The sequence below is a fragment of the Sitophilus oryzae genome, unplaced genomic scaffold (assembly GCF_002938485.1).
Source record: "Sitophilus oryzae breed Bouriz unplaced genomic scaffold, Soryzae_2.0 scaffold_1062_pilon_pilon, whole genome shotgun sequence".
In the NCBI taxonomy this organism is placed as follows: Eukaryota; Metazoa; Arthropoda; class Insecta; order Coleoptera; family Curculionidae; genus Sitophilus; species Sitophilus oryzae.
The window spans coordinates 355,961-412,932 of record NW_022145685.1 but is presented as its reverse complement, the minus strand read 5'-3'; the positions used below and the strand labels follow the sequence as shown (position 1 = coordinate 412,932).

The following is a 56,972-nucleotide window of genomic DNA, read 5'->3' as shown; positions in this document are numbered from 1 at the left end:
TGGTGCGGTTGTCTCCTCTTGCCCCAGGCGGTTAAGCTAAGACCCTAAAACACACATCCTCTATCCGTGATACATAACCACAGATAGTAGAGGGCTCCCATCCCATCAGCATCGTTATACGTGTGGATGAAATTCCCTGTTCCATGGCCACAACACTGCAGCCAGGGATAAGGCAATGAGATGCTCCTTAAACCTAGCCAAAGTGCCAGAGGGGATCCCCCTAGCACCTGACCAAAAGCTTCCCCACAAACGACAAGGTCTCGCATCTTCTATAAGAAACTCGCATGTAGGAACTTGTGATGTGTGGGTGGCATCAGTGTTTCACACAAGTACACGGGACCTACAGTTTATCACCGAATCCGAACATCATATTTGGTCAAGAGGCTGTACAAAACAAATATAATAAAGGTGGTTTACCGTTGCCTTCCTTGAGGTGGTGGCTCACTCGAGAACATTTTTATCATGCTACAAAAGCACATCATATCACTGTGAATTTGAGTTTCGCCGAGCGTGCTATCATCATCAGCAGACGTAATTTTCATATTCGCCTACAGATTTGTCATATTTTTATATTTTGTTTCATAATCTTTGAAATTAAATAAAAGTAATACTAGTTATAAACTTATGAACTCCCCTTTAAGAACAGAAAATTTAACTATTTTATTTTTAAAAAATTAACAATATTTGCTACTCTGAGCAAGCCCCGCGTACAGCGTGTTTGTTTTGAAAATAAAATATTTTAATAGCATTAAAAACACGCCTAAGGAATCTTATGAATGAACGCGCATCGCTCTTTCTAGTAGGATATAGATAGTAAACTATGCGTTTCCCTATATACAAAGTTCAAACGCACGCACCCGACGACTACATTTTCGAATTCACATCGGACCCCACGACGCTCGAGCCATTCTCGGCTCTAAGTTCTCACAACAGAAGGACGATAGTCGCGACATGCGGCCGCACAGAACTGTGGTTTCTATTGGTGTACAAGTTTTAAGGTTTCTTGTGGTGTGCGTGTGTGGGTCTGTGTGAGTGTGTCTATTGCACTAGTTGAAAGCTAGAGGCCCCGAGAGATTGTTTACTACGACCGCTTCACTCCCGAAAAATAATGTCCTGACTATTTTCGACCACTTTGAACGGAAATTGGTTTTTATTTTTTTCGGTTTTTCGAGATTTTCGTGTAGTACTATGGCAGAGGAAGTGGATGGTGGTAAAGGTACGTACAGATAAGAATTTAGTTCTCAAATAATAGCAAAGAATGCGGCAGAGTAACGGCAACACGCCGAACTATGCCGGCGATAATGCACGCTGGTCAACAACTTCGCCTATGATGCGTAATGTAACCAGAGATCACGATTTGAATAAACATATTTACTAAAGATATCAAACATTTCCCACGTTTCCTGTTGTTTTTTCTTCAAATTTCCAAGACAATAACACGCCGTAGATGCCTGTTATAAGTAAATTAATACTTTGTAGGTCTTTAAACTTTTTTGGGAGGTAAACAAACATTTTCTGTAACAGGCCTTATTAACTAAGAATTTTTCAACGATATTTTTATAGTATTACCCTAATACATATTTATAAACAGTGTTTTCTAGTTGTTGTTATTTTTCAATATCGGTTTGTTGTTTAAATTATTTGTTGTTTTGTTATTCTGTTTTATTCTTATGTTTATTTCTGTTCAGAAACTGAGGAAACTGCATAAACGCTATCTTTGAATATCTATGCATGCTGGTTATATTTTTTCTTGTATCTATTTAATTATTTTATATTTTACTTTTTATTAATATTAAAGAAAATTCCGGGATTATCTAAAATCTAAAAAAGAATTAAACATATTTTTATTTGTTTTGCCTATTAATTAACTATATTTTGAATTATTTTTCCGGAATTGGTGTAATTACTTATTTGTTTTTTATTATTCTATTTAGTTCTTATTATGTATTGATGTTTACCAGGATTTTAATGGTAAATAAACAAACTACATTTGACGAAGTACCTAGTTTATTATGTTATTTAATCTATGGTTAATCTCAATAACTCTGCACTTTGATTATTTCTCTACCAGCTTAACAAACATTTTTAAATTATTCTATTTGGTACACATTAATTAGTTTTATTATTTATTTACTTTTTTGTATGAAATAATATTAACCTTGTATTATTATTATATTTTCCTTTAATTAGAAATTATAATTTGTTTTATTTATTGTTTTATATAATGACTAGGTATTTTTTTCTTGTATTTATATTTTATTTAATTCTTACATTAAGTTGTTAGGAAAAAATAAAAGCCTACTTTGTTTCTCAACATGTTGTTTTCACATGATTTCTCAACATATATGTTCTTATTCCCATCTTTTAGTTCTATTTTTACAAAATAATTTCTACAATTTTCCCCAATAAAATTTGTAAAATATCTTTCCTCCTATATTGATATTATTTATGCAGTTGCATTGGTTAATTTCAATAATTTTTTCTTACTACAGAGGACTAAAAAGAATTTTTAATTTTCCTTCAAATATTTATGTATAACAACCTTCTTTAAATTTTTATTTTTCAAATTATTATTATTTTAGTTGTTTAATACGATGCATAGGAAAAAAATTAAACGGATATGTTAATTGTATTGTACCTTATTTTTATTATAATAAATTAATACAAAATAACTAATAACGCAATACAACAAATATTAAACAAAAAATATTTAAAATATCTGTAAAAAAACGTATGTAATTTAATTTGCATTAATCGACATATTTTGTTATTTTTTAAGTAAAAAATATCTTGAAATATTTCAAATAGGTAATTTATTGAATTAAAAGACACTACCATTAAATATAATTTTTATTGGTCATAGCAAAATGTATATTGATTACTTTATGTTTATAAAAATATAAGATTGAAATTACTATTTTCATAATATTAATGTTATTTATTTCTAGCAACATTATTTCTGTTGAAACATATATAAATGCGAAAATTATACACCAATGTTTACAATGTTTGTTACTTTATTTTATTTTTTATTTTTTAAACAATACTACTAATTCATAACTTTAGATTTATTTTACTGCTTAGTATAATTAAAAAGAACTTTTATATCTAACACTTTACTTCTTTAGTTTCTGTAATAAATAATAGTGTACTACATTTTCTTTTCCATTATCCTGCATTATAGTATGTATAGATTAGTTTTCTAATTATTTAAAAGTCTATTTGTTATTGTAAAAAAACTTTAATTAAATGTGACTAAAAACCTTAACTGAGTTACACACATAAAAATTAAAAAAATAAAGAAAAAAAATATCATAATTTGATTCAGCGACTTGTGAAGATGAATGTCAAATATTAAAGCAATATCATGGCCCATGTTTAAAGTATTTTTCTCGAGAAGAGTTAGACTTCTCGTTTTTTTGCTAATAAATAGTGACAATAAAATATTTCGCATTATTTGCATTTAACACCTAATGATAAAGAACATTTAATGCCAAATTACCATATGTTTTAAATTAGTGTTACACATTAGATCGCAATATAATATCGCTATTTGTAAATGCAAATTTATATAAACTTATTTATCTTACTATTTTTATTACCTTAAGATCACTATTTATCCTAAAAGTATTCTCTATACATATAACTTTAACGCATATTTTTATTATTTCAGACCATTTTGATTAAATAAAACAAGATTTTCCACATCTGCTTTACTCACAGACTTTTTTCTGCTACCATATTAGATTTGCCGAACATACAATTTACGCTTAAGATATTTGATCAGACTGGAAAATGATATATGAAAAAATAAGTTAATAGTTTTTCTAAGAATATTATTAAATTTTTAGAAAGTTTCAATATCTGATCACGCATAAACGCACTGCGAATGCAAACCAGTCAAAAGGAGGAACAATTATCTGAAATAATTTTTGTCGCATTGCCACACAATATCACAAGAATGTGTAAACAAAACTATATGGAATTTTAATGTAATAAATTCATGAAATCTACTTAAGTTTTCTAAAATTTCTTATGACAAACAAGGACAATAACATTAATTAACCGATAACTAAAAATAGAGACACACCATATTTATTTATTTATTTTAAAGGATCCAAGGATATAATAATTATAACACATAATATATCTTTACATGACCACCAATTTCTATATATAACAAAAATACCTTACTGACGTGTTATCTATCATTCAATCCCTAATAAGCCTGAGGATGTCAAAAATGCCTTCAGCTCGGCTAACTGGGAAAATATAATCAATGAACTTACATATCATTGGAAAATAAGTTTATATTTAGTGTAAAATATAAAAGCTTATCTAAGCGGAAGATGCAGAAGTTAAAGTATCTAAAGGTGTACCTCAGGGATCTATATTGGGTCCTTTACTATGGAACGTACTGTATGATGGACTCCTTCGGATGGAATACCCAGCACAAGTAGAAGTCATAGCATAGGTAGATGATGTTGCGCTGATGGTAAGGGCTAAATATACCGAAGACCTCGTTAGAATTGCGGAAAGTGCATCGGAGCAGGTGTACTCATGAATGGATGAGGTTGGATTAGAAATTCGTGGAGTGCTTTAAGACTTTATGGGATACAAACCTTGGAATTCAGTTACTGTGAACGAATTTTTATAAAACTTTTTGCATTGTATTGTTAATAAGATATATTTTAAGTTTACCCATTTAAATTCGTTGCTTTCACTTTAGTATTTAAATTATTGACAGTGATTCTTTAGCCTTATACATATATTATTTTTTTTTTAATTTTTTTTAGTTGTTTCTTGTGCCTGGAGGCTATGGTTAGATTAAAACACTAGTTTTTCAAGTCTCAGTAAAGAAACGGTATTAAACACTCCAAGACATAGGAAAGACCAAAAAAAAAATCCTGAAGAAGCATGACACAATAAATGCGAAACGTCGTCGAAAAACTATTGTTTTAATCTAACCATAGCCTCCAGACCCAAGAAACAACTAAAAAAAGATAATTTGGTATTTAAATAAACACACATATACAAATGCATATATACAAGATGGCTTCGTATTCCGGAAAAGCTCTGTATCAGGATTCCTATTTGAGATTTTCCAAACTTTTTACAAAATATGTGTAATGATAGTTCACATTTCAAAAATATTTTTTATAGATATACAGGGTGAGTCAAATATATATATATCTATATTTGTTTAGTTCAGTGAATTTGCTATAAAATTCCGATTCCAAAAATACCTTAATACCATAGAGTAAACACATAAAAAGTGGTTTTTGAATTATGACCACGTTCATGAGTACGTCAATCTAGACGTCCAGGAACCTTCGTATGAGAACTTCTAACTTCGCCGTTTATCAGCTTTTCAAATTGATAATGAATTGCACTTAAGGAACGTACATATTAATTAACGGACTATAAGAAGAAGATTAAATGAAGCAAATCTTATGTCAAGAAGGCCTGCTTCGGGACCAGAACTTACTAGGTGTGTTGACTAGGCCCAAAAGCAAAGGCATGGTCTTAATGTAAAAATTACGAAAAAATGGTAGTGTCTCCTTCAAAAGCGAATATTTCCAACAAAAATAAAGCTAATGAAATGAACCAAAAAACAAACCATCGAGAAAGGATATATCTACTTAGATGATAAAATGATTTTTAACTTGCTGTTTTAAGCATTCAAGGATCAATATTTTTGCGGCCCTCGTATAATTAACAGATGGGGAGTTTCATTTTTAATTTAGAAAAAAATACAAAAATGTCAAATAAATTGGCTACACACTGCTTAAAAAATCATCAAAATCGGCCCATTAAAACAAAATTTATTAACCTTTAAAATACATCAAAATTTTAAGGTGCCGATTTTTCCTGCCGGTGAATGTATTTCAAAAACTATACACTTTAGTCATATACTTTTCTAATGAAACAAACCTTTATTTTTTTACTAGAATCGAAAAATCAATTAATATATAGGGTGTTCACTTCAATATAAACGTTTGTTCTCCTTGTAAAAACCGCGTCGTATATGACGCGCCACCCTGTATAATTCGATTTCAATCAAAATTTCAATGACTAGAATATAAGCAGAATAGGTATACCTTATGCATTAGATTTATTTATTTCAGTAAATTTACTTAGAAAAAGAATTAAAAAATAAAAAAAATAAGAAGGAAATAATTAAGAATTTACAAAAATTACTAAAATAAAGAATTAAAAGCAACGAAAAAAAAATGGGTAAACATTTTAGTATTTTATCTATAAAACACAATACAGAAGGTTTCACATTAATACATTCAGAGTAATTGAATTCCGAGGTAAAAGTCTCTGGGCACTTCACTAAAATAGCGCCACACAAAACGGAGGCAGTTATTTTGGTCGGTAACCGAAAATCACCTAATGTACGTTTTCATGTGAAACAAACTGAAATTGTACCAAAGAAAACAAAAAAATATTTGGGGATTGTTTTCCAAGCGGGCGGAGGCTTTTCTGAGCATATCCGACATACAGTTTTGAAAGCAAAAAAACAGGGCGCCATTTTATCCAGAATTATACCAAACTGGTCTACCTTGGGTCAAACGAAACGCCGAGTGCTAGCTGCTGTACAAGCATCTACAATTTTGTATGGATCCGAAATTTGGGGAGAAACCTGCAAAATTCGGAGACATAGAGAGCAACTTCTTGCAGTACAATAGCCAAAAGAGTATGTCGTGGATACGGGACAATATCTGCGGAGGCTGCACAAGTTCTGAGCTCAATGGGCTCAATGGGCCCAATAGAAATAGAAATTGAAAAAAGAATGAAAAGGCAAGAACATTCAGGAATACCAGCGAAAGAAAGTAGAAATAGAGTTTTGGAAATATGGTGTAAAAAGAGGGAGTGAAAACAGAAATGGGAAAGGTAAATGGACTAGAACACTTATAAAGGACCCTAGAGTGTTGGATAAATAGCGAATATAGAGAACTGAGCTACGCCATGAGCCAATTTCCTTCTGGCCACGGTTGTTTCAGGTATTACCCATATAGAATAAAATTAATTGATAGCCCGAGTTGTCTCTATGGCGACTCCAATGCTGATACGGTAGAGCATACCATTTTGGAATGTCAGCTGAACGAAATGTGCTATACAAAAAAACCAAGAGTCGATAAAATTAAGATTTCCGATCTAGTTCCAGAGATGATTCGATCCACAGAAAATTGGAATAGTGTTCACCCTTTTATAGAGACACTAATAGATATTTATTTATTTATCTATTTATCTATTTATTTATACTCCCTACAAACACAATATCAATAATTGTAATTACATACAGAGAGTTGAACACACTTAAGCTTAAAATTTACAAAAGAAAGAAAACAAACAGACATAAACAGATTTAAAAGACAACTAGTTAATAAATAAAAATAATATAACATGAAGAGGAGATAGGAACATACTAACAATTAAAATGCCCCCCCAAATATGGTGGTTAAGGCCGATTTTATAATACCTAGATGTCTACAATCAAAGGGATCCACTAGATTATCACATTTACCTAGAAAACTATTGCACTGGTCCAACATAATTCTAAATGGAGAACAATCTCCACACTCAGTAAAAAAGGGTTTAACATTAGTTTAACTACCCTTACTCTCAGTCTCACCTTAGGAACACATATGCTTATATAATTAATTAAGAATAAATCTTTATATTTAAGGTTATTAGTTATACACAAAATAAATAAGATTGCCTGTCTTATTCTTCTACTTTCTAGTGACACAAATCCAAAAGTATCGAGCATGCTTCTGTAGGAGATCATATATGGATATTGATGTTTTTTCCTGACATAGAGATATCTTAGGAATCTCTTTTGAACTTTTTCTATTTGGTTATTATTTACATAAGCTTCAGGGAACCACACTACCGAAGCATACTCGAGATGTGGTCTCACTAACGCATTATACAACTTTACTATGCTCGATATATTGACAAAATTCTTTGAATTTCTTATCACAAATCCTAGTACCCTATAGGCTTTACTTATCATGTAATTGTAATGAGCATTAAACTTTAGATTTGACTGCATGACGACTCCAAGATCCCTGAACCCGTCCTTTCTACACAAAATGGTGTCATCTACACGATAGTTGAAATTTATCGGTATTTGTCTTCGCGTGAGAGTGGTGTAGAAGCATTTATCTTTATTTAGTGACATTCTATTAGTAATAAACCATGCATTAACTGCATTTATATCTTCTTGTAGAAGAAAGAAATCCTCCTTTCCATGGACCGTCCTAAACATCTTAAAGTCGTCAGCAAAAATTCAACATGATGAGTGTTTAAGGCAACTTGGTAAATCGTTGATATATATTGCGAACAGTAAGGGGCCCAAATTACTCCCCTGAGGCACCCCTGAGGTGACAGATATACAATCTGAGAGATAACTCCCTACCCTTACTCGTTGGGTTCTATGTGACAAATAAGACTGCATCAGTTTCAGAGCTGGGAGCGAGAATCCTGCCATTCCCAACTTTCTCAGTAAAAGACCATGGTCCACCCTGTTAAATGCCTTCGCACAGTCTGTCATAACTGCATCGAGCTGATGTCCACCCTTGATCGCCTCCGAAGCTGCCTGAGTAAAAATTAATAAGTTAGTGCATGTGGACCTGTCTGTCAAGAAATCATGTTGCTGATTTACGAACAAGTTTGAAAAATGCAGAATGATGTCTTCATACAGTAATAATTCAAATATTTTGGCTACAGAATTCAATATACATATCGGGCGATAGTTCTCTATATTTCTATTATCTTGAGCTTTAAAAATAGGTGTTACAATAGAATTTTTTAACACTTCAAGTTAAAAAGATATGTTAAAGGGTATGCCAGCTCATCCATACATCCCTTAAATATATAAGAAGGAATATTATCCTCCCCAGTAGCCTTCTTAGGTTTTAGTCTTTTTATACTGTTCCTAACTGAAATTTCTGATATTTTGGAGAATTTAAAGCGACCCAAGATATAAAAGAGAAAGAAGCTAGACGAAGCAACTAAAACACAGTTCACAGTAAAACCGCCTCCTCGAGAAGTAATGCCGAAAGATAGTTCCTCGGGGAGATACTCAAAGCGGCTTGTGGAGGTTTTTTTAGTGGATAAGGTACCTCAATCACCCCGAAAGTACCGCACACGGTCTCTGGTCTGCAGATTTTTTCCCCACAAAAAATTCGTAACAAGACAGTACGAAGAATAATTATTACCAAAGATCATTTGCTGAAAAAAATATAAACAACCCATTTACCAATGAAGACGATGTAGAAACAGCATAGCAAAAGATAAAGAAAATCATCACAGATAGTGCTATAGAAGCAATTGGACTCATAAATTAATATCTCAGAAAATTAATACCAACGCAACATCAGAAAAAAACACAAAACCTTGGTGCACTAGAATGTAGAATGAGTGTGAGAGTACCGCGACCTTAAAGATCTATTGTGTCCCCCTTTCTTGAGTTACGCAATAATGGGTATTTTCCTGTTGTAGGGTGGACAGTTTTTTCAATCCTCCTCTGACAACAGATTGTTCTTCCCTTGTTCTTCCTCCGAGGAATGGACATCTACCTCCTACAAAGGTATACACCCTTCCACGGTTCGGGTTTGGCCCTCTGTGCCCTTCACAGTCAAGGAACTTTTCTCCGGTTATGGCTGAGGTACCCATGAGGTGAAGGTTGGAGGATCTGTTTCAATTCTCTCCACCTCTTTAACTTGGTTTCTCCTTAGACCTGATGCCAGTGTTGTCCCGAATATATAATAGAGGATTTATCTCCCTTTCTCTACTGCCTTCTTGGATTTGAGATCAATTCCTATTGTGATGACCTGACCATGGACCCCCTCCCTCGAGTTAATGACTCGCCAACTCAATGTTCTTACATTCTTCAACTCAGTGTCCTGGCAAAGCTGCTGATATGTTCCAGGCTTTCCATAGTGGCTTTTTCTCTCCTTGCCGGAGCATGGGTGAGGGGTTCTCGCTCTGTCTCTTGCCTTTTGATAGAGATACGCCAGGCTCTTTCTTGATTCTTTTACTCTCCCCTTTTTCGAGGAGTATTTTCATGATTGTTTCCCCAGGAGCAAATACTTCGTGGAGCAGTCGGTATGTAGTATCTCCGTACTCCTTTAATGTAAAATGTAGAATGTTTGAGAGGGTACTCCTAACGAAGTAAAAGAACTAACTGACAACAGAAAAAAAGATGCCTATACAGGGTCCAGCAATAGTGCGTCGGGCATCTGTAGCTCTTAAAATTAAAAAAAGGTGGGTATTTTGTTTAAGTGTAAACCCAAAATATGTAAAAGGAAGAAAATTATTTCAAGAAAATATCTTAACTTCTATAGGGTGGCTCAAAAAAGTGTGAGTGGATCACAATGATTTTTTTTAAATGGAACACCCTGTATATTATTGCATTTTTGGCTTCCTTTCAGATCACTTTACATAATCCTAAGATATGAAAAGATATAATTCGATAGTTTCAGATATAATAAATAAATAAAAAATATATTTTTTTCAACCTTCATTAAAAAAATATTACAAATACAAGAACTGTCCTGAAATCAAAACTATTTTAATTATTTACTTTAGATGGTCTATACCTACTTTGCTATAAATATCGTAATCGTAATCTATAATATAATATCGTAAATCATACAGTATGTTCAAAATTCTACGCCAAACTTTCTAAAATATAAAATAATTTTACTTTGTTTTTTTAAATGAAACAACCTGTATATTATTTTTTTATCAGATGAAGAATTAAAAAATGAACATGTTTTGTATTTAAAGTATTTCAAAATTTTTAATGGTTTCACAGATACACGCCAGTATTATTTTATGTGGCTCTCCCCACGGTAAAATACGAGAGAAAAATCATTGGGGGTGGTTTTGATATAAATTTACTATGGAAAATGCCATATGAAATATAAAACCGTGAATATCTGCGAATTCGTTAAACATTTTGAAATACTCTAAATACAAAAAATGTTCATTTTTTAATTCTCCATCTATAAAAAAAAATAATATACAGGGTGTTCCATTTAAAAAACGATTCTAATAATCTTTTTAATGCTGAAAAAAAAAATTTATTTATTTATTAATATCTCTGAAACTATCGAATTATATTTATTCATATCTTAGGATTATATAAAGTGATCTGAAACGAAGCCAAAAATGCAATATTATACAGGGAATAATCGGAAAAATAATTCCGATCCACTCACACTTTTTTGAGCCACCCTATCGAAGTTAAAATATTTTCCTAAAATACATCCTTTTACATATTTTAGGTTTACACTTAAACAAAATTCCAAACTTCTTTATCCTAGGAGCTACAGATGCCGGACCCTGTATAGAATATACGAACAATAGAACTCAGGAAGAATATAACCACTATATAAATTAGTACCAATACAGAAAAATTGGTCAAGTGCGAGTCGGACTCGCACACGAAGGGTTCCGTACCATTCATTATCTATACAACATTAGACACTATAATATTATTATAAACTTTTTTTCCGATTTAGCTGAAATTTTGAATGCGCGTATAAGTAATTTAAAAAAAATGAAGAAACACATTGTATTAATCAATATATTGTATAATCAATAATAAATATGTAAAAAGTAAAAATAAATATGTAAAAATAAAAAAAAACGATTAAAAAAAGTCGCCTTGACTAGGATTCGAACCTGCCATACTACGGCTCCAACGTCATAGCAGCGTAAAGTCCTAACGCTTTAACCACGCGGCCACCGAGGCCTTGAAAAATTCTATGTAAAATTCTTACTTAAAAGATAATGTTTAGTGAAAGTACTTTTTTATTTATAAACATCTATTTAATTCTGTTTTTAGTATTTGTTCTTATAGTGGGAACATAGATACATTATCTGTGAAAATTTCAACTGTCTAGCTATAACGGTTCATAAGATAGACCTTTGTGACAGACGGACGGACGGACGGACGGATAGTGAAGTCTTAGTAACAGGATTCCCGTTTTTACCTTTTGGGTACGGAACCCTAAAAAACAACCAAATAAAACTGCCGAAAAAGAAGACCGAGAAGACTTCTCAGCTGAAATGCAACGTGATCTTTATGGAGGCCAACGAAATGTATGGAATATGTTGAGGAACAGGAAAAAAAAATACTAAACGAGGAAATAACTATTAAAAATATAAAGTCGGGCATGAGTAAGACACTTTCAAGAATTATACCAGCCTCAACAGGAGAACTCAATACAAAATGAAATACTACCCCATGAGGAAATAACACTAGAATCCGATATTAAAATCATCTCGTGAATTGTTATGTTGTGCATTTCCATGATATTAAACCCATTTATTTATTATCGATTAGTCTACATTGATTGGTTATTGTAAAATTCTACAGATGATTAGTTATTTCCAAAACCAATCATCTCTTGAATTGTTATTTTGTGCATTTCTGTTAAGTAAACCATGTTTTATGAATCCATGATGTGAACCAACCTCATTTGTTTATTATCAAACTTTTATTTGGCTAATACAAACTGTATACCATTTTTATTAAAATTTTAATTAATATTTCTATATCTGACTGCTTTATGTACGGCTTTTTTTACTTGTTCAAAAATAATCTGTTCTTCGCCATAACATCGTCTAACCGCTCATGTTTTCTTCATCAATAACTTGTCAATATTTGATGTAATTTATTAGATTTTTGTTACTCGAGTCCCCGAGTGGGGATATCCATCAAACAAAATTACTGGTGAACTATCCCTATATGGTATTATCACATTAACCTATCCGCTAATATAATTATCACAATTTAGACTTTTATATAAAATGATATATTTTCTATCTTACGATATATCATACGTAGGTATTATATGAAAATGAAATGAAAATATTTACCTTCTTATTGACGAGAATGTAACACGAGAATAATAGGGTGTCGGAAAAATATATGGACATTAAACAAAATGAAATATATTTGTATTCCTTATTGGTAGATATAAACATAAGTTGTTATTTTAATTATACAACGTTAATGTGTCAGTTTAATTATAATCGATCTAGGAAAATGCTTATAACAGTATCTTAAATATGAGCTTTCTTTACACTTTGAAGTTAAAGAAATTCTGCGATTATACGAGTATATAATTATGGATCTCTAAAATTTATAATACAAAGTTATTATGGTTAATTAAAATGATATAAGTTAAAAAAATATAAACTTTCTCATTTCAAATATTTGAAACAGTTATTCATTTCATTCAAATTTTCACTTATGGATTACGTTTAAAAAACCTCAATAAACTTGGCTTGAAGACCACTAGCATTTTATACATAAAAGTGCATGGTAAATCTCATTGATCGGCATGTCCAAGCCAAAGATTTTTTCGATCAAACGGCATTTCTATGAAAAGTAATTGAAAACGTTCTACCTAATAGACGATAAATATTATTTTTTAGCTAAACAGTTTTCTAATAACATTTTGAACTCAGAATGCCTTCTATTCCAAGAATCCAAAAACATATAAGATATTTTGTATTATAAATTAATATTGGGGATTTAAAATCATTTAACTATTCTTATTTATTTAATAAGTAAAGAGAACAAGAATATAAACCCTTAAATATAAATATATAATAAATAAAAATAATTATATGATGGAGCTATATCTATTACGAGATCTATTATGATTATTGTTTGTTCCGAATATTTAGTATGTAGAGAATGTATTTAGAATGTAGAATCGTGGATTTTTGGGAAGGCTCAAAGGAAACAATAAAGGTTCCAAATACCGAGAGATTTAGAAAATAAAATAATTTATTGTTTAAAAATGATACTACAGAATCTCAACAGAAACTAGCTTTCGGGATAGCTTTTTCCATATAAAGAAATGTAGAGAACCAACCATATTCACTACATACTCTAACCAATTTAGCTCAGACACATGTATTGATCACAACATTGTAACACTGCCATGACTGTCATCACATGAAGTCAAATTTGCAAAAAACAATTACTACCTAATACGGTACTCAAAATTATTATCGTATATTGGAAAAAAAATAATTATTACATATTTCTAAATGAGCTATGTATTTGTCTGCTGTCCTCTTGCGAGTTTTTTTTGGGATAATCAGGCTTTTTTGAGACAGTCGGCCGACTATTTAGTTGCAAAAGCGTAAACAATACATTTGTGGAGCCAATGGGCCGACTATTTGATTGCATTGCCTAGCCTTAGGCCATGCACTGAAATCTTGGGCGACCTACGGGTTTAGTTGCCGAAAAATGGTATGTTTAGGTTGACAAAAATCCAGATTTATTTTTTTTTCGTATCTTTATCCACACATTGTTTTTATTATTACATTTGTAGGGCTAATTTTAAATATTATAAATTTTTCTATTCAACTAGAGTAGTCCAAGCGTTACCGAAAATTGATGCAGTTCGCACCTGGCGTGGAGCGCAAAAGAGTGTCATTTACACCCAGGACAGCCATTTGATTTTTTTATTGTCAATAATATATGAAAAAAAGCTTATAATAAATTTAGAAATTCATAATTCAGAATAATATGTGTCTTCTTAAAACTAAAAAAATAATTTCTTGATATTACAGGACTGGTATAGAAATGAATGCGACTCCCTGCAAATAAAGGGGCTATTTCAAAAAAGGGCAGATTTGGGAAAGCTGATTTTTTTATATCTGTGTCAACATACATTAGTGATTTTAATTTTATTAAATTAAAAGCGGAACTCCGCGGAACTCATAAAAAAAAATAAACCCAAAATAATGTGTTTAAAATATATCTTATCTACATTCTAAACAGTTCAAATTTATTATATTGATGTTATTTAATTGTAACAATTGCTATCGAGGACGAAAATGGAGAAGTACTACTGTGGAACAACGAGGACATATTGCAACGATGGAAACAATATTGCGAAGAACTATACAAGGAAGAAGTAGACGTAGTAAACGAAGTTCAAGTACCTCACATAATAAACGAACTGGAACCAAATATATTGAAGAGCGAAGTGGAAGAGGCCATAACTCACCTCAAATTAAACAAAACCCCAGGAACAGACGGTGTCTCAGCTTAAATGATAAAGTTGATAGGGGAGGAAGGTGTGAAAATAGTACATAACATCTGCAATAAAGTATGGCTGTCTCGACAATGGCCTAAAGATTGGACTCATTCTGCTTTCATCCCAATTCACAAAAAAGGATCCACACAAAAATGCCAGAAATTATCGAACAATATCCCTAACGTCACATGCAAGCAAGATCTTACTTAGGATAATTGACCGAAGACTTCAGAGGTACTTGACGCCTGAAATACCTCCTGAACAAGCCGGATTCGTGAAAGGAAGAGGCACAAGAGATCAAATATTTAACATACGTCAACTCATAGAGAAATCCCGAGAATTTAATTCGCCTATGTTCTTGTGTTTTATAGACTACAAGAAGGCTTTCGATTGTGTGAGGTGGAAAAGCCTATGGAAGGTTCTGAGCGAAATGGGAGTTCCGAATCATCTAGTGGCTCTTATTAACAATTTATATGACAATAATACGGCAATTGTCAACCTAGATAACAAAACGTCGGAACCTTTCAAACCTAGAAAAGGGGTACGCCAGGGCTGTATACTGTCACCCAGTTTGTTTAATGCCTATGGTGAATACATCATGAGACGTGCTTTGGAGGGCGAGGAAGGAGGAATCCTAGTCAACGGTAAAATCCTAAACAACCTCAGGTACGCGGACGATACCACCCTGATAGCGAAAAGTGAGGAAGAAATGGCCCGGTTGCTGGAAAGAGTTACCATCGAAAGCAATAACCTTGGTCTAGAAATAAACATTGATAAAACCAAACTTATGCTGATTGATAGAAGTGGTGCAGTTCGATTACACAACCTCCTCCCTAATATAGAAAGAGTAGATCAATTTATATACTTAGGGTCTTTAATAACAAATAATGGGGGCTGCGAAGGAGAGATAAGAAGGCGCATAGCTATGGCACGGACGGCTATGATGAGTCTAAGAAAAATATGGACAGATAGGAGCATTACTAAAAACACCAAAAAAACCCTTGTTCGATCTTTGGTGTTCTCCATATTCCTATACGGGTCTGAGTCATGGACCGCCAAGAGCGCTGATAGACACAGTATAGCTGCATTTGAGATGTGGTGCTGGAGGAGAATGCTCCGTATCCCATGGACAGCTCGAAGAACAAACCAGGCAATTCTTAATGAACTCGGTATCACAGATCGATTATCCAACATCTGCCGTAGACGCATCCTGCAATACTTCGGTCATATCACTCGCAGAGGTAAAGACAACCTTGAAAAAATCATAGTACAAGGCAAAGTAGAAGGTCGAAGACCCAGAGGACGATCACCATCGAGATGGCTTGACCAAATAGCAAATATTACAGGTCAGCCATTTCAATCAAATCTCCGAGAGGCGGAAGATCGCCAACGATGGGAGATCAAAATCACCAACTGCACATAGCCATAATGTCACGATTCTTCAGACATGAAGAGACGACGAAGAAGAAGATTTAATTGTACTACATGTATGTGGCTAATAATGATAATTAATTTTCAAATGGCTGTGCTGGGTGTAAATGACATTCTTTTGCGCTCCACGTTTTTGCAAGGCTAACGCTTTTCCCAAGAAGTGCTGGCTCCATCAACTTTCGGTAGCGCATGCACCATTATAATGGCTCGGAACATTTAAAATTAAGTTCACAAATTTTATAAGAACGACAGCAACTGGATGAACATACTGTTACGTTTATTCGTCGGTTCCGTGTGGATAGAAAGTCTAATTTATTTAAACACAATTTATTTTACACTAAGTAACAAAACAATAACGATAAAAGACTTTAAGAACTATTTACAAACTATTTATCTAGAAGGAATTCATTTTGAATTTAGCGCGACAACTGTATGCGTCTATTTGTTTCTGTCCTCCTCAGGCCCCAGGCGTCGGCTTATATGCCCACAGCTAAACAGTTCTCGAATAGTCCATTAGATCATTAGATGCATAGAGAAGGTTTAGAATGTTCTCGTATGTACTCCTTCATTCCAGTGGAACTCGATTGTTCTCGAACGTTCGAATGAATCATTACGGTGTCTATTCTTTAATGCGATATTAAGGTCATATCGTCGTTAATTTCACAAAATGACGTATCTCAAAAAATGCCTGTTTTGAGATACAGCCACAAACTCAAACCTAATATGATACTCTTTCATCTCACGAAGTGTCGTATCTCTGCGTCCTATACTTTTCCGGCAAGTAAATAATTTAGCAAATGTTTATTTACTTTAACCGATATCCAAAAGTTAACAAAACCTTTAAACCTCCATTCTGGAAAACTATGAAATATGAGATACGACATTTTGTAAAATTAACGACGATATGGGGGCGGGACATATTAGTTAGGTTAGGCCGAGTCCACATGGGTCCGCAACAATACGAAAAAAAAATTGGAATTTCGATTTTTGTCAAGCTAAACATAGCATTTTGCCGTGTGTGCCTTCTCGGGTATCAATTTAAAAAAAATCGTTTTTAGATCTTTCAAAGTAACTTATGTCAAAAAATTCAAGTTTTTACCAGAACTTAGTGTGAAAACGACGTGAAATAATAACTAATATTGATGCATTATTCCTTAAAGCAGTAATATTTATTTTTTTAATATATTAATACATGATACGTAACATATTAATTCCAAATGTTAAATCTGTAAACCCCAACACAGAACAGTTAAAATATTTCTAAACAACTTCATTCTTAAAACGTACGAACCGTCACCGAAAGTTAAAATTTAGAACACAAGTTCAACTGTTAAATGCAATACAATGTGTTCTACCAGTCAAAAATTCCTAGAACTTCAGGCAAAATACCCTCCTCGAAAGGGACCGGTCTTAACTTACTGACGATGTTCTAAGTAGAGTATATACCTAAAGGGCTCTACTTTCTATGTACTATTTTCTGGGATCCATATATCCATTCAGAATGCGTCGAGTGTACCCCATTTTTTCCTGTTGTGTTTTTTTTTTCAATTGTATTTATGACAACAAAAAAACAGGTATTTTATTTAGTACGTTGTGAATAGATCGTTAATAGCATTTTGATATTCATACCGCTTTTATGGCCCAGTTTTATTGAAACAATGTAAAGCAGAGAGCCATTCTTATGTTTCTTTACGTTCTTGATTTTAAAATAAAATTACGCGGTTTGTAATTCAAATGGCCCTAACTATGTCCAAATATTGAGTTTCCTATTGATATTTAAATTTACATTATATTTAAGTACATTAATAAAGAAAAGGAAAATTCGGAATGATATACTTAAAAATTAATATAATTGTTTGCGTCCCAGCTAATTCGAGCCAACTAAAGAGCTAATTTTTAAAGCAACCATTTCTGCATATTTTCAGAATAATAAATAGAAGAAGTAATAGGTATACAGTAAGCTTTGAAGGTTTAAAAGGCTTTTTTGTTATTGAAAACTTAGACCACTATATATATTTAGGTCATAAAATCAAGCTGGGTAAGGAAAACCAAAATACGGAGATCAAACGCAGGATCCATTTGGCATGGATAGCATTTGGAGATATGAGCGATATTTTCAAGGATAAAAAGGTGCCAATCAACCTAAAGAAAAAGGCTTACCACAGCTGCATTCTACATGTGTTTACGTATGGCTTAGAGACTATGGCAATTACCCGAAAAACAGCAGAACAACTACGAGTAGCACAAAGAGCCATGGAAAGAATCATGTTGGGAGTCACCATTAGGGAAAAAATACGGAACACCCACATACGTCAAAAATCAAAATTAATACCGTATGATCGAATAAAAACGGCGTCAGCGATGGCTATGAAATGAAGATCGCTGTCATTTTGTATGTAAAATTATATGGAAAATGTCAGCGATCGTCATTTCCCAGCCAACTGGACGCCGTTTTTTTTGTGATCATACGGTATCTTTTTCATAACTATGCAATCTTACAAAAAAAACACTAGTATAGCTGAAATAATCAGTTTATAATCATCTGCTGATGATGCTAACATGGTTAGCGAAACGCGCGTCCAGTGTAAAAGTAAAAGTGTTTTGGTGTATTGTGGTGATTTAGTGTTTTTATTTTGCTGTGTAACACCAAAGGTTCCCACACTCAACTGTAATATACGGTAGATGTTGTTAAAAGAGTGGCAAGTCTGAAGTGGCAATGGATAGGACATGTGGCAAGACAGGATCCAGACCTATGGCCCCAAAAAGTCATCATATGGAGACCTAGGAGAACAACAAGAAGTGTGGGCCGACCAAAAAAGAGATGGGTCGATGACGTCAGGGCAGTGGCGGGAAGACAATGTATAAGATTGGCTAGAGATCGCGAAGCGTGGAAAAACCTAGAAGAGGCCTATATCCAACACTGGATGGAAGCAGGCTGAAAAAGAAAAAGAAGAAGAAAAAGCTTTGAAGAGAAGAAAAGTAATATTTTTAATTTGCACAATACCACAAATTAAATTAGAGTTATATACTAAAGTAGCAAATCTCGTTTTTTATCTGAAAAAATTAATTATGCAGGCCCGTATTTAAAAAAAATAAGTTGGTCTCTGTATCTCACAAATTAGCCGCTAATTTGAAAATACAAAAATACTATCAGATAGCCCTCATAAAGTGGCTATGAGAATGGGGAATTAGTTTTTTGATTTTCTAAAAAGTAACGATAGGAAAAAATAAAATTGATTTTCAAAAAAATCAGTTTTTTTCCAAAAAACTCAGCAATCCTTGAAAATTTTAAAACTTTTTTGATGGCATCTTGGTGAACATCCCAAAGCGCAACTTTGCCCGAATTTAACCATGTTCGTATCTATTGCGGTTACCGAGATACCAATGCTCGTCCCACGAATTTGTAGCACCCTATATAAGTTCAGCATTCGTAAAAATTTAGTTGAACTTTTCCTGGCGTACAACCCTGATGTTCAATCAATGAATGTTTGCTTCTAATAGTATTTTCACTTATTTCTTGCTTTCACCGCAACCAACTTTAACTGTTATCTCAAAGATATCAAAGTAATGAAGGAGAGTATCCTAAAATGGAGGAGATAAACTTGTGAGTAAAATTTATGGAAACTCTAGAAAGGAAATATTGGAAAACGGTCAAACCTGTAAAGGGTATCCCAGCAGGGAATAGCAAGCTCAAGACGCATTTTAAGCTGATATAAAGAACCATGATCAAGTTTTGTTAAGCATAAGAAGACACATATCTAGGGGCGGATACAGGAATTTATTTTAGGGGGGCCCAAATATAAAAAAGTAATGTAGAATATATTTTTTAGGGCGCCATTTTTAACCCAAAAGCCTAATATTTAACTCAATTTATAGAGCTTAAGGCCCCCCTCTGTATCCATCACTGCACATATCTATATCAGAGAGAAACCTTTGATCCTTTACATTAGATGAAGATTAGTAATATCCAAAATGCTGTATGGAAGTGCTGTGCGAGTGGGAGTGGATGGACGAGTGATCATCTGGAAACTCTGTGACCATCTCTGTCGTGTTGTTGTTCCATGGCAAGAGTGTAAAATCTTTTGACACACACTGCTCATTCAAGCCAGTGAGAGTAGATAAGTACAGTACGTCTATCCGTTCTGTAGCTAGAGGGCATCCGTAAGGGGAGAAACAATTAATATTCTCTCGATGTTTCTCGTAAAAAATTAAACGACGCGTCCCCTCAATAAAAGTTCGACAAATTTGCAAGTAGCCAATGAAATGAGTGGGCGGATTGTTTTGCGGTGACATACTCGTCAATTCCATGTGGATTATCTGCCGATTCTATTTAAGTAGCGATTTATAAAATATATTGCTGTTTATTTAAATGTTTTTGTCCACATTCCTTTCATAGACACAGATCCAATAGATGTACTTTAAAAACGCCGGTAAAAATATATAAGTTTTCAGACAAATGAGAAATGATTTTTCAAGATCCTGAATAAACCTGGAATACAGGGTGATACAAATTCGAGGTACGAGCATTGGTATCTCTGTAACCGTAATAGATACGAACATGGTTAAGTTGGGGCAAAGTTGCGCTTTAGGATGTTCACCAAGATGCCATCAAAAAAGATTTTAAAATTTCAAGGATTCCTGAGTTTTTTGGAAAAAATGGATATTTTTGAAAATCACTTTTATTTTTCCCTGTCTTTACTTTTTATAAAATCAAAAAACTAATTGCGCATTCTCATAGCCACTTTATTAGGGCTATCTGACAGTATTTGTAGATTTTACATGACATCATTTGTAAAAGTGAAATCAATACATTTCAACATTTACAATAAAGGGTACAAAATGCATTCGGAGTATAAGAAGAAGATATGTTTAAAGAGCTATAAATAAGACTGGACAAAAAAAAATTGTGCATTAGTGGGTGGTAACCCTTTCGAACATGTAGAGCATTAGAAACTAGTTTGTAGAAATTGGTATACTTATAACTACGATGAATATTATGCATGTTATTAGATTGTACACTGAGAAATTTCAAATTCACATTAAAAAAAGTTAAAAATAATATCTTTAAATACCTGACCTGGATATTATTAATTTGATTTGGGGATCTTTCAATTGGGTCGATTTTCCTTATTCAATGTTAATTAGCGCTGATCAATATTGTTGCGATGAATATAATCAGATTTTTTATAGTCGGCAATTATTTTAAGTAATAATTAAATAGTTTTGTTATTCTTAATGTACCAAAAACAGAAAAAAAGTATAAAGTGTGGCATATAATTACAGTAAAGTAAAGATTTCAGTTAACGTCTCCTTTTTGCTACCAGGGCTAATCTGGACGGGGCCTACTTTGTTTACGCGGAATCTGAACCGCGGTCCTCGGCCATATCATGGTCAATGGCATACCGACTTGGTAAGTGTCTAAATCGTCTCTTACTCACGAGATATCCGATCTCATCCGGCCTCGAACCGGCGTGAATGAGCAGTGGCTGCATTCAGCAGACGCCACCGATTAGTAATCGATAACTAATCATATTCTGAACGCACCTAAAAATTTCCGATGACTACTCGCGGATTGGTAATCGGACGCCATTTTTACAATCGTTCTCAAAGAGCGATTTGTGATTAGCGATTACCGATTTGTTTATATAAAAAGTGTTAACAATATGACAATCTCTGAATAGCATGCAAGATTATTTATAGAAGATAATACTTTTGATGTATTTGTTATTATTTATTTCGTAGTTATTTATAAATTTGTAAAAAAAATATTAGTGTAAAAATTAAAGTAAAAAAAAAATATTATTTATTAAATACACAAACGGGATAAATGAAAATGATATAAATAAATAAACTAATATAAAAAAGTCAAAAACCATATCAAAAATTAAATAAAATCTAGCGCCCTCTCCCATTAATCGTAGAATTTATAAAAAGGCATTCAGAAAAATTACAAATCGCAAGAAAACGATTACTAATCGTAAATGACCGATTACCAATCGGATTCCGTCTGCTGAATGCAGCCAGTGTGTGTCAATAAATTTTACACTTTTGCCTTTTTTGGACAACAGCACGATACAGAGTTTCGAACCGGTCACCCGTCCATCCACTAGTATCGCCTTACGTCGCTTAAGTTTGATATTCTAATGGGAACCGGTGTTTCGACGTAGCTAGGCCGTTGCCCCTGGCATATAATTGTACTCAGGAGACTGAGTTCTTTCAAAACCTGCAATGAAAAATGCAGGCCCGTTTTTAACAAAATTATGTTGGCCTCTGTATCTCACAAATTATCAGCTATTTTGAAAATGTAAAAATACTATCAGATAGCCCTAATAAAGTGGCTATGAAAACGTGCAATTAGTTTTTTCATTTTCTAAAAAGTAAAGAAAGGAAAAAATAAAATTTAATTTTAAAAAAATCCGTTTTTTCCAAAAAACTCAGCAATCCTTTAAATTTTTAAAACTTTTCTGATGGCATCTTGGTGATCATCCTAAAGCGCAACTTTGCCCCAATTTAACCATCTTCGTATTTCTTACGGTTTGCGAGATACCTATGGTCGTACCTCGAATTTGTAGCACCCTGTATAGTACTCGTATGATTAGAAGTTATATTTTTCAGTTCTACCCTATTGATGTAAACATGGGAGACTTGAACTTGGTCTAGAAAGAAATGGGATGTTATGACAATTCTAAGGATCTGGATATCAGATCATCCAAGTTCTCAAAATGTACTTTTACATAGGTTTTTCTAATCATTAATAATAATACTTATAAAGGTAATAAAATATAGTAAATCCAAACCTATAAATGCCTGAAAAAATAATAAAATTAACGTAATAAAAGTAAAAGTTTCATTCAACATTTACTAACCTTCATATTTTTAATGTACTTCCTGTCATTGAAATGGATCTGAATCAATATTTTTATTTATCAGGGAGTACTGAGAAATATTTTTCCGTACCACTTTGTTACACTATCACAAATATTTGTCTTTTCCGAGATAAAATTTTTAAATAAGCCTATTTCATAATTTTGACCAACTACAATGCAAGAATCGTTCTACATTTGAAGCATTTATCACTATGCGCCGTTGTCAGATTTTCTAACATTTGTTAAGGAATAATAAATTTATTAAAATACGAAAAATAAGATTTTTGACTATATTTTAAAATATTTCAGTAAATTTATAAGCATAAATGCTAATAAGATAAAAGTATTTATTGCTAAACCTGATATTGCCAACAAAAAAGAACGATATACATGGTCCCGCAATAGTGCGTCAGGCATCTGTAGCTCCTAGATTAAAAAACTTGGGAATTTTGTTTAAGTGCAAACCTAAATTATGTAAAAGGATGTATTTCAGGAAAATATTTTAACTTCTATAGGGTGGCTCAAAAAAGTATTAGTGGATCGGGATGAATTTTCTAAATGGAACACCCTGTATATTATTGCATTCTTGGCTTCCTTTCAGATCACTTTACATAATCCTAATACATGAGTAGATATATTTCGATAATTTCAGAGATATTAATAAATAAATAAAAATATTATATATTTTTCAGCTTTTCTTAAAAAAAATGATTAATAATACAAGAACTGTCTTAAAATCAAAACTATATTAGATATTTACTTTAGATGGTCTGTGCTTACTTTTCTATAAATGTGGAAATCGTAAATCATACATGCTGTTCAAAAATCTACGCCAAACTTTCTAAAATATAAAATAATTTTTCTTCGTTTTGTTTTAAATGGAACACCCTGTATATTATTTTTTCAATAGATGGAGAATTAAAAAATGAACATTTTTTGTATTTAGAGTATTTCAAAATTTTTAACTGTTTCGCAGATATTCCCGGTTTTGAATTTCATATGGCATTTTTCACAGTAAATTTTCATCAAAACCACTCAATTATTTTTCTCTCGTATTTTACCATTGCATTGAAAGCGCCATATGAAATAATACTGCGTGTATCCGAAAAACTATTAAAAATTTTGAAATACTTTAAATACAAAAAATGTTCATTTTTTAATTCTCCATCTAATAAAATAATAATATACAGGGTGTTCCATTTAAAAAAACGAAGAAAAATTATTTTATATTTTTGAAAGTTTGGCGTAAAATATTGAACATCCTGTATGATTTACGATTACCATATTTATAGCAAAGTAAGAACAGACCATCTAAAATAAATATCTAATATAGTTTTGATTTCAGAACAGGTCTTGTATTTTTAATATTTTTTTTAAGAAGAGTTGAAAAATATATATTTTCGATTTATATTTTAATATCTCTGAAACTACCGAAATAGGTTTATTCATATCTTAGGACTATGTAAAGTGATCTGAAAGGAAGCCAAAAAGGCAATAATATACAGGGTATTCCATTTAAAAAAATCATCCATATCCACTCACACTTTTTTGAGCCACCCTATAGAAGTTAAAATATTTTCCGGAAATACATCCTGGTACATACTTTAGGTTTGCACTTAAACAAAATTTTTAAGTTTTTTATTCTAGTAAGTAACGTATATTATACGAGTACTTACGTAAAATATTGTACAGATTTTATAAAAGTCCTAAGACTGTAGGTTCTCATAAAGGGCACTATAAACATAACCTATACTCATAAACTCTATTGCATGGTATAAATTAGTCAAATAGTTTTAGTGGAATTAAGGTTCCTAAATAAAATAGCCATCACCTAATATTATTATAATGTGCAGATTTCAATTTGGTATACTCTTTCCTCGACTTTTTCTTAATATTAAAATTTAATAAAAATATTTTAAATAAATGGTCTTTTACTTCTCCATTAACATTTCTGCCCCTAAATAGTAGAATGTAGAATGAGTGGCAGAGGGGTTAATCACCACGACCTTACAGACCTTACTATTGTGTAGACCATCTATCTGCCATCTAAAAACCAGTATTTGGGGCGGGTATCACACAGGGTAATTATCAATCTCCAATATCAGTCATACCAAAGTTTATGGCCTGATCGATACTTGATTGTTATTACTTAAATCAAGGAAAATATTTGACCCTTCCTGATTGTAAATCCTCAAAAACCCCTTCGAGTGTCTCAGACCGTTGCAGGATTCCCATTCCAGGTTAGGGATGGAGACTTTTAAGTTCTTGAGATCCGCTTTTAGCTGGTTTCCACTTGGGAAGCAGAACAGTTCTGGTCTAGTTAGTGGAGTGTTCATTTGCTGTCTCATTACCTTCTTTTCCTTGGTGAGCTGGCACCCAGAGTAGGAGGACTTTCTCTGCTTAATTTGCCTAATTTGTTCAGCTTCTCTAAGCATTCTTTGACCAACTTCGAATTGATTGATACTGTGTTGATCGCTTTTAACGCTGCTTGACTATCAGATAAGATGGCTATTTATTGTTTCCGATAGTTCCTATGATAACTTGTAGGCATCTTTCGATACCGTATATTTCTATCTGTAGGATATTCTAAGGCAGATTGTCGGCCCAAATACTCCGATCCCTGTTCCTGCAGTGGTTTTGGAAGCATCAGTAAACTGTTATGTTTTTCTTCGGTTCCGTGTGGATAGAAAGTCATAATTTATTTAAACACAATTTATTCACACTAAGTAACAAACAATAACCATTAAAAAATTAAAGAACTATATACAAACTATTTATAACTATTTATCTCTTTCGAAAGAATTTATTTTGAATTTAGCGCGGCAACTATACTCGTCTATTTATTTCTGTCCTCTTCAGGCCTCAGCCGTCGGCTTATATACCCACAGCTAAAGAGTTCTCGAATAATCCATAGATCATTAGGTGCATAGAGAAGGTTTCGAATGTTCTCGTATGTACTACATCATTCCAGTGGAACTCGATTGTTCTCGAACGTTCGAATGAATCATTACGGTGTCTATTCTTTAAGGCAATATTTAAGGTCATATGGGGGCGGGACATATTAGTTATTAGGTTATGCCGAGTCCACACGGGTCCGCAACAATACGAAGTTATGGTATGGTTTTTTAACTGCAGAACATACGTTTCTCTTTTCCAATTCTTTTTATTGCTCAATACTACATTGAATTGTTTCTCAAAGTTTTACATTCTTGGTATGTCATCCACTGGGAGTTGAGGGAGTGGTATTTCTTTTTGGGGGTGTTCCAAGTCCCTGATCTGACCATTTTCCCAGTACTGATTCCGTTAGTGACCATTCTAATCAGTGGTGTTAGATCTAGAATGCCCTCCATTGCTGTTGTTGGACAGGTTCTCATGACTCCTGTGATGCAGATGCATGCCAGTCTCTGGACTTTGCATAGGTTTAGCCTTGCCACACGTTGCTCTAGTTTTGTGTACCAATCAACTGCTCCATAATTAATCGTGGGTCTTACTATCATGGCCAGCTCAAAATGTTTGGGACCCGGCCTCATCTATTTCGGGCCAGACTTCATCAACATCAATATCAACATCGTGTTATTTTTTTTTTTTTATTTCTGTTATTTTCGAGGTTATTTTTTCCATAACTGATTTTTTTGGAACAAATTTCTATTTATTTCTTTTGCTTTAGTAAAATTTTACGATTTAGTCTAGTCAAATTGTACTCAAAAGCCCCTAGGGGGAAGTTTTGGACTAGTTCTATTCTATTTTATTCGCTATTTCTTCTATTTATCACGTTTTTTGGTTTGCTGAATTTGGATCTGTTTGCTCACCAAAAATCGTGACGGAACATAGGGAACAATGCAAAAGAGTAGAAAAATTGTTTTTTGGTGTATTTTATAACTCTAAAACTATCAGATTTTTTAAAATCATCTTTTAATTAAAGTACATACATATATACAGCAGACAGTAGTATCGACTGACTAGTGAGAAAGAAAATCTAGGAACTAGTGGGGTTGCAGTCCGAAGGTTTTTTTTTGTTTGAAATTTTCTTGAATTTTGACATTTAACTTATTTAGATATTTCATTGTCTACTACATTTTTGTGTAATTAATTGTTGTTATTAGAGGATAAAACTATATAAAAATTCTGTAGTTAAGTTGACGCTAAATTTTATTTGTCTTTATAGTTCGGTTATCGAAGTTACCACTGCTATCCCTTCAGATTATCTATAAGCAGCTGACTATTAACTATAGTGTAGATACTTTTACCATTTATTTCATATTCAATAGCTCTGTTGCCTCTAAACTTTTTTCTACCTGGTCTATGTACGCATTTTGAGATATACGTCGCATACAAGAAGGTTTCTAAAATATCAAGCTCAGGTAAATTTTTACTAGTGCACCATTGTTTATTTTGTGGATAGTTAAGAACTTCTACAGGGTGTAGAGAAATTAGAAATCTGTGTTATATAAATTTCAAAAAGATCTACATTAATGAATGAACAATCAATATGCAGGGTCGCTGTTATGTATGGAAATGATCGAATGTTTCTTAAAGTAAAAAAGCTAGCAAAAAATGCTAAATACCAACGATTTAGGTTGTAGTAATCTATTAGAGTGCAGGAAAAAGTCTACAAGGTGCCCCAAGCAAATATGGCATAACAAAGTTGTTTTTTTTTAATGGAACACCTGGAATATTACTTGATATTTCAATTCCATACCACTAAATTTAACGGTTTTCGTAATATACAAAAGCCATTTTTTTCGCGTTTATTTACCTTTATCCAATAATTAAATAAATAATTCTATCAAGATTTTGAACATCAATGTAAACATAAATAAGCTTTGTAAACATTCTACAGTTCATCAAGTTACCTTAGTACGGAAGCGCTGAGGGGCCAGCTGAGTTTTTTTTTATATATGACTATAGTCAGATAATAACCGACTATAGTCAGATAACAAATGACTATAGTCAGATCATAAATGACTATAGTCAGATAATAAATGACTATAGTCACATAATAACTGACTATAGTCAGATAATATTTGTACAGTTTTAGATGCTCCTGGATATGTTAAGCATGCGCAGTATATTTTGCAACAGGTGGTTTTCACGTGGATTTCATTAGCTGTTCAAAAAGAAGTGAATAAGCTTGCGCTGTTTAGTTTACGATTTCGGACCTACTTTTCGGAGGCCATCCCGTTGATACTAGGGGGGGTTTTTGACAAAAAAAATAAAAACCCCACAGACACCCTGTATCTTCAAAACTATGCATTTCTGGATACACATGTTTATATGAATTTTTTACCTTAAAATCACTCAAAGAATCTCCCCCTGAAGTTTGGCCACATACTTAATTAACACCCTGTATATTACAGCGCTGATGCTATATTTGTCTGACTGATACATTTTTATTCTAATATAAGCCTACTGCATAGTCTTAAATGTATTTTTTTAAGTTTAGACCTCAATTTTTAACCATAAGTTTATATACAGGGTATATATAAAATAGAGACCATCTGATAATACATAATATTTAATAGCTAAGGGTTCAACTCACCCTGACTATAGCCAGATAATAAATTACTATGTTCTTCATTGAAAATTTAGGCAAAAGTTGGCAAATGCTCCAACTATATTATTGTTTTTCAGCATTTGGCATTGTAACGCATGTCGGGTACCAGCTAGTCTCATATAAAGATTTTATGTCATATAAAATATTATACAGGGTTAGTCAAAAGTCCCGAAACGGCCATATATCTCAGAAACCGTTAGACTTAATTTTATGATATTTGGTATACGGGAATATTTGATTAAGCTTGATCCAATGGTGATAGAGGGGATGCTCTCAAATTTATAGTTTTTTCCCTCAGCCACTGAACTTTCTTATTTTAAAGGAAAAGGCTATATTTTTATTCTATTTTTGGACCCCCCTTAAAATTATGTATTTTTCATGTCATATAGCCTCTGAAAAGTAGGCCCGAAATCGTAAACTAAACAGCGAAAGGTTATTCATTTCTTTTTTAACAGCTAATGAAATCCACGTGAAAACCCCCTTGTTGCGAAATATACTGCGCATGCTTAACATATCCAGGAGCGTCTAAAAGTGTACAAATATTATCTGACTATAGTCATTTATCATCTGACTATAGTCATTATCATCTGACTATAGTCATTTATTATCTGGCTATAGTCAGTTATGATCTGACTATAGTCATTTGTTATCTGACTATAGTCGGTTATTATCTGACTATAGTCATATATACGATTACATTTTTAACGAGGCTTTATCCGGCAGAATAGAAGGCGTTAAAATTGGAGGTGAGATCATAAATAACGTAAGGTACGTGGTACATGGAAGACTTGCAAACGTTGCTAGATAGGGTTCATGAAGCTAGTTGCAAATGAGGTATTAATATAAATATCAAGGAGACGAAATGGATGTTTGTGGGTAAAATACAAATTAATCCAATCCCGATAAAAATCAGCGGACACAATATTCAACAAGTACCACATTTTAGATATTTAGGAAGCTGGCTAAATAGTGAAAATACATGTGACGAAGAAGTAAAGGCAAGAATTGAAATGGCACGTAGAACATTCAAAAAATGGAATACCACGCTCACTAATAGAAACCTGTCACTGCAAACCCGATTGCGAACACTACGTTGTTACATAAGGTCCACTCTTTTTTACGGATGCGAGACATGGACGCTAGAAGTCGAGAATATAAATAAAATAGAAGCCTTTGAAATGTGGTGCTACCGGAGAATTCTTAAAATTTCTTGGACCGAACATATAAGCAACGAGGAAGTTCTTGGACAGCTGAACAAAGATCGGGAACTGTTAACCACCATCAAGGCCAGAAAGGTGAGCTACTTCGGACACATAATGCGTGGCACCAAATATTATATTCCTCGTTTGATTATTCAAGGAAAAGTCGAAGGTAGAAGATGGGTAGGTCGAAAGAAACTGTCATGGCTCAGAAATATACGGAACTGGACCGGTCTGGGGGTGGAGAGTCTGTTTCATGCAGCAGAAGATAGAGAACTCTTCCACGAAATAGTCATGGAGATCGCCAACGCCTGAAGACAGGCACGGCACCGCAAGAAGAAGTCATATATAAAAAGAACTCAGCTAGCCCATCAGCGCTTCCGTACCTTACGAAGTTTTTAGCTCCATAACAAAACTGCGCGTTCTTTTATTTTAGAATTGTGACATTTACATCAAATGTTCGAAACTAATTTAGTGTGAATGTGAATATTATTGGTTTGCGAAAATATGGCACGTCTAAATGAAATCGAACGTATTGAAATTCTAATAATTAATAGGATATGATGATAGAGCACGGAGTTTTGCCGAAGTAATGAATATTTTTAGTGAATGCCATCAGAACCGGGAACCTATATCCAAACCAGCCCTTTCCAAGACTTTGCAGCTGTTTCATGAAAATGGGGGTATTAAAGATCGACAAGAAGGTGGAAGGCCGGTAAGAAATAAAGAAAATTATTTGATTGTTATGTTAGACATCTGGGTGGAAAGTCCGAGAATGTCAAACCAACAGTTGGCATTAGATCATCATATGAGTCGATATTCTATTCAAAAAATTATAAGTAGGAACAAAAAATAACAAGAGGGATTTCAACCATACAAAATTAATTTTTCTACGATCGTGTAAAAAGTAGCTATTTTTTACACTATCTACTGTATTAAAAATAAAATTTTTACACTAGTGCAAAAAATAACTTTTACATTATTAATGACGAGTTTAACTAAAGAGAAAAAAATTGTAAATAATTTTCAAATCCTGGAAGATAAACCAAATTCCGGTACTAGACAACTCGGAGCAAAATTTTGAAAAAGAGTTTAAGTGAAAAACAAGAACCCGAGACCTCAAAGATTAGAAATGAGAATAAGATTCAAAAGACTATACTGGAAATTAAGTTTATCCATCAATTTTCTTAGCGATTTGTTGAAATTGCAATATTAAAATCAACTCAACAAAATTTATTAAAAAGAAATAAAAATAGTATTTGTTTATAGTGTCATTGTTAGTGGTAATATTATTCTGTGAATTACTGTAAACATTTTTTAATAAACATTTAAATAAGAATTTTAATTCGGTCGTAGAAAAAAAAGTTGCGTGCAACATGTGCAAGCATATTTGTTGCACCGCGCATGAGTTTTTTTCCGCGCATGAGCTCGCGACTTCGTCTCGAGCTGCAATCATACTGAGTGAATGTCTTTTACGCACTAGTTACACAAATAACTATTGTTATAAGTGTTGTCTGAAGACGATTTTGATCGCAAAATCGAGTTTTATGAAATATACAGGGTGAGTTTTAAATAAGTTCATTTATTTTTAGGACTAGTATAAATTTGACCTCTGAAACACGCCTATGAGATTTTTTTCGCGAATTTTTTTTGGAAAATTTCGAATATTTTGAAAAAAAATTTGGATTTTTTTTAGTTTTTAGTTAAAAAACATAATATCTTAATAATATGGCAACATAGGTAGTAGATTAAATTTACAAAATTTAAGCAAAAAATCATATTTTTTTAAATTTTTGAAGTAAAATAATTCGGTTATTTTAGACTCATTTGAAAAACGGTAAAGGAAAAATATGTTTCTTTTATCGAGATCTACCAGCCCTAAAGATGTGCACTTATTTAAGACTCACACTGCATAGTTACGGATAGACTAAATCAAAATATATACTATCATATTTTGTTTAAAAACCTACACAACTGTATAGTGTATAGGTATTACCCAGATCTAAATCTACATTGGGTGGAACAGATTCATATCCAACGGTCACAAAAAAGTAAATGTTTGGTGTGGAATTATTGGTGCACACATTTCACTTCGACACCAATATTTGATACCAGTTTCCAGAACTCATATACGATTATTATATTCGAACAATTCAAATCCTAATTTACTGCCAGAAAACATATATTTTCAATAATATGGGGTGCCTTTTTTGGACAAGAGTTAAGGGAATACCTTGACAAAACATTTCCTAACAAATGGATAAGACGCAGTGATTGAATGACCCGCTAGGTCTGCCGGCTTGACTCAGCTTGACTTCTTTTTGTGGAGTACCTAATATAAAAAATTTAATATACAAAAATAGACCACAAAATATCTTAGATGTAAAAAAAAGAATAAGACATGAAATTCGCAGCATTCCTTGTAGATGTGGCAGGTGATCTGGCAAATGCTCCTAACTGCTATTTTTTTCAAAATTGAGATTATTTTAGCATAACGTTCTATGAGTCATTATGCACGTATTGACGAAAGGTAATATCTGAAAATAAAAACTTTACCGCACAATTTAAAGAAAAGAAAACCTCCTATCTGAAACCAGCTGTTATTCTGGTCACACAAACTCTTATCTACTTATTTTGATTAAACAGCAAAAGCTCCTATATATTATCAGGTGATATTAAGAAGCTCTATCTTCATAATACACTATCTTCATAATAAAACTATGAAAGCAAATTATCCTATCTTACTTTTACCACAAGCAAAACGTCCTATCCTTTATAATCCTAAAATACAAATAATCCTGTGTGCCATTTTATCAAAAGCAAAAAATCCTATCTGATTTAATAAACAAGTTTACAGTTTAATTGCTTCCAAATAAATAGTATTTAATAGAAAACATACATTATAATGTATTTTCAATAGCCCAGCCTTCTAAGTCGTTCCGTTTTTGGAAATCCCGTTTTTATTGCCTCCTGTAAGGTTATTGTTTCAGTAGATAGGAACATTTGCCAGATCACCCACGATATAGAATATAGAATATGTGGGAGGGTGGATTAATCACCGCAACCTTACAGATCTATTGTGTGTATCCTTCTTTCTTGAGTTATAACGATTTATAATACATCATACAGTCTCGTTTTGACTAAAGCTAGTATCTAAGACGGCTTCACAGAGGCTAGTTCTCCATCTCCGATATCAGTCGTACCAAAGTTTATGGCACGAATGGTTGTCGTCTCGGCGCACTCAGTGATGATGTCTTCTGGTGTTTCCCCATTTTTCCCACAGAATCTGCATTCGCCATTATTTCTTAGCTTCAATCTACTGAAGTATTCATTGAGGAGTGAGGAGACAGTGACCTGTTAAAAACCCCCTGACAATTCGAAGGTTATTAGTACTACATATTTCAATGTTAAGGAGCATCCTAACATAATTTTAATATTTAAATAACTAGTATTATTTCTTCTATACACAAAAATAATTTGAATAAATTAAATTGGTTCTAAAGTCTGTCCAATGTTCAGGGAAGATTTTGGACACGGGTTCCAAAAAATATAGAAAATTCGATTTACCTGCGAAGTAAAATGACAGACAACAAAACTATCACTGTCAAGTATCCTCTGGTTGGACAGACTATATTTTAGTTACTGTTTTTGTCTGAAATGTGTACATATCTGATATCATCTTCATATTCGACTTATGTTTGGTATTAGCTACATACTTGACCAGATCTGGTTCTGCTTCTAAAAAACCTTTTCATTAAATTTATTTTATTTTGAAATTTACTCTTTTTAATTTTCCCTTAAAATCTTGATTGGCTTATCTCACAAAATAATGTAAATCATTTTTTTTCAGATCAACAAAGTAATACAGAAAATCACCCAGAAGATGAAGAGCACCCGAAGCTTAAAAAAGGAAAATGCAAATGGTTTAACGTAGCCAAAGGATGGGGATTTATTACACCCAATGACGGAAGCCAAGATGTCTTTGTTCATCAGGTGAGATATTGTTAATTTTGTTATTTTATATTACGTGTCAATAAGTGTGTCCAAGATCTAATCGACTTCGTGTTGTAAATAATGTACCATCACATGTTATTCTTTTCCTCTGTTCCTTTTTTCGAATAATAAAATTAATAATACTTAAGAATTTTCCAACAGTGGCGGATTAATATTAAAAGGCTATGGTGACCATGTTGTTTTAGAAACTGTCAAACGTGTTATTTGTTTCTTGAGAAAAATCCTATGGGTATTTCACCACTTGCACTGGTAAGAAATTCTATAAAATACAATTGTTATTTTTTGTACACCCCGCTGCGTTAATCCAACAGTGACCATACCAGAGAGACTTGTGAGCGGTGGTTTACTAATAAAACAAATTTGCCTAACGGACAAAAAAATGTTACGGGAAGTATATCTCTTCCCGTCGTCGGAAGCAAAGAAACACAAAGAAGAAAAAAACTATTTAACATATATAACTGCGACTATTTAAGAACACTTTTTTGATACAGGTACGTCTTTAAAAACCGTTGACGTTCTGTTAAAATGACATTATATCAAGTTAAACTTCAAAATTAACAATTACTCATCACCATTATCATCATTTTCAGCTTATCTTTACAACCATTTCAAATTATGGTGTAGCCTTCCTCATATATACTCTCTTTGCAGTTGGGCCCATTGTTGTCTATTGTTATCTATGCGGCCTCAAGTTATCCCTGCCAATTTCTTAATATCATAGTCCCATCTCAGGTTCGGTCTTCCTCTAGGTCTCTTAATTCCTCGTGGGTACCTTGATGTAATTTTAGTGATCATTCTGTTATCCGTTCTTCTTGCCAGGTGTCCTGCCCATTGTCATTTGAGGGATTTGACTCTGTGGACGGGTCTTTTTGGACCGTAAAAGAATAAAGTGGATACGACCCACTTTATTCTTTTACGATCTCTCTTGGTTATTCCCAGCATATTTCGTTTCATTGAATTTAGTGCAACCTGCAGTTACCTTATGATATTATGTAAGTATCAAGCATATATATATATAGGTCATGACTGGTAGTACACATTGGTCAAATGTTTTCTTCTTTAGATAGAGTAGCAGTTTAGATTTGAAATATGATCTTTCACGTTTCATTCCTCGTATTACTATTCCTGTATATTAGTTGTCCTAAATATACATATTCTTCTACTATTTCCAGTGTTTTTTTTCTTGGATGTACTTAAACTGCCGTTAAATGGTAGTTTACTAAAATGACGTTAATAGGTATGACGTCGTTGATGAGACGCACTTGACGGCTTTATGAAATATAGGAATTTTATAAGGACTAACCAACGCTATCCACCCCACCAAATAACCAACATCGACGAATGTTCCGACGAATCTGTGGAAGGGATTGTTTCGGAAAGTAATGGACCAGTGCATGGGCAAGAAGGGACCGATTCATTGCTGGAACTGCGGACAGGTAGGACACGTGCGAAGCCGTTGTAAGGAGAAGAACGAAGAACCGGCTTCGTCGAGGTCGGAAAACTACTAAGGGTCGAAATGAAGGGGCACACGTCGACCTGTACCCAACATGCCCCAACGAAAACTGCTCAAGTCGCCTCGCTACAACACAAATTCAACAGCATGTTTGTGGATGGTTTTGTTGATGGAGAGTTCCGGACTATGCTGTTGGATACAGGAGCGACGAAAACTATTATCAGACCGGACATTCTTAAAACATCGAAGAAGGTTAAAACAACACAATGGCGACTACGTACTGCTACGGGGGGCTCTGCTGCTGTCCATGGAGAAGTAAACCTTAATTTTGTTATTGGGAGCACCAGTTTTGAACATCCAGTGGTAGTAGCAGATATCGAAGATGAACTTATTCTCGGAATGGACATCATGGCCACTAGAGGTTTTGAACTAAACTTCAAACAGGGAATTTTGAAAATAAATGAAGAAGAAGTGGTTCTACATCGAAAATGTGAGGAGACGCTTCGCGTGGTGGTAGCAGAAGATGTTTCGATCCCTGAGCGCTGTGAGATATTTTTGGATGGTTGCCTGGAAGATAAAATGAATAATGGGAGTATTATTCTGTTGGAGCCAAGGAACCATGACAGCGAAATAGGACGGGGGATCGCTGTTGGAAAAGCCCTGCTACGAGCGAAGAAAACTGTACCGGCGAGAGTAATGAACACAAATTATTATTCTGTATCCTTGAAGAAGGGAACCCTTTTAGGGTACTGTTGTTCGGCTCCTCAGTCATTCGAAGCGTGGAAGCCTCCAAAGTTTCGACTCCACTATGCGGCCTCAAGTTATCCCTGCCAATTTCCTAATATCATAGTCCCATCTCAGGTTTGGTCTTCCTCTAGGTCTCTTAATTCCTCGTGGGTACCTTGATGTAATTTTAGTGATCATTCTGTTATCCGCTCTTCTTTGCCAGGTGTCCTGCCCATTGTCATTTGAGGGATTTGACTCTGTGGACGGGTTTTAGACCATAAAAGAATAAAGTGGATACGACCCACTTTATTCTTTTACGGTCTCTCTTGGTTATTCCCAGCATATTTCGTTTGATTGAATTTAATGCAACCTGCAGTTACCATATGTACATATGGTTGTACATATCGTTTTTTCTTTCCGCTAGTTCGTTGTTCATTACTACTTTAGTTTTTGCTAAATTAATTTTGAGACCCACTTTATAGCTGGCTGTATCTAGTTCATTAATTTGTGCTTGTAGTTCTTCAGGACTATTAGCAATTCGGACTATGTCATCAGCAAATCTTAGATGAGTTAAGATATTCTCCATCTCTTTTAATCTTTTGTTAGTCCAATCCAGTTGACGGAAGATTTATTCTAATGTAGCTGTAAACAGTTTTGGGGATATCGCGTCCCCTGTCGCACTCCTTTGCCAGTTGGAAACTCTGGGGTTGTTTTATAAATCATTACTCTTGCTATGGGTTCTTTTTATATATTGGCGAGAGTTTCTATATAAGGCATATCAATACCTTGTTTCGCTAGAGCTTCTATTATTGCCTGAGGATCAGGGGTGGATGAGGAAGTGGAAACCGGCCCGGGAAAAACAGGCAACCAGCCCAAATCCACAAAAACAAAATGACCATAACGAAGAAACATATTTTATTTATCAATATATAAGTAACGGTGCTTTTCGCTCGTGCGAAAAAGCTTTTCAATGCCCCCCGGTTGCATCTTTGTAAAGGACTGTGAATTTTTTCTACGTGTTTTTAACTGAATGAACCGCCGCGCCGTCGCCATTAAAACTGCAGCATTTTTAGGTTATTATATAGTTCTTATCACGAAACTTTTTCTCTATACTTTTCTACATTTGGCATCTTGTATGATAATGCCATAAGTCAAACGTTACAGTCCATAAAAAATGTTACAATCCATAATAAGAATATTTGGATTATCGAGACATATTAATATTTTATTATCTAATATAGTTTAAACCTTAATTAATTCTTCTCTGCTGTCTCAGTAATTTTTAGCAAACTCATTTTAGCAACATTTTAAACAACAATTTAGACTTGGCTTTTAGTTCTCAGACTTGGCTTTTAGTCCGTTCCTAATTCAAACCAAGCATAGATATGTTTTCTCCGTTAATGGCAGAGTTCGCGTCAAATTCGTGCTCGAAAAATATTGCACTGAGGCCCCCAGTTGTCAATCTACGCTATCGTATTCTTAGTATACATTTAGATCGAGACTATTTAAATTTACCTAATGCTATTCATTCTTTTTTCTGATGCCAGTCAGTCATATTTATTAGTTATTAATAAAAGAATAGTGGGAAAAACTATACAGGGTGAGCCATAAATAAGTGCAAATGTTTTCAGGGGTGGTATATTTCGACCCCAGGAACACGTCTACCAGCCCAGAAAATATTTGCACTTATAGACTCACCTTGTATAATAAAAATGTTCAAACCGAACAAACAACAGATGATTATTAAAATTATAAGTGTCCCAGAGAAAGACATTTTACAATAGTTATCTTCATGCCAATTGATTAGTTAGTCATGGAATCACTAATGATCTTACGTAACTTTAGTTAGACGCTTAACCATTTAATTTTTGCTAATCCAATCTTTTTTTGAGCCCTGATCGAGACCGTCCCACCAGCCCATCTTTGCACCGGCCCACCGGGAATTTTCCCGTTTTCCCATATGGCCCATCCACCCCTGCTGAGGATTTATCGAGTCGAAAGCCTTCTCAAAGTCTACAAAGGCTATAGCTAGTGGAAGTTTGTACTCTTTTGTTCGGCTGATAGCAATTACTACTTGATAACAATAACATAATGAGTTAAAATCAAAAATCCATAACGTTCTGTGTATGATTAATTTTTATTAGTTTTTAATTTTTACTTATGTTATATTTATTTATGTTACGTTTATTAAAATCAAAGAAACCATAACCATACACTACTAACCTCCACAGATTGTGAAACTTTTTACTAACAACTTTTAAAGAAAAATTGAGGGATTTATCAGTCTATTTCTTTGAAGGTAGAATGTTTGGACTGGACCGACACAAGTGATACTTGTTTTGAAAGTTGAAGTCTGACGGAACCTACCATCCTATCAAGTGGTGTTCTTCTCCCTTCCCCTTCAAATTGGGATATTTGTACCTAACGATGTATTGGACCATAAAAACCGTGTCTTCGTTTGACGAATCTCTTGTTATTTAGTCTCAGTTCTCAGTAACGCCATGGAAGAATCACTCCTCTAGGCAGAATATCTACAGTCATATTGCGTCACTGCAGGGTATCGGTAAAGATATATATCTCAATATTAAAAAAATAATAATTAGAAGCATAGATACATTACACATGTTATTTAAAAAATATGCAAATTATGGCACCAAAAAGTAGTTCGTGATTTATTAAAGATCAATTTATATTCACCGTATAAAATATTTACTCAAGGTAGCAATTAGTTTAAGTAGAATTTAAATATATCTTTACATAGAAACATTTTCAGAAGTTTTTACTAAGTTTTGGATGTACATATTAAGTACAAGGAAAATTTAATTCAGCTAAACTATCTACTAATTTACCAAATTAATTTCTAATTATTATTCTCCATTTAATTATATCTCTAAGGGTGGCTACAACGAAGTCCCGTAATGCTGCTGTTAAAACAAAACAATAATTGGTTTTTATATATAAAAACCAGATGTTATGTTTTAACAGCAGGATTACGGGACGTCGTTACAGCCACCTTAAGTCAATAATATTGTCATGTAGAAAACACTTATCACTAAATAAGATTTACTAAGTAAAAAAAATATTTTTCCATATTCAACAAATATTTTCAATAATATTTCTCCTTATTGTAATTTCAGTGGTTTTTATTGGATTGTCTAATTTGCGATGTGATTATAGCTATTTATGTAACTAGTACCTAAAATGATGTTTTTTAGGACGAATCATTACTGTTTGCGGACGAGGCGTTAGCCGAGTCCGAAATAGTAGATGAGTCCTAAAAAACATAATTTAGGTACGTGTTACATACACTATTTTTTGTCATACGCTTTTTACAGTTTTTTAGAACGCATATTTGCAAATTTTCCATATTTGAAATTATAATGTTTGAAAAAGTTGGCTTATAAATTCATATCTTAGTAACGAGTTTGTTTATTTCATCGCATTTTGACATGTCATTCGAAATTTGTCACAAAATCACACAAATTCATCAACAATTTTAAAATGTTCCAAAATCCCGAACATATTGCTAATAAGGCCAAAGAAATCGTGTTGGATTTACTTCCTGTGAAGTCTCGTGCCATTTACCAGAAAGAATATGATGTTTTTAATGAATGGAAAGACAAAAATGGCGTATTCGTTGTAAATGAAGATGTATTGCTAAATTATTTCCACGAAAAGTAAGTACCTAGGTACCTATTTAAAAGAGGCTTTTAAATTAAAATATTCTTAAATTACAGTCACAAACATTCAAACCATCGTCAATTTGGTCGAAATATTCCATGCTGAGAGCAGTGTTAAGTGTTAAAGGAGATATTTATATTGACAAATTTCCAAAACTTATTGCTTTTTTGAAGAGAATTCGGTTGGTTACGAGCCTAAAAAGTCTAAGGTTTGTCCATAAAAGAGATCGGTGATTTTTTGGCCACGGCTAGTGATGAAACTTATTTACTTACTAAGGTAAGTTTGCGATAATGATTTTTAAATATATAGATGGTTTCTTATTCCATTGTATTTGATTTTTAGGTAGCTCTTGTCATTGGCCTTTGTGGAGCATGTAGAAGAGAAGAATTGTACTCTACGAGTGCAAGACATATAGAAAAAGACAACAGCTGCCTTTTAGTTACCCTTGCGGATACAAAAACTAATATCAAAAGAGTGTTTCCGGTGGTGAACGAAGGGAACGTTGTCAATCCAGTTGAGTTGTATAGAAAATATGCTTGTCTTAGGCCAAAAAATGTACCACATGATTATGTCTTCATCTCTTATCGTAAAGGAAAATGCACCGTGCAACGAGTCGGCATTCATTCATTTGGGAAGATGCCATCGATTGTAGCAGCATTTTTAAAGTTGTCGAACCCAAACGAATATACAGGTCATTGTTTCCGACGTAGTTCTGCTACTCTTGCTGCAGATGCAGATGTGGATTTTACATCGCTGAAACGCCTAGGAGGTTGGAGGTAAAAATTTTAATATTTTCCGATCTTGTTCTAAACAACAATAATTATTTAGGTCGTCCACAGTGGCCGAAGGTTACATAGAAGAATCTATTGAGAAAAAGAAGAAAGTTTGCAAACTGCTAATGGGGGAAAAGAAAATCGCGACCACTTCCACGGATGTATTACCAAGTACATCATCGTTCGCATTTACTCCACCTCATCAGAAAGTAAATTTACCTGCCAATGGAGGAGTCGTTTCGATTGCAGATGCAAGTTTTCAAAATGCACAAAATTGTTCATTTCATTTTTATTTTTCCAAATAACTTAGCTTTTGATATTGTTAGTATTTAATAATTTAAAAATCAAATACAATGGAATAAGAAACCATCTATATATTTTAAAAATCATTATCGCAAACTTACCTTAGTAAGTAAATAAGTTTCATCACTAGCCGTGGCCAAAAAATCACCGATCTCTTTATGGACAAAACCTTAGACTTTTTAGGCTCGTAACCAACCGAATTCCTCTTCAAAAAAGCAATAAGTTTTGGAAATTTGTCAATATAAATATCTTCTTTTTAACACTTAACACTGCTCTCAGCATGGAATATTTCGACCAAATTGACGATGGTTTGAATGTTTGTGACTGTAATTTAAGAATATTTTAATTTAAAAGCCTCTTTAAATAGGTACCTAGGTACTTACTTTAAACAAATAACTTAGCTTTTGATATTGTTAGTATTTAATAATTTAATTATAAATATATGTATAATTTTATGTGATTTTGTGACAAATTTCGAATGACAAAATAAAACAACCAAATAACGAATTTAGACATTTTAGTCCATAAAGGTTGCCATGACGACCTTTACGGCCTAGGCCGAAAAAGAAACATTTTACGGACTGAAATGAGTCCGTAAAATAGCTGTTTTTGGGAGCGTATGACAAAAAATAATTTTACTTCATATCTATATTACGGTTAAGGTCCGATGTCCAGTTATTGTCGACATTACCCGGTTAATCTCGAGAATAACACACAACAAAACAACCAAACCCAGACATTAACCGTTAATGTCGACATTAACCGGACATCGGACTTTAATCGTAACACCTACAACAGCCAATAATTCTAAAAATCGAAGATTTCCAATTTGGCTTCTTAATTAGAATTTATAAAGGGTTTACACCAGTGGCGTAGCTATTAGAGGGCAGTTCAGTGCATTGCACCGGGGCCCCACAGGAACTTGGGGCCCCGCAGAGCCCTTCAAAAAAAATATTTAATAAAAAATATAAATTATTTTGGTTTTGTTCTTCAGTCAGGGGCCCCCAAAAATATATCGCACCGAGGCCTCCAGTTGTCAAGTTATGCCACTGGTTTACCCATGTGGTAATTAGAATTCCGCCACCTCTATTATGGCACAATTTGCGGTAGCTTACCCTCTTGCTTCAGTTCTTCACCCTACGTGAAGATATGGTAACATCAAGTATTGATTCCCTTTACTTTCTCGGACTAAGTTTTCGAAACTGCGCCATATATGAGGCTTCAGGCAGGTTGTGGTTCACTAGGATTTTGACTTGGTCTGTCCATCTCTTAGGTGACCTACTACGTGATGGCCTTTCCTCTGCCTACCCGTCCACCATCAGTCTCTCCGTTGAGGTGGCACTCCTAGAAATTTGGCCAAAGTATCGCAGGATTGGCTGATGTAATTTTGTGACCAGGCGTGTCTTAATTTTTAGTTCTTCAATAATGGAAATATTTGTTCGATGAGACGTCCACGGTATTCGCAGCAGCCGTCAATATACGATTATTCTTTGTTTATCGCTTTCCTTTAGTGTCCAGGTTTCACAGCCATACAGCTATATGGTGAAAACAAGTGAGTTCGCAATGCGCAATTGGTTGTGTGACTGCAATAACCTTCCATATTTTAATAAATCTAGCTTTGTTGTTGCATTCCTCACCCATTGCCACTCTGCGCCTAATTTCAGTCTCGCATTTTTAAGAGTTTGCTAACATGGAAGCTACGTAATTGAACTGGCCCACAATCTCGTATCCAGCCCACAGTTCGGACAACAGGCTGGTTGTTACAGAGGCGATCCACAATCATCGTCTTGGTTTTTCATGTGTTTAGTTCCAACGCATATTCTTCACTAATAGAGCACAGTGCAACCATGACTTCCTGCAACTCTTCTTTGCTGGCGGCTATGGTTGGTTGGTTGGTTGAAGTGGCGAATGCGACCGCTTGATGAACTCCAATTAGCAGAATTGCCGTTTTGATACCACTCACTCTGAGACTCTATCCTTAGGGATGGAAAAGTTTGACCTTCCGGTATGCTCTTCCCGGCAACATCTTCAAGATTTACAAAGCTGTAACCATCAATCAACCACCGAGACGGTTACGGATCCTATACAAAGCCGGACAGCCGCACAGGAAATGCAGGACAATAGTCAAAAAAAAGTACGACGAGTGGCAAGTACATTTAAAAACATTTAAAAACATTTAAAGCATTTACTACTTGCCACTCGTCGTACCTTTTTTTGACTATTTTGGAGGATGAATTAATGGGGGATTGTGGATGAGTTCAGCGCCGACATGGCTGCTTGGCTGTCAGTGATTATTGCAGTTTCCCTCCCATAAGGTGTCTCCTCAACCTCGCTCAACCATTCGAAGGCCTTCCAAATGGCAAGTATCTCTGCTTGGAAAAGACTTGATCTATCCGGAAGCCGGTAAGACCTTGCGATGTCAAGACCCTTCGATAACACCCCCGAACCTACACCTGAATCCATCTTCGATCCGTCAGTAAACAGCGCAATATCAAATTCCTTTAGTAGTTTGTCAGTCTCCCACTTCTTTCTGGTCGGAATTCTGACTAGAAAGTTCTTTCCAAGTTCCAACCTAGGTGTCAGATGATCCAGCAATAATATCCTTCGGTAATCTTCCAAAAATACTGCTGTAACCGTAGAATTTCTCCGTCCAGCAACCAGTTTCTCCGAGCCTGATTGCACTACTAGAGGCCAGATTTTTAATATGAAGATCTAATGGGAGGAGATGAAGAAGCACATTTAGAACATGTGTGGGAGTCGATCTCAACGCTCCTCTAATGCGCACACAAGCACTCCTCTGTACTTTTCCAAGCTTGGAAATATTGGTTGTCTTCTCCAAAGCTGGCCACCATACCAGGCGATCCATATGTAAGGATTGGTCGCACTATAGCAATGTATATCCACTTAGCCATACTCGGTTGGAGTCCCCACTTTTTACCTATCTTTTTTTAAACGTGTAGAGGACAACGCAGGACTTTTTTTTATTTCTTCTACGTTGGTTCTTACATAAATACTTAGCCTTGGATGATAATGTCAGCGTACCTAGTACCGATGAGTCTTGGTATCGCGAAAACAGGCACCTTAGATTTAGAAAAGGAAACTTCAGAATTAGAGGAAATATTTGAAAACGCTGAAAAAGTGTAACAAAAATCTATAACATTCTTCACAGATAATTAAGCTATAGTTTCTAAGGTTCACAAAAATGTCACTGTGGTTGAAGTCGTGACTATAGGTTTTTCTAGATTTTACACTTTGCATAAAACTAATTATAAAATAAACATTAAATAATATAAAACAAAAACACACACCTAAAACGCAAAAGTTCAAATTTGTCAAACAAAAAAAAACTCAAATAAAACCATCAAAAAATTGTTTCTTCTCCCTCACTCCTTTTCTAATGTTTCTAAAAATAAAAATATTTTTGATCTGGGATACATGAATGTAACCTCTGTATTTTAGGTCTAAATAAAATAAGCTCTACTTTTCAGAAACCTTCCTTTGACCAGCCAGATGAAAACTGTTTGTGTTATTTTTAGAGCGTCATTCAAATGGGAGGATTCCGTTCTTTGGGCGACGACGAGGAAGTCGAATACGCGTGCAAATCGTCCGAAAAAGGTCTAGAAGCGGTAAAAGTAACCGGTCCAGGGGGCGCTGACTGTAAAGGATCGAACAGAAAGCTGGCCTCAAAGAAGCGCTATCGGAAAATAAGGTAAACAATAATTTTCAAAAACATTAATAATACTAATATTTATTTAATAAATAATAAAAATATATACAGGGTAGCTCGTTACTCAGAGAAAGTCCAATACAGAACTGCAAGTCAGTTTAAAATTAACTTAAATCATAAGTCTTTGACTTAAATCATTTTACTTCATAAAAAAGTTCATATAAAAGTAATTTTCGTATAGACTTAAATCAATATAATTTAATTGAAGTCGTTTTTATGACATATCTACAGGATGAGTTTTCTACGATGTTCTCTATGAGTATCTCGGAAACTACTGGAGATAGAGAGTCGCTTAAATGGGGAAAGAATTGCAGTTTTGTGAGGTCATAAATATGCGCTTTTCAGATTTTTTAAAAAGTTCATGGCTTACTAGATATTTCGAAAAAAACTAAATTTGACTATTTTATAAATTGTCCCTAATTCCATTATAATCTATTTTAGACAAAAAATTTTCAGATAAAAGTTGTAGATAATCACATCCTAAATGAGATTGCGTCCTCCGTTTTTTTTTCTATAGCATGTCATTTTTGACATATCAGACAATCATATGTTTTTTTAATGGAAACCATAGTTGGCCATGACAACATAAAAAGCGCCATTTTTTAAGCGTTTCAGCGATATAAGCTATAATATGTTTTTATTTTTGAAAAATTACTGAGTTATAGCCAATTCTTATAATTTTAAAACAATTTCACTTAGTTAGCCATGGAAACAAGTTCAATCGTCGTTGCCTTCAGAAATGCAAAACTGTCACATCCAAACTTTGTAAATTAAAATAAACAAAAATTGTAAATATAATTTTTTAAATGAAGAAAAGCATGTAGGATTATTGGTTCAACTTTTCTTGGTCATACATTTTCGAGGATACGTTGACCGCTGAACGTTACTTACGTCTTTTAGAGAACGGTTTTAAAGACATGTTAGAAAAGTTAAATTTAGATAGTCGCGCATCAATCGAGTGATTCCAACACAACTTTCATTATGACACCCCCCACCCCATAATGACAGAAATGTTAAAAATTATTTATATCATACTTATGCAAACTCAGGGATCCGAAGAGGTGGACCAATTGCATGGGCCTCCTCGATGAATTAAGAGATGCACTCGAAGAGAGAGACAGGGGAGAATATTTTCTAAAATAAATTAAAGTGTATGGGTTGGTGATATTATTGTTTCAAGTTTTAGTTTGCGTAATGTAACATTTATTGTAAAGAACCGTTTAATAATATATTCTATCTTTTTATAAGTTATAAATCAAAACAGAATAAGAATACCATGCCAAATAAGTAAAATTAGTCAAGAAAGATAAGAATTGGCTATAACTCACTATACCATTTCCTTATTTCACTTATATTATTGTACAAATTATTTATTTATTTGTATTATTAGGTAAAAATATTCTAACCTAACCTAACCGACATAAAATGTCCTGCCGTATCAGACATGGCTTCATCCAAGCTCATTAGCTTTAAGATGCCTATTCAGCTTACAATGCCCTATTAGTAGACCCACCCCACTACAGCTGTGACTGTAATGGGTTGTTCTGTACAGAAACATCGGCATATAGTACCATATTTAAATTTGAAACACTGCTGAATATTTTGATTTCAAACGATTCATCGCGGTGCGGCCATGTTATTTATACTAAGTAATAAAAAATTAATTTTGAGTAAATAATATTTATTATATTTTGGTTAAAAACAGGATAAGTAAAAAGGATCAGTTAAATTTTGTTAATAACTACTACAATGTTTTCCAAAACACCCAGGATAACATAATAAATCCATGAACCAACTCACAGTATCTTATACAGAGTTCTTTATATGACGTGGTCAGGAACAATTCAATGCGTTATCTCAATTTTTTAAATGCAACACATATTTTTTACATGTAGAATTAAAAAACGTTGTTTGTATTTAAAGTGCTCAAAAATGTTTAACCTTTTTGCAGATATTGGCGGATTATTACATCTAGTTATAATAAATACAGGGTGTTTCAAAAAACATGTGCCATCCCTACCTAACCGTATATTATTTATTATACAAAATATAAATACTTTGTCCAATCATAAAATTATATATTTTAAGTATTAGCATGATAATTTTCAGTTTTTTTCAAAATAGGCTTTATATATACATGGTTGGTAGTAAAGACTGGATTACTATACAGGGTGTCCCAGAAATAAGTGCAAGTATTTTAAGGGGTGGTAGATCTCGATAAAAGAAACATATTTTCTCTTTTTTAAGTCCGAAATAACGGAGTTATTTTACTTTGAAAATTTCCAAAAATAGCTATTTTTGTAACAAGTTGCGAAATGAATGTGATTTAAGCACGGGACGCAAAATCGTCCAACGAGGCGAAAGCCGAGTTGGACAATGCGTCGAGTGCTTAAAACACTCTTTTCGCAACGAATTTCATATAAGATTTTTTGTGAAAGCAGATAATTTGAGATTTTCATGCTATTATTATTATTTATTCTTAAACATTTTTTAAAATGTTCTGGTAATCGGTTTCTAAGGCATTGTTTATGCATTGTTTAATGACAAAGTTCTATCAGGTTCAAACGTCGCCGTATTTCCTACAAAGTTTTGTGAAAAAATGAATGATAATGACGAGTCTTTGGATATTCAACAAGCTGCTGAAACTGCACTATCCACGTTAGTTCCCGAGAAGTCGAAAATCTTATACGAGACCACCTACAACAACTTTGAAACCTGGGTCAAAGAAAAACATGTTCAGAATATTTCCGGAAGTTATCCACTACCTTAAAGCCGTCAACTCTGTGGAGTAAATATTTGATGCTCCGCACCATGATTTACCTAAACAGAAACGTAGATATTAGCAAATTCACTAACCTTATTGCATTTTTAAGAAAAGCTTCCGGATATCAGACAAAGAAATCAAAAGTATTTACAAAACTGGAAATAGAACGACAAAGAATTCCTGTTAGCTAAAGTTTTCTTAATCGTTGGAGATTTGGAGCATATAGGAGGGAAGAAATCGCGTTTTTGACCGATGCCATTAAAGATTATCAGTCATTTATTACTGTACCGTGAAGATTCCGAATACAAAAAGTCATTTTCCAAGAGTGTTTACGATTACTGAGAGACCAATAGATGGTATCAATTTCTTGCATGTTTTTCGTAAGTACGCAAAACTTCGACCACTCAATGTGACACATCAGCGATTTTTCTTGACGTATCGAAAAAATCAATGGTGTACCATGTAGTTGGAATCAATACAATTGGAGGTATGCCAAAAAAGATAGCGGAATTTCTTGAACTCTCCAACGCCATTGAATACACTGGTCATTGTTTCCGGCGCAGCTCTGCGACAGTGCTGGCAGATTCAGGAGCGGACATAACAGTTTTAAAGCGACATGGAGGTTGGCGATCAAGCTTGGTTGCTGAAGGTTACATTGAACATTCAATTGAACAGAAAACCGAAATAGCAAAAATAATCATGGGACAGAAAGATAAGCCAAATAAGAAATTAAAAGCAGTTCACGTAGAAGCAGAAGCTACCAGCATTGCCAGTACAAGAAATTTACTTACTCAGACTCCTACAACTTGTATTTCTCTTAGAGACGAAAAGTTGGATGCCTCTTGTATTCACTTTAGTAATTTAAATAATTGTACCTTTAAGATTTATAATAAATAAATATTTTCATTGTTTCTGACGTTTCATTTTTTACTTTTAGGCACTAGTGCCTAAACAAGTGACACTTTGAGATACTAGTGCCTAAAAGATGGTCATTTCGAATCTCAAATAAATATCAAAAAGTGTCAATTTCGAATGAATTTTCAATTTTTTTTTTCGCGGAAAAAACACATAGGCGTGTTTCTGGGTTTGAACTATACTACCAGTTAAAATACTTGCACTTATTTCTGGGACACCCTGTTTAATAGTCTATCCGCAACAAATCCCTATTTGCTGCAATTTAATTTATTTCTAATTTTTCAGGTGTTACAACTGTGGAGAATTTTCGAATCACATAGCGGCAAAATGTACGTTGGGACCTTTACCCAAAAGATGCCATAACTGTAAAAGTGAGGAGCATCTAATCGCCGATTGTCCCACAAAACCAGAAAGACCTTCAAATACCGAAAATAAAGGTACCAGTCTAGTATAACACTAAACTAAGCAGCAATTTTTAAATACAACTTATTTACATTAATAGCTTTTAGTTGACATGGTTCAAACAATTTTTATTACAAATTTATTACCCGCATATAGCATATGATCGAAAAAACAGCGTCAGCGATGTTATGAAATGAAGATCGCTGATATTTTATATAAAAAAATATATGGGGATTGTCATCGACCGTCATTTTCAAGCCAACTGAACGTTTTTTTTCGTACACAAACGTTTCGGCCAATGATATATGTACCCTAAATGTTCTATAAGTTAAATTAAATAAACACAATGGAAGTCCGAATTTTTTTTAGTATAAATAATAAATATAGTTGATATTTCGCTAGGGTAATTGATGGACAAACTTCATTTCCATTAGTCTTTTGAATTTTATGAGCCGACAATACCAACAGGTATGGTAGGCTATTAAGATCGGCCAAAAATAAGTTTTTTTAATTTCACTCAAAATGAGTTATTTAGGTCATAAATGACCTAAATACAAAATAGTTTCATGGTGTCTGTCTGTACGTCTGTCTGTAACCCGGTAACTCAAAAACCGCTGAACCGATTTTAACCAAATTTGGCACAAAAATACTGTGGCACCCGAGAATCTGGCCATTATTTTTGGTGGGGTTGGGGGGTTGGTAAGGGGGTATGGGAGAGAGCTAAAAATTTTAAAAAATAGTAACTCCAAAGTTACAGTAGATAGCGAAACGCGGTTTTCAATTTAAGATTAGGAATAATTTTTGCAACAAAATTTGTAATAACATCAAAATCAGTCAAAGTCGCAGTTTTTGAGATAATTGAAACTAAAAGAACTGCCTACCAACTTTCTATTAACATATTTTGGTATGGGCGACTATACATGTCTCCTGGCCAATTTTTTTTATTTCTGCTCGTGCAGGTCTCGGGTTCTTCTTCTTCACTTAAAACTCTTTTCCGGAATGTTACTGCGAGGTGTCCAGTATTGGTACTTAGTATTCTTTTTTTTTTGGTTATACTTCGTTTTTGTTCGTTTTTTAATAATGTCACGGTGTTTTTTGCACTAGTGTAAAAAAATTGAGTTTTAATACAGCAGATAATGTAAAAATTGCTACTTTTCGCACGATCGTAGAAAAAAGTCATTTTTACTCCGAATAGAACATGCTATTTTTTTCAAATGTCACAAATAATATAAAAATATTTAAAATTAAAACCGTATGATCGAACAGAAACGGCGTCCAGTTCTTATAAATGACGATCGATGACATTCCCCATATAATTTCACATATAAAATGACAGCGATCATATCCCTCGCTGAGTGTGCGAACACAGTGCAAGCAGGTTTGCCGCTTTCTGGTAGCCAGCGCCAATCTGGGCACCTATTCTTGACATCGTTCGCAACTTTGCGTATACGCATCATCTGTATTGTTTTATACAGGGTATCCCAGATATAAGTGCAAGTATTTGAAGGGGTGGTAGATCTCGATAAAAGAAACATATTTTCTCTTTGTCGTTTTTCAAATACGTCCAAAATAACGGAGTTATTTTACTTTGAAAATTTCCAAAAAAATGATTTTTGCTAAAATTTTGAGAACCACTTGATCCTTTCTGGATTTTTTTTCTTGTAAATTTATTCTACTACCTATGTTGCCATATTATCAAGAAATTATCTTTTTTTAATAAAAAATAAAAAAAAATCCAAAAAAAATTTCAAAAAATTCGAAAAAAAACTCATAGGCGTGTTTCTGGGGTTGAAATATACTACGACCCAAGTAGCATCTATCTGACTTCGAACTAAATCTGACCTGAAGCGACGTCAGACTTTGTGCAAATGTAGTCGCTTTCCTATTAAAAGCGACGTCGTTGGATCCGAGTGGGTAAATCCAACGATCTGTCGACGTACAAAATAACAACGTACCATTTTTATTAATTTCTCAACGTCGTTCCCACGTTGGCTTGCACGACGTACATATACTTGAACTAGCCCGACGTCTACCCGTTGTCCGAATACTATACGTCTCACTGATAATCCCTAAAGTAACGTCCAATTATATTTTGGTGTATTTTATGTTCATATTTATAACCTAATTTACATATATCTATTTACGTCCGTAAATACAGCTCATTAAGTAGCATTTGCGGCCTAATGAACATCATGAACATAACCTAATAAAAAGTTTTTGTAAACAAACTTATGCCTAAAAAAACACTAAAAAGGCATTTAGACATTCACCTATATTTTACAGAAAGAGGTGGAGGCTTTTGCAAAATTGTAATAGTAGTAGTGATGTCTTGCCTCCACCCACGAATGCTTTTTATCCGGAAGAGATGCTGCACTACACTGGTGCATCTTAATTTCATTTTTTAGCTTAGGAAACCAGCAGACCCCATCCTCCGCCCACATGTGAGGTTCCAATTCTTTTAAATTTTGTATATATACTATCTTAAAAAAAGTGGCTGCCCATTTTTTTAAGGAGAAAACAAAAACTAAGATATAGTTGCACAAATCCACAAATCACTGATACGCAAAGTGAGGTTACATGGCGTACGTTGGAATTATATACGTCATAATACGATTGCCGGTCGTCCGGTTTGATGACTTCGGTCGCGTGAGACGACTAATGTTGGAGACCCGGTCGGAATTGGTATATTGGTAGTTCATATTAAGTCGGACACAGAAATCCGCCATTCTTAACAAGTATCCGATTGTCAGCCATTTTAAAATCTGTTCTGTAAGTTTTTTGTTTTTAAAATTTATATTCACATTCTCATTTCTAGTAGAATAATATTGATAAGGTTGAGTTTGGGGGGAACCACAGTACAGTTTTATGATTAAACCAGCTAGAAAATAAAAAAAATATTTTGCGAGTTACTTTTTTATAGATATTTTTATTCCATAAATCTACCTAATTTTGAAGGCGCTCGTTGTTTTCCGGAGTATTTTAATCAGATATAGGTATCAAAAAAGTGACTTCCGTTGACAAAAATGATGTCTGGATTAATGATGTAGAATTATTATAATATGAAATTAGGCAGGCACTTATAGTTATATTCAAGGAGTGATTATGAATCCATTTGTAATTAGGTAGTTTGGTTAGGTTTTTATGGTAGCGAATATGAAACCATGAAACTAAACGTAACGTAAGTGCTTAGCGACAAATTTTAAGTGACTAAAATCCAACGTAATATGACGTTGGTAATTGGTAGAATTACATTCCCTATTAGGTCAGATACCGACGTCGAGGCGACCCCATTGAGGTGCAAATAAGGGTCGTCAGGCGGTCGAACCGACGTTGGTACCCGACGTCGGGTTTATTGAACGCGACGTATACCCGACGTTAGATAACTTCCAAATGCTACTTGGGCAGTTAAAATACTTGCACTTATTTCTGGGACACCCTGTATATGAGTACAAAGTAGCTCCGCGCCGCCTCGCGCTTATAGCCTTGAAAAATTAATGCGTGTTATCAAATCGGCTAGTTCACAGTGAAAGCAGGTAGGCACCTTCAACCAGCGTTCATCGGCGTTCTCGCTTTTACCGGAACGAAATTTTATTTATTTCTGCTTTTGCAGGCGCCGACGGCGCACAGAGGGTATTAAGAATTAAAAGTTGGCCAAAATTATGTTTTATGATTTTTTTGCTTTTTTGCTAGTAATATTAATTATTAGAGGAGAGGGTGCTAATATGGAACCCCATTTTGTTTTTCCTACACAATATTTTTTCCTCTGCTCTGAAACCCTTTCCACCGATCAAATTATTAGAGGAGAGGGTGCATTCTGTGCAAAACCAAGCAATTGGATGAGGATGCTAGAACAAGAAAGTAATTTGTATATTATAGACGATATTTGAGCGAGGATGGGTGTTATAGGGTAAAGACTATTTCGTTTAAGAATCTATTTTAATCAATGTTTTTTTTGGCAGTGGCAAATATTGGCAAGATTTTTGTACATATTCCAAAGCTGGAGACTTTAAGCACTGAACGGATACTAATTTCCATGCGGAATATTGCCGAATAGTCTTACACCTTATAAAAATGCCTCTGATTTTTTAAATATAAAACATTATAAAGAAATAGAATAGAAGGAAACGTTTCAAAATAAAAATATGGCATAAAACAGGACTTGCCAGCTGGCTCTGTATCCATCATGACAGTTATTATAAACAATTTGTAAAAAGCACTACAAACAATTCCACTATTTTATAATCTTAGAAATTTTCAGAATACACTCAAGATAATTCATACTTATAATTGAAATATATTATTTATTTGATAGTCAACTTACGACTTAAAAAAGCTAATAAACGCGCTTACATTTAGTATTTATAGATTTGTATTCAGTTAAGATAAAAAATGAAAATAAAAATATTTCACTTTTGGCCAGGTTTATAGACCAAATACCCCTAGGTGCGGGGCCGGCGCGGCGGGAGCGGCGTTTGGATATGGTTAGGTTAGGTTAGGTTAGTTAATCAGGTAAATTTCCTCTTAATTAACTACTTCCGAACCCTGCTCGCATCTCCGAAAAAGCTATATAACAATACACGGCATATACGCAAAGTTACGCATCACGTGTATTGTTATATGGCTTTTTCGGCGATGCGAGATGTGAGCGATATGTGGTCAAGAGTAGGTCCCCAGAGACGGCGCTGGTTGCCGGAAAGCAGAAACCTGCCTGCACTATGTTCGTACCCTGACGCCGACTTTTCGATCAGTAACTAACTTTCGAGTAAGTAATTATATATCGAGAAACTACGGTTACGTTCATTAATTTGACACTTTATATCAGTTTAATATTCGTACTTTTGTGCTTAGGTGTAAAAGTTTGGCTTTACTTCTATGCCTAGTCGTTAAAATAACTTTTTTATATTGTGAATCGCGTTGCAAAAATTAATACTTGTGTGACGTTTGGAAAAAATATTATAGGAGTGCAGGGTAAATAATAAAAGGATCGTTTTTTTTAATTATTATTTATTTAAAGATGGGACGTAAATACAAAATGTAAAAAAAAGTTTTGCATACTAGTCTTGGTATTGCGTCAATCTTGCACTGGTCAGTCTTGGTTTTGGTGGCTTGGAGAATCGCTCTTGGTCTTACTTTTTGGGCAAGACCAAGACCAGTCTCTCTCATCACTAAACCTGTATTAATCAATACCAATTTGATAAAAATATATGTTTTTTAAGTTTTTATATACAGTGTGGTCCGAACTGTATTCCGGAAACTTAGACAGCATATTATGCAGATAAAAATAAGTAAAAAAGTTTCTATAAATGTATGTCCTAAATGCTTAGTTTTGGAGATACAAGGTGTACAAATTTCATTTTTATTTCGATTTTTTTCAAATAATTTCTGAAGCCAATATGACTGCTACTTGTAGAGGGCGCCACCTACATATTTGTTAACTGGTTTGAAGAGTAATACTTTTTCGTCAGTACCTGTATAAAACTATTGAGTAAAAAAAAATACATTTACGACGTTTTTTACTTAAAAAAAGTCTCTTGGTAAAAATCGTTACGAGTAATGGTTCTCGAGATATTTGGAATCGAAATTATCAATACCTGCCGTCATTAACATAAATTAAACATGTTTACTAAATAGTTATTACGCTGAAATCATAAATTAGAAATGTTTTTGTGCCAAAAATTCAACAGAAACTGTTTATCATATTTTTTTCGAAGAAAAATTTATGTTAATTTAAAAAAATAATTTATCATTTCAGTCAAATAACTATCTACTCAACATGTTTATTTTTTGTCAATAATGACATGTATTGACTCTTTCTATTCTAAATATCTTGGGAACGGTTTTTACCAAGAGGCTTTTTTCCGTAAAAAATCACGGTGATATATATTTTTCACTTAGTAGTTTTATACAGGAACGGACGAAAAGCTATTACTCTTCAAACCAGTTAAAAATATGTAGGAGGCGCACTCTACAAGCAGGTGGCGTATCGACATCAAAATCAAATTTCCCATGTCAAAAAACTTCCAGACACAATTTTCATCGAAATATTGACGTTACTTCAAAAATTATTTGAAAACAAATCGAAATAAAAATAAAACTTCTACACCCTGTATCTCCGAAAATAAGCATTAGTGATGTAAAAATTCTAAGTAATCGTTAAAAAGTTTCAATTCTAAGTAATCGTTAACAATTTCAAAGTTTTAAATTCAAAGCAAGGTTAAACTTAACCTTGCTTTGAATTTAAAACTTTGAAATTGTTTTGTTTACTAGGTATTTTAAAACTAAAGGGCTAAAGTGCTTATTTCCAGTGCTTTATTGTTCAACGTCTGCCAATGGGTTTAGGACAACAAGCAACAAATTCTCTTAGAAGGGCTAAGTCGTCATCTGCTGTAAACCTAAGACTCTTTATAGGTTCTTTAGTATTGGAAGAGGTGGAATCCATATTTTGGGCCATATTTATTTAATTAAAACTAATCCCAGCTACTTAAATATCAAATTACCTAATAAAACTAAAGCAATAATTCAAAACAATTTAAACATAACCTAAAATAAAGGATCTCGTCGGCCGGCTCCGGTTGTAGAGATAGATGATACCCGCACATGCCCATTTGAGCAATTTTTAAACGTTATCAGAGGTTATTTAGAAAGAGCGCTTGGTGTAATCGATCCGCAAATTACGTCAGGCGGTAACGTTATTAGCGGGTGTTGCGTTGACTCGCGCATATCGTACGCGTAAATACCGGATGACGCTATTGGGTTTTCCGATATCTCTCTAATAACTGTGCCGGTCAGGCGCTGTGCACAATTTTAGAAGCCATAAGTGGGCGTGCTATGTGCGCAAACTAGTCACCTAACTAGTGCCCGATTCCGAAAATTGGAACCACGAAAAACAATAAAGAAAAAACAAAGATTATAATCTGTATAATCTGTGATATAAGTAACTAAAGTTTACATCACTAATAAGCATTTTAGAACATACATTTATACGAACTTTTTTACTTATTTTTAGCTGCAAGATATGCTGCCGAAGTTTCCGGAATACAGTTCGGACCACCCTGTAGATATAGATACTAACATTATTTTCTATTTTATTTTTCAGACCCAGAACCAATGGAAAAATCACCATAATATTGTATAAGCCATCAACAGACGTCTTTGTATAAAATTATTTCTCGTGCTATTTTTGGTCAGTTTACTCAGTTCAAGCAAATACGTATGGTATAAAGTACGTATATTATGATATACAGTGTATGTATAGTATTACTCGTAATTACTTGGTCGAAATTAAGTTATAATGTATGAAATTTGGATGACCAATGAAACGTTTCAATCACCAAAGAGCTTAATTATTGCTTAATTACGTTTTATTGTAGATTTTAAATTATAACTTTAAAAAAAATGTTAACAAAACTGAACATGTTTATATGTACGGGGTGGCCCAGGCTTTCCAAAAAGCTCTATATTAAATTGGTTTGTGATTTTCATTTCATTTTTTTTTACGTAATCTGGGGGTAAGGGTAACGCACATTTTGAAAATATTTTTAACAACATACAGGGTGATTCAAACATATTTTCAAACTAAAGTTGTATATTTTTGTATATTTCCAATTAGAATACTTTATATTATTTAGCTCATTACGTAAAAAAAATAAAATGAAAATCACAAACCAGAATCTTAATATAGAGCTTTTTTTGGAAGTCTGGGTCACCCTGTATATGCTACAGTTATATTAAATTGTAAATATCTCTAAAGAAGACAAAAATATTTTTGTTACGAATTTAAATTTAAATATTAAAGGCGTCTTACTACATCTCGGAAATGTTAATAATTAATGCCTAATTTTAATACATACAGTTTTCTATCTATTTATCGGTTGCAGATAGTGTTTAAAAGTTGTTGTTCTAATTTTCACAATGGATTCTAACAACTCCCACAAACAAATATATTTATACAATAACAGTTAACTATTCACAATATAGTTGTACTATAATATCACATCTCAATTCAATTAACTAAGATTCAATGACTTTTATAGGCATTATTTTCTTATAAATATATTTTCACTTGAGACACTCTT

At 33.6% G+C, this 56,972-nt stretch overlaps 1 protein-coding gene across 1 annotated transcript; it reads left to right on the top strand.

Annotated features, from left to right (window-relative positions):
- Positions 1–886: 886 nt before the first annotated feature.
- LOC115878000 (protein lin-28 homolog) lies at positions 887–56,480 on the top strand. The gene is made up of 5 exons (XM_030894355.1): positions 887–1,216; positions 33,990–34,132; positions 44,626–44,798; positions 48,781–48,932; positions 55,994–56,480. Exons 1-5 carry the CDS (start codon positions 1,189–1,191, stop codon positions 56,020–56,022), a joined length of 525 nt encoding a protein of 174 aa, XP_030750215.1. The 5' UTR covers positions 887–1,188; the 3' UTR covers positions 56,023–56,480.
- The last annotated feature ends 492 nt before the right edge of the window (positions 56,481–56,972 follow it).

Bases quoted from the DNA above. Each gene is read 5' to 3' on its own strand.
- LOC115878000 (XM_030894355.1), top strand. From the start codon at position 1,189: ATGGCAGAGGAAGTGGATGGTGGTAAAG. The intron at 1,217-33,989 runs GTACGTACAGAT...ATTTTTTTTCAG, and splicing joins GGAAGTGGATGGTGGTAAAG to ATCAACAAAGTAATACAGAA. The intron at 48,933-55,993 runs GTACCAGTCTAG...TTTATTTTTCAG, and splicing joins TTCAAATACCGAAAATAAAG to ACCCAGAACCAATGGAAAAA.